The 72089-nt window shown below is 35.6% G+C and overlaps 2 protein-coding genes across 2 annotated transcripts; one reads left to right on the top strand and one right to left on the bottom strand.

Moving 5' to 3' along the window:
* The first annotated feature begins 25943 nt into the window (after positions 1-25943).
* Positions 25944-47183, top strand: LOC131172950 (uncharacterized). Its single transcript, XM_058134585.1, has 2 exons — positions 25944-26657; positions 47007-47183. The coding sequence occupies exons 1-2, from the start codon at positions 25944-25946 to the stop codon at positions 47181-47183; spliced, it is 891 nt and encodes a 296-aa protein (XP_057990568.1).
* Positions 47184-51139: 3956 nt separating this feature from the next.
* LOC131172949 (uncharacterized) lies at positions 51140-51577 on the bottom strand. The gene has a single exon (XM_058134584.1). The coding sequence runs from the start codon at positions 51575-51577 to the stop codon at positions 51140-51142; it is 438 nt and encodes a 145-aa protein (XP_057990567.1).
* Positions 51578-72089: the final 20512 nt, after the last annotated feature.

Genomic DNA, 72089 nt, shown 5'->3' with positions numbered 1-72089 from the left:
TTTTTATTCTAAAAGTCAACATTTTTGTTGACCAATGATGAATAGTGACACCAAAAATTTGAAATTCACAAATTGAAGAATTTAAAAGTTTCAAATGCCCTAGTATACCTAACAAGATTGGTTTGGATAGTTTGGCATGCCAATAGGGTTCAGTTAGCAGTACTGCACATGGCAATATGCCATTCCGTGATTTCATGGCTTTTAGCCATCCTGACTTTGTATTGAGACTTGGCCTTGTGCCTGATATTATTTACAACTTGTTAGCTGTTCTGTTGCACACCGGGAGATGCATATGTGACCGATGGTGTGACGGCCCGAGGTACTAGGTACCCAGTGCCAGTTTACCCGTTATCCAGTCCAGTCGTCTATTGTAGGTTACTTGGGGCAACCAAATGAATAAAAGTGAACAAAGTTAATGAAATAATGAATATACCAACACCAAACAAAGAAAGCATACACATTCTATATACATTTATTTTCTTGCTATTTTCTTTTATTATATTATTGCACCATTAAGCATTATTGCTTAGCGCGTTGCTTTTGCCACGCGTAGGTACTGGAGATCCTGATCGTGAGCCCAGTAGACCGCAGACTGGGTGAGATCATCTTGTAGATCTGCACAGTGTCCGTGTCACCTCACTACCTGCAGTGCATTGGTAGGGCACTAGGTGTCATTTTGTCATTTTGATATTTTGTAGCAGATTTTTGCTTTCTCATATGTATTTGAACTCATGTAATATATTTTGATGTTCATGTAAATAATGAAAGTTATGACTATGAATGCAAAAATTTGAGCATGTATTTATCGCTTGTATATGAGAAATGGATGTTTGAGAAATGAAAAGATTATTGAGAATTGAAATTGAGAAATATTGTTGAGATTTTGGAATTTTAGAGTTTGAGATGATGAAATACAAATATTGGAAGTGTTTTTAACAGGTTCCGAAGAACTGTTTTCTCCATTTTTAGCCGGTACTCCGCCGGATTTTCTTTAAAATCTTCGGAACCTCAAATGAATAATGCTTTTGATAAATGGTTAAAATAAATCATATTTCATAAATTAACTTCAAAAGCATGATATAAATGAATTGAGGAATATTAGAGTGTGCCAGTACACCGTGTGGCATTACTTACTCGGGTATACTGTACACGGGTAAGGGGTGTCGCAGACCTACAACTTTCATGAAGAACACAAATCCAAATTATGCACTTAACCAAGTTGGTTCCCAGAAAATCTGGGTTAGACCAATCCGGCCAGCCATGTTCAAATGGCTATAACTTGAGCTACAAAACTCCAAATGGAGTGATTCAAAAAGGAAAATAAAGTTAAGACAATAAGGAACCACTACTATGCAGAAAACTTAGCCAAATTCTAACAGCAACATAACCAATAAAACAGTGCAAAATAGGATACCAAAACTAAAAATTTGCAATTTTGCCTAAAAGACTTAAGTTTTTAGAAAATGACCAAAATCAATAAGTTAGGTAGCCAAAATGTGGTATGTGGGTATAATTGGATTTCCTATACCTATTAAGCATAAAAAAGTCAATATTTTGACTTGAATAATATCATGAATAGTAACCTCAACATGAAAATTTTCAAGAATGTAAGTTTAAGCATATTGGGGCTAGAGGTGAACACATATGAATTAATTATTAGAATTATTGTGAGGCAAAAATACTAAGACACTATAAATTTTGTGTTTCAGCTGAAAAAGACCCAAAAGGTTTAAGAGACTGAGTTAAGGCCTAGAGGCGACTCATGTCAGGTTTGTACACAATAAACCTTATTTGAGCATTTTATCATTGAAAAATTAATTTAGTACGCATTATGAAATTTCTAGGTTAATTATGAGTTTAAAAATTTTTTTGTTGCCACTTTCTGAATGGAAAGATGACTTTGGAACTTTAGTGTGATTTGCTTGAAATATTTGAACAAATTGCTTTAAATTGATTTCTGATTCACACTTAGCATGACAGTGCCTTATTATTCCTCCTCCATTTATGGGTTTGAGATCGATTATTTTCCTCCCTCTCTAGTTTACCAGTCGAGGTTGTAGATCGGATGAGTACTTATTAGCTGGCTAGCCACCTCCTTCATTGATTTCGATTAGTAGGATTGTAGATCGCTTTGTCGTGGTGTACAACACAGCATTGATCGAAAATTTTGTGTCATGGCTTAAGTTGTGTATGAATTGGCAACACTATATTTATTAAATTGTTTGACCAAAATTGTGTTATAATGAGTTTTGTTAATTTGTGAAATGTGATTGTGAAATATTTAAATTGTGATTTATCAATGAATGTTTTATGTACTGCATTTCAAATTTTTATTGTGCACCACTGAGTATTTTATACTCAGCGATAGCTTATTTTGCTGTCGCAAATAAGGGCAAGGAAAAAGCAGTAGGGTGAGCTGCTGAATTTATAAGGACTTCATTGATCTTTTTATACGGGTATTTGTTTATACCCTTGTAGTTATTTGATGTAAATATTGTAATGTCATATGTATTAATGTAAAGTTGAGCAGTTGTACAGTAAATTGTAATAATGTTATTTTGGACTTTCTTTTTGTAAATTAAAATTTGCATTTGTAAATTAAGTACTATATGCAATGTGAATGAGTTATGGAATTAAATTAAACAGTGTTGACTTGAGTTGATTTGGGTTGGGAGTTGTGAAACAATTATTGAAAGTGTTTTTTTCAGTTATTTGAAGAACTATTTTCTCAAAAAACAGACGGCAGTCTGCCGAAATTTTTTCAAAAATTACGTAAAAATAAAAATGGAAAAAAATTTTTACTAGTTTTGAAATTTCAATTAAATGTTTTTAATTCCTACCAAAATGCTCACTACTTCCAAAAAGTAAGAAAATGGTTTTAAAATCCCTTGTAGGGTACTTAATGAATTATCAGTAGGTGAAGTTCGGTAATTCATTAGGTATTCTACTGGATCATGTTGTCCTTACAGAGGGGTAAGGTGTGACACCTCTTCTATCTGATCTTTGAACAAAATCTTTTTAGCCGACCTCACCTATTCGATCTCTCCCCCTCTGGAACCTTCTCTAAGTATACATAGAGAATTGGGATAATATTAAAATTTTCGCTTACTAATGTGCCGCCTAGGGTCTCGTAAGCATTTAATGTTCGGATGAGTATAAATAGGGAGGGGCTAAGTCATTCTCACACTTTGCTCTCTTTCCATTTCCTCAAGCCCCTTAATGCTTTCTCTCAATCTCCTTAACTTTTCATATGCCGGTTTGCAATCTAGTAATAGTTTGATCTTTTTTCGGTCAGTTTTAGCTTCATTACGTGAAAATGAGCGACACTAACGATCAGAGAGTTGCAAGCCCGTCTTCCATTCACTTCTCATGGACTTCTAAGGAAGAAGATGAGACCGGACCAAGTGGGCGATCTGAACCTACTACTGTGACACCCCTTACCCGTCTACAGTGTAGTCGAGCAAGTTATGCCCCTCAGTGTGTCGGAACACCAATGCATGTTTCAATTTCAATTAATCCCTTTTTATTCATTTATTTATAATTTTTGATAAATGTAAATTTTCCGCAAATTTTATAAAAAATCCGGCAGAGTGCCGGCTATAAATTGGAAAACAGTTCTTCTGAACCTGTTTAAAAACACTTCCAATATAATTATAATCTCAATCTCAGTCAACCACCAACATTTTTCAATAATTTCTCAAATCAATTCAGTATCTCAAAATTCATATTTATCTCATATCACACCCAATTCAATGAGAAATACTCATATTTATTTCTGAACACAGCTCATGGGTAATTACAGCAAAAATATGATTACATGAGTTTATATATACATAACAAAAGTTTACAAATACAAAAAACTTAGGTAGCCCAATGTCCTACCAATGCACTGCAATTGTGAGGTGACTTTAAACTCTGAGTGCAGATCTGAAAACTCACCCTGTATGAGGTCTGCTGGACTCCCCAGCTATGTCTTCAATACCTACGCGTGGCAAAAGCGACGCACTAAGCAATTCTACTTAGTGGCGATAATATAAAATAAAATAAAAACATGTATGCAAAATGTATGTTTACATTTTTTTGGGTAGACTTAATTTCAAATATTTATTGCAATATTATTCGATTAAAGTTTGGTAAGATTTATTAACATTGCCCGAGTAACCTATACTAGTTGACTGGACTGGATAAACGGGTAAACTGGTACTGGGTACTAAGTACCTCAGACCATCACACCATCGGTCACATTGTGTCTCCCGGTGTGCAACAGAATAGCTAATAAGCTGTAATAATTATCGGGGATTAAACCTGAGTATAACAACTCAATATCATAGCCAAAGGCTATTATGTCATAGAATAGCATGGAAAGCCATGAAATACAGAATGGCATGAAGCCATATGCAGTACTGCTAACAGAACCCTATTGGCATGCCAACCTATCCAAACCAATCACATTAGGCCTACTAGGGCATTTAACACTTTTCATTTATGTAATTCTTTGAAATTGAATTTTTATGATTACTATTCATTTCAATGGTCAACCAAAATATTGACTTTTGCATTGGCAATAGGTAAATTAGTTTAAATATCATCAACATACCACATTTTGCATTTTAAACTTGTTGGTATTAGTTGCCAATACCATCTCTAAGCTTAATGTGAATTGGACAGAATTTTCAGTTTTCAAGCTTTGGGTTTACTGTTCCATTAGTCACTTTTGCAGTGGAAATTTGGAAAAATGATCAACATGAAAGTTGTTCCTTATTTTGTCTAGTTGAATTTCATTTTTGGAATCACTTCATTTGGAGTCTTTTAGCTCAAGTTATGGCCTAAAAACCATAACTGGCCGGATTGGACAGATTCCAAAATTCTGGGCAAAATTGGTTCTGCTGGATTTGGTAACCTAAGTTTGGTTGGCAATTTGATTAGATTATGGTCACAATTTGGGTCAGGTTTCTTCATGAAATTTGTTGGTCTATATCTCAGCTTGTATCTGGTAAAATTTCAGTTCAATTAGACCTTTCTACATTGAGTTATGGCCAAATGACCAAATACTATTCATTTGGTCATTTTGCCCAGGCAGATTGCAGGTCACCCGGATTAGGGAAAACTTTTGGTCAACTTGGTTTGGTTTTCTGGGCATGGTTTCTTCACCAAAGTTGTGCCATTATGTGTCTAGTTTCATGTCCAATTGGCCTTGCACCAATTGAACCTCTATAATTCAAGTTATTGCTGCCCAAACCTGCTAGACTCATGTCCAATTCTGCAGGTCACCAAGGGCAGCCACACTAATCTCAATTCCCACTACACAAACCACTTCATTTCTTGTTTACACATCACTAAATGGTCACTAATTGACCATTAAAATTTACTTTCACCATTACATGTTCAAAGTCTTGATTTTATACTCAAACCCTAACCCTATCATCTCCAATCTTGCATTTAACTATCATTTCATCATTTTGCTTGAGAGACTATTGTTAAGGCAGCCCTATTACCATTTTAGCTCCATAAAAATCATCAAAACTTTACCACATCCATGGCTGCCAAAATTATAGGATGGGCATACACATGATATTTATTAAATTTCTTTGCACTTTTACACTCAATCATGCTCCTTAAACATGAATTTAAAGAGAAAATCTAATTTAAGTCACTAACCTCCAAGGGAGTGAATTTTCCACTTGATCAAATTCTTGTTTTCCTTTTCTTTTTGCTCCCAAAAGCTTCACTAGGATGTAAGAACAAATTTTTATGTTGCTAGGTTAGGGTTTTGTTGGGTAGAAGTTTGTAAAATCAAGCTTTGAAAAAGCTTGAAAATAGTGGTTATGGAGAAGGTTCAATCAAGGAAGAAGAAAGGGAGAGAAAGATCTGTTTTTTTTTTGTTCATTTTCAGCTCATTTTGTCTTTTTAAACACATTTATGCCATGTGTCAACACTTGATTTGGTGGGAGACTTTTAATGACATCATTATGATGTCATAATTCTAATTTCTTTCATTTTTTTTCACCCTTTTCTTGTCTATTTAATTTCAATTAAATTTTTAACAAAATTTATTCATATTTTATGTTATATAAATTATTTATTTAATTGGACAAGTTGGCCAAAAATCATTTCTGAAGATGAAATGACCAAAATGCCCTCCGTTTGGCTTAATGGGCCAAAATTGTCTGTACCGATTGAAAAATTTTTCTAAGTATTTTCTTGGCATTCTAATGCCATAAGAACCTCAATAACCCTTCTCTGGAGTCCCAGAAATTATTTTATAATTTTTCCCCTGGGTCTAGGGCTCTTAGTTGCGAGAACTGTAACTTCTCACTAGGTTACCCATCGCTAGGGCACCGGCTCATTTAACTAGGTTGTATTTCATTTCTAAAATTTTTGCTAAATTTTTCTTATTAATATTTGAGTTAATTATGGTTCCTCACTTTAGTTTAAATATTTTTCCGGACGTTCCAGCTGTCCGGACCAATACTGGTCACTGAAATAGTAAACTGTATGGACTAGCTAAAGTGAGGATGTTACAACTACAACTACCATTCCAACCACCAGTCAGCCTATTAGATCGAGCCAACAGCAAGCTCCGATCACGAGCAAGGAGAATCTACTTGTGGATGAGCTCCCATTAAGCCTCAGGATAGCCGATCTCGAATTAATTATCCTAGAATTCAATCTACCAACCGACTCTTTCAAGCTCATTTGGTGCCATGGGGATTTTCGAGCCGATTACTTCTTCGATGAAGTAGATATGAATATGGTGTAAGAAGAACAATTAAAAGCCAGACTGCGGTTTCCTCTGGAACAATTTTAAAAGGATGTTCTAAGGTATCATCGAATTTGCATAGCTCAAGTACATTCGAACTTCTATTTATAATACCTTTAAATATGTATTGATAGAACCTAATTATATTCACCCCTATATATGCATTGTACCTCCTGTTGAAAAAGGATATCGATAGATGGGTTAGAAGATGACATACTTATCACCTACCCTTTAGGCCATAAGGTGATGGTAGATTATCAACCAAAAAGGATCGTATTAAAGATAATGGATGGAAATAAGAAGGAGACTATATATGAGATGAAAGAAGATGGGTGCAGAACTAATTGAGGATAAATATAGGAAAAATCTTATTTATTGGGATATACCGTGGTAACTACGTAATATTCTCGATGTTTGTGCTATAAGCTGCAGATTATAGTATTTACTTGGGACTATTGTGTAGAGCTACGCATTTCCGATAGTAAATAGAGATGAGGATAAGATTGTAGAGCTAGGTTTAGTAATACAGACTAAAGAGAAAGTAAAGTATTATAACAAGAAAAAGCGGACAGACAAGGAGATAGCGGTTCCTCGATTATTTACACTAGATAAATTTTATAACAACCCTATTTGTATGGCCTGGTATATTTCACTGTTTCGGTGACTAGTGTCGATCCGGATAATTAAGGGAACTAGAACCACATCTAAGACACCTAGTTAAGCCCCAAAAATAAATAATTAGTAATTGCCAAATAGTTAACTATAAAGAAGAAAAATAGAACACAAAAAGTTAAATGAGCCAGGAGTCACAGCGATGGGTGACCTTCTCGAGAATGACTGCGAGGTCAGTCAAAACTCAAAATTTAAACCGTAAAATGTGACGCTATGGTCCTTAGGACTATTGTGAACACAGTAGAAAAGAAAAAATCACAGAAAAGAATTGTTAAGCAGGTCAAATAATTAGGTCAGGATTTCAGAAGAAACACTGAATTATTGGTAAACCGGATCAGATCGGCGAGGGGCAATTTGGTCAACTCACCCCTAGAACTGACTCCTGACCTAACTGTCTAATAAAATCGGAGAAAAGAAAATTTCAGAATTGAGAATTAAATTAAAAAACTATTAAAAAATTAATGAAAATGAAAAAAGAAAAGAAAAAGTTTTATTGCAACACCTTGATGACATCACAAATGATGTCAAAATAAAATTTTATTTTCCCCAATAATTGACCAAGTCAAAAAGCCATTTAAATACATAAAAACAAAAAGACAAAAAGAAAAAAAATTTCATTTCTTCCTCCCCTATTTCAGCTGGCTCATCTCTCTCCTCTCTCTCTCTTATGTTTCCTCCATTGAAGCTAAAATTTAAAGCTTCACAAACCCTAGAAATCCCCAAAAAATTCCACTAAATTATGATTAAACTTTGTTTGGGCAACTAGAAGAGGAGATTAAAGAAGCAAGAAAGAAGAAAAAAGGAAGAAAATTAGTGATTGGAAAATCAAACAAAGGTTAGTATGTAAATTTGAATTCTTTTGTTAAATTTCTATGTTCTTAGTTAAGTTAACTTAGATTTTAACTTAAATCCAAATAAAATTGAGGGACCAAACAAGAAATTTGGTTAGCTAGGGTTAGGGTTTGATATGAATGAGTTTGATGGTTTTGAATGGTTATTTGAAGTGAATTAGGTGTATAAATCATGAAAATACACTTTAAATTTGCATTAGAGTTGAAATGTGTGTAGCTAGGGTTTTGAGTTTGTGAAAAATTGGAGAAAAAGTTGAGAATTGGTCAATTGATATTATTGAACTTATTTGAGTTGAGAAATGGTCAATTGTGACCAATTGTGGTGTGTATGAATTGTTGGAAACAAGTTTATATTCGGATTGGTGAGGGTCAATCTGCAGGTTGCTTGACCTAGGTCCCTTTCAGGGACCAAAACTGAAAATTTACCAACCCAATTGGTGTGATCCAATCGAGAATGAAACTATATACAAAATGGCACATTTTTCATTCTGGAATCATGCTCAAAAAGTGATTATAACTTAGTGAACAATTAGGCCAAATCCAGAATTAGCATACTGACTTGTACAAAAATGACCAAATGAACAGTAGTTACGTAAATGACCATAACTTAGTTTAGGAAGGTCCAAATGACCTGAATTTTGTACCGATAAAATGCTGAGACATAGACCTACAACTTTCATGAAGAAAACAAACCCAAATTTTGACCATAACCTATTTGAAAAACTACTTGCATTCAACCCACAAAATTGCCAAAATCCAAAATTTGCCCAGAATTCTGGGTAACACCAAATCCAGCCAGCCATGTTCAAACAGCTATAACTTGGGCTAAAAAACTCCAAATGGAGTGATTCAAAAAGGGAAATAAATTTAAGACAATAAGGAACAACTTCTATGAAGAGAACTTAGCCAAATTACCACAGCAACATGACCAATGGAACAGTGCAAAATAGGACATCAAAACTGAAAATTTGAAAGTTAGGTAACCAAAATGTGGTATGTGAGTGAAATTGAAATTCCCATACCTATTAAGCATTAGAAAGTCAACAAATTGACTTGAATAGTATCATAAATAGATTTGAAATTATTTTTAGACTTATGATAATTTATGGTACTGAAACACTGTGAAATTATGTGTTTCAGTCGAAAAGAATACTGGGAAAGAACCCAAAGCATCGAGTCAAGGCCAAGAGGTGACTCGTATAAGGTTTGTGCACAACATAGAAATTTCTGTAAATTTTTTTCTATAAATTGTTTTGAATGAATTGTGATATGAAATTGTGACTTAATTGTATTGAAATGTTTATTATGCTTTTGACTTAAATTGTTGAAAGTTTACTTGTATGTGTTTGAAATGGCAATAAATGTTTAGTAAATTGCTAAGACAGTTTTGAAACCACAGTGTCATGACCATATATTTGAATGCTTCACTAGCATGACCAGTGGGGGAAATTAGTTTTGAATTTTGATTCCTTCTTTGGCTGAAGTGTTGAAGTGCATGCCAGGAGAAGAAGAAATTTGAATGGGTACCCATAGATTTGAGCTAGCTAGCCTTGTGATTTCTCATAAGCCTCCGGCTATTGAGATGAATATTGTTTCAAACGGCATGATTTAACTGTGTGTTTTTATGAAATTGTTTTAAGACTTCCTAAATGAAATTGTTTGGACTAAAAGTTTATAAATCATGTTTTGCATCTGTCTTTCATTTTCAGTACTGTATTTGAATAAATGTGATTTGAATTATGCATAAATGTTATTTTAGTATGTTGTGCATCACTGAGTCATAGTACTCAGTGATGGCTATTATTGCTGTAGCAGATATAGAGATTAGAGGAGCAACAAAGTGAGCTGCTGAGGATCTTGGAGCTACCTCCCTGAAGTTTTATCGAGTATAATTTTATACCCTGAATGTAATGTTTATATTTGTGTATATAACCGTATGTACATGTATAAATTGACTTTGAGCAGTTGTATAGAGTTTGAAATAATATTATTTTGAATTTTCTAATATAAATTTTGGATTGATGTATGTAAATTGATTTTACTTTAATGAGAAATGAAAGGAATTATTGAGTACTATTTTTTATGACAATTGAATTGAGAAATGGTGTTGTGGTAGTGTTGGATTTGTTGAAATGAGATATAGGATGTGTTTTTACAGGTTTTTGAAGAACTATTTTCTTAAAATATAGACAGCACTCTGCCGAAATTTTTTCAAAATTTACAGACAAATAAAAATGGACAAAAATTTTAACTAGCTTTTAAACTTCTATTAAATGTAAGAAAATGCTCACCACTTTCGAAAAGTAAGAAAATGGTTTCTAAAATCCCTTGTAGGGTACTTAATAAGTTATCGATAGGTGAAGTTCGGTAGTTCATTAGGTATTCTACGGAATCATGTTATGCCTTACAAAGGGGTAAGGTGTGACATGTTTTAGTGGTATCAGAGCGAATTTTTGAAGTATGTTTTAACTTGTGAATTCATGTCTTTTCTTTGATAAGTACAACTACTGAATGTCCTTATTTGTTACATACAGTGCATTACATCATAAATATAAACTAACGGAGGGAAATATCCTTGTATTATTTGTTCAGGAGATATCCTAACTCTATATTGAAATGGAAGAAGGGGATCACTCTGTTGAGTAGTCTGTAGAGGCTGAGGCCCAAGGGGAAGCCCCAGCTCTCCAAAACGTCAGTGGGTCAGTGGCACTAGCCCCATAAATGCCACAGTTTCCTACACAATTTGCCCAGCAGATGGCTGCGATATTCCAACAAATGGCTAGGGGTATGCCTACTCAAGCTTCACCCCAGACACCTGTGGTGCAACCACAGCCTCCAGCCAGGTAGTATGACAAGCTACTTAAGTATGGGGCTACAGAGTTTAAGGCTACAATGGACCCTTTAGAGGCAGAGCAGTGGTTGGAGAAGATGGATCGAGTGTTCAAGAAGCTGCACTACCCAGATGAACTATAATTTGAATACTCAGTGTCCTTATTGCAAGTGGATGCATATGACTGGTGGAAGACCATCCCCCATATGATGTGAACCTTCAAGTAATTGGTAACTTGAAAACCCACATTCAAGAATTAAAGGAACAATATGGAAAGCACCAAATCAAGATGTATGAATTTGATTCTTTGAACCAGCACAATCAGATTGTTGTGGAATTCAAAGAAAATATCAGAAATGGGATTCTTGACCTAATTCATATGGAGAATGAGTAAACCAAGAATATTATGCACATTAAACCTTGCAAGATAGAAATCTCAGCAAGTTAATGAGCTTCACAAGAACAAAGGCAACAGCCAATTTGCTCACTAAAGGAGCAGAAACAATCTTTCATTAATATTCAAAGTGTGTCCTCCACTCTTTCATTACACTTGTATTTATAGTCTCTTGGCTCCAAAGCTAAAGACAAAAATATCCCTACTTTAATAACAGCTGCAAGGAGCTTTAAGTCCAAACAAAAATTAATCTATCAAAAGTCTAAAAACTCCTTACAAAAAGTAAATTTAATATAGCAGCAATTAAGGGCATTTAAGTCCAAAAGAGAGGTGGTTATAACAGCAAGGAATATTCTTTCAAAAAGGTGCCAGCAAGTGCATGTACATGGGTTAGATCTAGTGCATGCATGTCCACAGGTTATTCCATGTAACCTAATGCTCCACATGACACCTGGTCACTTCCAAGCTTAATTTTCACCAAATTTAATCCTTTATAATTTTCTTCATGCCATTCCAGCTTATAATCCTTGCTCCTTATGATTTCACAAATTAAATTCTGAAGTGATTTAGCTCTAGCTCTAGTAATTGGACCTTGGATGAAATCCTTTGGCGTGGATGTAGCTTGATTCTCATCATTCCCCTCCGCTTCAAAAGGATTCGTCCTCGAATCTGTTCCTGCATCAACACAAGGAGATAAATCAGCAACATTGAAGGTGGCACTGACATTATACTCACCGGGCAGGTTTATTTTGTCGGCGTTATCATTAATTTTGGTCAGCACTTGGAAAGGTCCATCACATCTTGGTTGTAATTTTGATTTCCTTCGAGAGGGAAACCTTTCTTTGCGTAAGTGAACCCATACCCAATCTCCATGTTGAAATGTGACTTTCTTCCTTCCTTTGTTGGCTTGACTAGTATATTTTTCATTTTTTCTTTTCAATTTGAAGCTTGGCTTGTTCATGGATTTTCTTCACCAACTCTGCTTTTCTTTTTCCATCTAAATTAGCAAGCTCATTCACAGGCAAAGGTACAAGATCCAAAGGAGTTGAAGGATTGAAACCATACATAATTTCAAATGGAGAATAGCCAGTAGAAGAATGCACATTTCTATTGTATGCAAATTCAACAAGTGGAATGCAATCTTCCCATGACTTCAAATTTTGCTTAACCACAGCATGCAAAAGAGTAGTTAGTTCCTATTTACTACTTCAGTTTGACCATCGATTTGTGGGTGACAAGTGGTGGAAAATAACAACTTGGTGCCCAATTTTCCCCACAAAACCTTCTAAAAGTGACTGAGGAATTTAACATCCCTATCACTAACTAAACTCTTAGGTATGCCATGCAACCTAACAATATCTCTGAAGAATAAATTTGCAACATTTGTAGCATCATCAGTTTTATGGCATGGAATACAATGTGCCATTTTTGAAAACCTGTCAACAACAACAAAAATTGAATCATGGCCTTGTTTAGACCTAGGTAATCCCAACACAAAATCCATAGACAAATGAACCCAAGGATCACTAGGGGTAGGCAAAGGTGTATACAAACCTTGTGGCAAAACTCTAGATTTAGCCTTAGCACACACAACGCACCTAACACATACTCTTTCAACATCTCTTTTCATATTCGGCCAATAAAAATGTTCCTTCAACACATCTAAAGTTTTGGCAACACCAAAATGACCCATTAATCCACCAGCATGAGACTCATTCACAAGTAATTCACGCATGGAACTCTTAGGCACACACAATCTATTTTCTCTAAACAAATATCCATCATGCCTATAAAACTTCTCAAAAGAATTCTTTTCACAAGCTGCATACACTCTAGCAAAGTCATTATCTTCAGCATATAATTCTTTCACATATTCGAATCCCAATAACTTTGCATCAAGAAGGGCAAGAAGGTTATACCTTCGAGATAAGGCATCAGCAACCACATTTTCTTTCCCATGTTTGTATTAAATCACATATGGGAAGGTCTCAATGAACTCAACCCATTTTGCATGATGCCTACTCAACTTATTTTGCCCTTTGATATGCTTCAATGACTCGTGATCTGTGTAGATGACAAATTGCTTTGGCCAAAGGTAATGTTGCCACGTTTCCAAGGCACGTACCAATGCATACAACTCTTTGTCATATGTAGAATAGTTCAAGGATGCTCCATTAAGCTTCTCACTAAAGTATGCTATTGGTCTCTTATCCTGCATTAAAAAGGCTCCAATACCTATTCCTGATGCGTCACACTCAATCTCTAAAGTCTTAGAAAAATTAGGTAAAGCCAACACAGGAGCGGAACATAACATGTCTTTAATTTTGTGAAAAGCATCATCTTGTTTCTGTTCCCAAACAAAATTAACATTCTTTTTGACAAGATCATTCAATGGTACTGAAATTCTTAATAAATCTTCTATAGAAACTAGCTAGTCCATGGAAACTATGTACTTCAGATGCAGACTTTGGAATGGGCCAGTCTTTGATAGCTCTAATTTTTTCATCATCAACTTCAACACCATTAGCACTAATGACAAATCCTAAAAAGACAACCTTTTCCATGCAAAATGAATATTTTTCAAGTTAGCATATAATTTTTCCTTTCTTAACACATAGAATACAACTCTTAAATGATGCATATGTTCATTCATGTCTCTACTGTAAACCAATATATCATCAAAATAAACAACAACAAATCTTCCAATAAAAGCACGCAACACATGATTCATCAATCTCATAAAAGTGCTAGGAGCATTAGTTAGCCCAAAAGGCATCACTAACCACTCATATAGTCCATGCTTTGTTTTAAATGCAGTCTTCCATTCATCACCTACTTTCATGCGAATTTGATGATATCCGCTTTTCAAGTCAATTTTGGTAAAAACACACGCACCACAAAGTTCATCCAACATATCATCCAATCTAGGTATAGGGTGGCGATACTTTACAGTGATTTTGTTAACCGCCCTACAATCCACACACATGCGCCATGTGCCATCTTTCTTTGGTACCAAAAGGATGGGTACAGCATAAGGGCTCATACTTTCTCTCATGTAACCCTTAGCTAGCAATTCCTCAACTTGCCTTTGTAATTCTTTGGTTTCTTCAGGATTAGTTCTATAGGCTGGACGGTTGGGAATAACTGCCCCAGGTACAAAATCAATCTGGTGCTCAATCCCTCGAATAGGTGGTAGTCTAGCTGGCATCTCCTCAGATAGCACATCCTCATATTCCTGCAAAAGGGAGACAACAACACTAGGCAAATTGGGTCAAGGTCAGATGTGGATAAACAGGAATCCTTAAACACAATTAATAACATTTGCTTGTTGGCAAACATGGCATTCCTCACATCTCTTCTTTAGCATACAAGTTTAATTTTCTCTCCCCTTTTTCCGCACAGCTCTCCTTTTGCACCGAAGTTTCACCTTTTTCAAGCACTCTTGGAATGTTTTCTTTACTCTCTTTTCTTTCCTCACAACCACCCTTGTCTTGCTCACTCACATCATTTTTAGTCAATTTCTTTTCACTCCTTCTTTTCTTCTCTGCTCTCTTTTCGGCCACTCTTGATTTTACCTCACCCATTGCTTGCTTAAGCCTTGTTTGGTCTTCATAAATATGTTTTGGTGTCATAGGTGCCAAAATGATTTTCCTTCCATTCATTTCAAAAGAATACCTATTTTTATACCCATCGTGGATCACCTTTCTATGAAATTGCCATGGTCAGCCAAGTAATAAATGGCCAGCTTGCATTGGAACCACGTCACACATAACCTCATCTTGATACTTTCCTATTACAAAGGAAATCAGCACTGGTTTTGTTACTTTCACCTCACCGCATTCATTCAACCACTGCAATTTATAGGGTCTAGGGTGTTTCAAAGTCCTCAACCCTAATCTCTGCACCAAAATAGTACTAGCAACATTAGCACAACTTCCCACATCAATGATGACACTACAAGCTTTGTCTTGGATAAGACACCTTGTATGGAAAATTGTTTCTCTTTGCAATTCATCACCAACATCCTCCTTTACTTGAGTATTTAATGCTCTCATAATCACTAGAGCACTTCCTTCAGCAGCATATTCTACCTCTGCATCCTCCTCCCCTGAAGATGTGGAATCACTCACAATTTCCTCCTCCATTTCTATCTCACCATTTTCTCTCATGACCATGACTCTCTTGTTAGGGCATTGAGAAGCTATGTGTCCACTGCCCAAACACCTAAAACACTTCACATCTCTATTTCGGGTAGTAGTTGCAACCTCTTTTCCTTTACTTTCTACAAATTTCTTCTCCACCTTCTTTTCCTTTTCCTCATTTTTCTTATATTTGCTAACAGCATTTTCCCTATCCTCCTTCTTCCAGTTAGACTTCCAAGATGAAGAAGTACCTGCATTTCCTCCAAATTTTAACTTGCTTTTAAGTTGCCTTTCTACCTTCATAGCCATGTGGACCATATCCTCCAACTCAACATAGTGATGTAACTCAACAATATGAGCAATTTCCTTGTTTAGCCCATTCAAGAAACTAGCCATGGTGGCTTCTCTATCCTCCTCCACATTTTCTCTAATCATAGCAATTTCCATTTCTTTATGATAATCTTCAACACTTTTAGAACCTTGAGTCAATCTTTGTAACCTCTGATGTAGCTCTCTATAGTAATGACTAGGAACAAATCTCTTCCTCATTATAGTTTTCATCTCACCCCAGGTTGCAATTGATTGCTCATAATTTCTCCTTCTACTAATCAACACTTGATCCCACCATACCAAAGCATAATCAGTCAATTCTACTGCTGCTAACTTTACTTTCTTTTCCTCTGAATAGTGATGACAATCAAACACAGCTTCTACCTTCCTTTCCCATTCAAGATACACATCCGGATCATTTTTCCCTTGGAAAGAAGGGATGCTCATTTTAATACTTTTGATATTGTCACCTACCCTATTCCTCTCTCTTTCCTCTCTTCTTATCCTCCTATCCCCATTCCTCCTATATTCAGCTCTTCTCTCATACCTACCCCTCCTAGGTCTTTTAACCTCAAAATCATAGTTATCAACCTCATCTTCATCAGATTCAACTATGGGAGGTACAAGATCCCTCCTATTTGGCCTTCTCTCATTTTGCCTATCTCTTTGCTCCAATCTTTCTAACCTATCTATGATTCCATTGCACACAACATTCATTCTTTCAAATTGTTGTCTGACAGCCTGCATGTAGAATGGATTTTCACCTTCCCCCTCATTACCATCACCCCTTCTAGACATGTTTTTAGACCTGCAAGAAAATGGTTAGTGTAAAGAAAACACCTCACTCACTCCCTTACGTGTTTACACTCAACACGGGACACTCCACTCATGTTTAACTCAACAAGGCTTTTCCCCTCTTATGAACTCACCACTCTGTGCCTTTTACCTCTCTTGGCTATGTCCACAAGTTCTTATCAAACTCAAGTAACTCAAACCAAGACTGTACTCATAAAAATTTAACACACAATAAAATTCTTGAACGAGACGGATCAAAACGAGTAATCAAGAAAGCAATAATGTGACTCAAGAAGTCAAGAAAAGAAAAGCTCAAGCATGGAAATGTAATGCAATAAGGAATCAAGAAAGAAGACACCAAAATAAAAGAGTAGTAAGCTGGAAAAGTAACAACCTAAAGAAGTGATATCAAGCTTAAATATCCAAGCTTGCCACCAACTTATCACAATTACCAGCAGTTCACACAATACACCAAGAATTGCATAAATTTAGGATCACCAAGCAAACGAGTATATTTTGATCTGAAATAAAGTAGGCAAATGCAACCCAATACTGACTAATTACTACTAGAATTTCAGGCTTTTCTTGACAGGATTACAATGTAAACCAAATTTAATCTTGTTTGCCGCAAAATTTTGGTTCCCCACACAAACGGTTAAATTTTGAGCTGAGATTTAATTTGAGAATAGCTCAAATGTGGCACAAACAACCTGTAAATTTTCAGGAATTTCTGGGCTGATTTGCAGTGTGAACTTAATTTGATCAGGTCTACCGCAAAATTTTGGTTTCCCACACAAACGGAGGAATTTTTAGCTGAAATTTAATTCGGGAACTACTGAAATGGGGTATAAACACCCGATAAATTTTCAGAAATTTCTAAGTATTATTTTCTATGTGAACTTAATTTGATTGATTTTGCCGCAAAATTTTGGTTCCCCACACAAATGGTTGAATTTTAAGCTGAAATTTAATTTGGGAACTACTGAAGTGGGGTATAAACACCCTGTAAATTTTCAGGAATTTCTAGATCTATTTGCTATGTAAACTTAATTTGATCGGGTCTGCCGTAAAATTTTGGTTCAGTAGGCAAACAATATCAAACAGCCCCCAAAATTTACACCCAACGTCTTAAACACACCCAAAGGTAAAGTTTCAAGCCTAATAGGTAAGTTGAACTCAATGACCCAAATAATCTCTCATGCTTGATATCAAAATGAAGGAAGCAAGATGGATAGTTAGAATAATGGCTTTGGCTTGATTAACCCAAAACCCTAAGACAAACTCAAAAAACAAATTTTTAAATAAACAAGTCATACTAAACCCCAAGAGCCAATTTCGGTCAAGCATACAATGAACAAAAATGTGAATAACAGAAACACAATAAGAAGCAAAACAAGGTTTAGCAAGAAAGAACCAGATGCAAGATGAAGAAGAAGAAACAAATATGGAACTAGAGCCAAACAGCAAATAGGAAAAAGGTAACAAACACACAAAGAATAAGAAGCAAATAGAGAATCTACCTTGTTTGGTCGTCCCTTTGCTCTGATACCAAAACTGATGTGAACCTTTAAGTAATTGGTAACTTGAAAACCCACATTCAAGAATTAAAGGAACAATATGGAAAGCACCAAATCAAGATGTATGAATTTAATTCTTTGAACCAGCACAATCAGATTGTTGTGTAATTCAAAGAAAATATCAGAAATGGGATTGTAGACCCTTATTTTGTGATGAGTATGTGCATTGAGGCCGTGGGAAACCCGATGATGAAAAATTATATAACTGTAAGATGTAATTGGAGGCATGGAGCTGAATTATTAATTCTGTGGCATGATCTTGAAAAAAATAAAAATAATAATAAAGTTTTGGAGAAATTAATTTAATTAAATTTAAATAAAATTTTATTTTTGTTTAAATTTAATATGGGTAGTTCTTAAATTGATCTAATTAAGTTTAATTGGGCTCCATGGGCCTAAGAAAGCCTAGTTAGGAATTTTAAATGGGACCCATTTAATTATTTTCTGAAAATTAAAATAACAAAATATCTCTCTCCTCCTTGGCCCCACTTTCTTCCTCACTCCCTATTGGTGTCACCCCCTTTCCCTCTCTTCCTATTGGTTAGAACACCTCACCCATATTCCAGTCTCATCCAAATTCATCAATCTTAGTTATTTAAGTTATCTGAACTTTATCAAACTAGGACTCCAAACCCTACCACACATCTTCCTCACTCCCTATTGGTGCCTTCCATTTTTTCCTGTCTTCCTATTGGTTGAAACACCTCACCCATATCCCAGTCTTATTCGAATTCTGCAATCATAGTTGTTTAAGTCATCTAAACTTTATCACCCTAAGACTCCAAACCCTATCACACCTCTCTTCAAAACCCTATAAATACCCTAATAGAGAAGGGAAGAAAGGGAGGATGGGAGGAAAGAGGAAGAGAAAATTCAGAGCTATAAGAAATTTAGAGATATTTAAGACTCTTTGAGTTCTTCCTTATTTTTTTTTTCTTGAAGAAGATTTTCATACAAGATTTCTAAAAGGTCAGTTTTTATTGTTTTCTTTTCAAGATCTATGCCACGCAATATTTTAATTCTATGCTCTTTGTCTTCAATTTATTTTATATGTTCATATAGATCATGTAATCATGTTTAATTTGAGGGGGATACACAACTCTGCACATGTTTAGTTTCTGTCTCTCGTACTTTTATTATTTTTCTTTATTTTCTTTACTTTTTATTACAAACAAAATTGGTAAGTAGCCCTAAGGTAAGTACCAAAGAGGGCATTTGCGCGGAGCTTATATGGAGCTAAACGGGAGTAAGCCAGGGATATCATTGCCATACTAGAAGAGAAGACCCTTTTTTAAGGGTAGCTTGCCCCAATGGCAACTGCATTTACCAACAAGTAAGTAGCTCTAAACTTCTCGAATAACCATTGGCATGAAATTGTAGTAATAATAGAACTTTCATTTGGTAAATTAAAATTAACTTTGTTTTTAATTTAATTGACTTTTGCATGTAATTAATTTAAATAAATACTTTGTAAATTAAAATTAATCTTGTTTGTAACTTAAACTAATATTGGCATGTAAAATAAATTTAATTTAATACTTGGTAATTGTAAAATAAATTTATATGTTAGAAATCTTTATTAGGTTGTGATTGTTTGGGACTTATGTGATATTAGAATAAATTACACATGTACATAATTAACTTAGTTCAATTATCCTTAGAGTAACTTGGTGAAAATTAATTATTTAGGTTAAATAGAAACATAGGGTTATTTGAAATTGAATTTGTTTGTAAATTAAATTCCCAATAATAAATTAATTTTAGTCATCTGGTAAATATCATTTAAATAACTAGCAACCCCATAGATAGGAATTACTTGTGCATGAAAATTGTGTGTAAATAACAACCCTTTTTGTGAATTACTTGCATGTGTAGGATTAGAATTGCATTTTTTAGGATAAAGTTTAATAAAGGAATGATAAACAAGACTTCTAGAAACATTAGTAGAGGACTGGCACTCGAATTAACGAGGTTAGACCAGGCGTAAGGGGTGCCTAACACCTTCCCCTTATGCACCCACTATCCCGAACCTAGACATTGGGCTATGGTAATGACGGTTGTGGAAACTCTGCAAGGAGTAAGTTGCCATCCATGACCCTCGAAAGAAACACTGAATATGTCCCGGTTATTACCCGGGTGGCGACTCCTGTCTATCTATGCCTTCGTGGCATAAAACCTTAGTACCATGGTAGTGTTATGGGAAGACGGTACTTACCAGTGGTTTGATTCTATTAGGATTGTATGAAGTGCATGTCTAGGAAATGCTGTCTAAGGAGGTGGTACTTAAGTGAGACCATTGTGACTCCACCATCTTTCCTGGGCATTATCTGGTGCATTTTATATAATTCTAATGGATGATATTTCGCCTCACGCCCCACCCACACAGTTTGGCGGCTCCACCGGGGACTAAATGGATAGTTACTCCAACATGTTTCTATTAGTCTAATATTATTCTTTTGTTAAACTTTTTGCATTGCACTACACTATCACACGGATCACCCTTACCCTTTTAGCCTCGTTAGTACTAGCCAAGGAGACCATGGTTCTACTCGAGCTATGACGAATTGGTGAATGCTAGCACCCCATGCCCATACCTTCGAGTATATAAAAGAGCCATAGCTCCGGCCGTTGTGCTTAATTGACAAGCTCTCGCATGGGTGACCCTTTTCCTACCCAATGAAGCCCATGAGCCATAGATTTCAACCCTAGGTACCCCGTAGATTTTTGTTGTACTGGATTTATAACCTTACTATTTAAACCATAAGTTCTAGAGGTAGTTGAGATGAACCTAGGCCTATGCATAAACCTAATGTGTGTATAGGCCCAAGTCCATTTCAAAACCCATGTTAAGCAAGAGGATGCTTACTTATGGTTAAACTTTAAGGATATAAATCCTTTGTTTGTGAGGGAAGGATCGTCCTGGACCACCCCCTGTTGGTGTGCCCAATGTACCATAGCCTAGGATAGAATTTTTTCTTACCCTACACGTGAGAGTTGAAGGTATAAGGGGGCGAAGATTCAGTTCTGGAGACATTCTTTTCGGTTTATCATTTAGTCTTTGGTCCGATTTTAGTTCGGTTTATACAGTTCGGTTTTGGTTCAGTTTTGGTCGTATTAGTACGGTTCGGTTTTGGCTTTGTAAAGGCAAAGGTAAAAATGAAAGTGCATATTCATGCATTCATGCATTGCATTTGTACATAGCATAAGATGTTAAAACCTTGTATTTTTTTTCTCTTGTAGTAAACATAGCTTTAGAACACATCAAGAAGACTTCTAATCAGGTCACTTGGGTTAGGGAGGGAAAGAGATTAGTAAGAGTTACACCTGCACAAGCTAAAATGGAAGACACTAAGGTCATGTTTAGACAGATGCTTGAAGAAGCTTTGAATGCCAAGATGGCTGAGCTTGAAGGAAAAATCCTAGCCAACTTTGAGAAGAAGTTAGAGATGGGTGGGCCTAGTGATATTCAGGTGAAAAGGCCTGAAGAAGAGACTAGTAAAAAGAAGGCCTTTGATGACGTTTGGGATGAAGAAGACTATCTCCAAGACAAGGCCAAAAAGAAAGAAAAGGGGACAAGTGAGGAGATTAGAGTTGTTACTGAGATGATGGAAAAACTTCAGGCCAGTGTGAAAAAGCAAGCTGAATTTACGGGAATGGGGCTGTTAGATGCAGATGACTTTGACATCCAGTTGGATGGAAATCTACCTGAAAAATTCAAGATGCCTGATTTAGCTAAATTCAATGGTATTGGTGACCCAAAAACCCACCTCAGGTCTTATCTTATAGTCATGAAAACAACTGGTTTGACTAAGAACCAAGTCACTCAATTCTTTTCTATGTCACTAGAAGGGGTTGCATCTTCATGGTATCATGGGCTAGAAGCCACTGTGAGAAAAGATTGGGAGGAGCTAGTTAGGAGATTTGTGCAACAATACTCCTATAATAAAGCTTTAGATGTTACCCTGAGAGACCTAGAGACCACTACGCAAAAACCAAATGAAACCTTTTCAGAGTATCTATTGAGATGGAGGAAAAAGGCCATGAAGATGACCAATAGGCCTGCTGAAAAGGATCAAGTGCGATTGGTAGTGAAAAGTCTGCAGCCTAGTTATTATGAGAAACTTTGTTATTTGCCCTTGGCTACCTTTGAACAGCTATATGATGCTGGGGTATTAGTGGAGGATGTATTGAACAATGAAAAGAAGAGTTATCAGCCCAAGAGGGGAGGATACCAGTCAGCTGGCAACATTACTGGGGAAAACAAAGTCATTGAGGTTCAAACCGTGTCCCGCACCCCTAGAAAGTTCTCTCAATTCAACCAACCTCTATCTAAAGTCTTCGAGCGACTCAGAGCTCGGGGTCTCCTCCAACCCTTGGCACCTAGACCACCACCAAACCCACTGCCACCCAATTATAATGCTAACCTATATTGCCAATTCCATCAAACTCATGGCCATGACACTGATAGATGTTTTCTGCTAAAACATGAAGTTCAGGACCTGATCGATGCTAAGAAAATAGCTGACCTAGAAAATCGACCCAACACACGCACCAACCCAATGCCCAACCATAATGTTCCACCTCCACCAGGACTTTACATGATTTCCACCACCTCAATTAATCCTGACCAAATTCTCAACCTTATCCAACCTATCCAAAAGCTTGATGAACCTCGATCTGTAATGGCAATTGATATTTGGGATAGTTCCAGTGATGAGAAAGGTTTGTTAGATGTTTGGGTTGACTCTGATGGAGAGGAAAAGAGTAGGGTGAGCCACATGACCAAGAGTGATAGATATTATCCTGATCCACCCATGGAGAAGGACAATGTGAGAGGGAAAGCCAAGGTGTTGGCTGAAGAGGACACAGATGAAGAGGATGATTAGTTCCTTAGGCAATTGAAAAGGACTCAGGCTAGCGTAACGGTCTGGGAATTGCTATTGGCATCAGAAAAACACAGAACTGCACTGACCAAGGCCCTGAGTGTACTTAAGGTCTCCACAGAGATAACTCCAGAAGAGATTGCCAAAGTTGTGCTTATAGAAGATGGGGGTCATTTTACTTTCTCTGATCATGATCTCCCAGCTAAGGGGAGAAACCATAGCAGGGCTCTGTTTGTGACCGCTGAGGTTGGAGGGTGGAAAGTGCCTTGTGTGATGATAAATGATGGGTCAGCCATCAACGTATGCCCTCTGAAGAATTTGCCAAAATTAGGAATTTCTATGTCGGAACTAACTGGTTCTGATCTGGTTATCAGGGCCTATGATGATTCAAAAAGAAATGTGATAGGGGTATTCAAGACTATGGTTAAGGTGGGCCCTATAGAAACTGAAGTTGAGTTCACTGTGCTAGACATCCCCATGACATTCTCCTTACTATTGGGTAGAATCTGGTTCCATCCCTTAGGTGGAGTCCCCTCTACACTCCACCAAAAGATCAAGATCCCGCACCAAGATGGTATAATCACCGTCAATGCTGAAAGAGATGGGGAAGTAGCTATGCTGCAAGTGGATGGTTCGGTACCACTATTGTCTGGTTTCCAAGTTGCTGGGATCTATGGAGACTGGATGGACCCCAGGGTGGCCACTATGATGAAAGTGATGAAGTTTTTTCATGGCATGAGTCTGGGAAAACGAGCTAATGGCTTAGTGACTTTTCCAGAAATAAAAGGGCAGATCACTAGATATGGGTTGGGCTATCAGCCAACTGAAGATAAAGAGGGACTTAAGCCCACCAAGTTTATCAGGGAGGGTGCAATTGCATGGACTGATGACCAAGAGCTGCCGCATGTTGAGGAATTAGAACAAGAGGTCAGTGCCATCAAGTTAAGGTCTGCATGGAAGCGAAGCACTTGGACCTACACCCCTAAGTTTGAGTCTGTCTTTTGTAATGGTCACAGTAGTGATACTGATATTGTTATTTCTGATGTACTTTATGACGATTTTGAGGCAAAGTTAAATAATATGACTAGTCCTTTTGCTTACTTGTTTGATGTTCATCCTAATGGCTACACGCATGGCATTCATAATCATTTAGAATCTGTTTCTGTTAATGCATTAAAATCAATCTCTATTAATTTGGGTACACCAGATGATCCTAAAGACATTAAGTTAGCTGAAGATTTAACCCAAAAAGAAAGAGATAAATTTATAGCCTTATTAATAAAGTACCAAGAAGCATTTGCCTGGTCTTATAAAGATATGCCGGGAATTGATCGAGACATAGTACAACACAAGATCCCCACAGACCCTAACATGAGGCCAGTAAAACAAAAGAAGCGTCGGCTTAGGCCAGAATGGGAAGAAAAGATAGCTCAAGAGGTGAAAAAGCTCATTGAGGCTGATTTCATTGAAGTAATTGAGTATCCTGAGTGGTTAGCCAACATTGTGCCAGTCCCCAAGAAGGATGGGCGAGTTCGGATGTGTGTAGATTATAGGGACCTGAATAAGGCTACTCCTAAGGATGATTTCCCATTGCCTCACATCGATGTGCTTATTGACAGTGCTGCTTGCATGGCCATGTACTCTTTCATGGATGGTTTTTCGGGATATAATCAGATCCTCATGGATTTGATAGATAAAGCAAAGACAGCTTTTATCACTGAATGGGGGACTTATTGTTATAAGGTCATGCCTTTTGGGCTAAAAAATGCTGGTGCGACTTATCAGAGAATGGCTACTATGTTATTTCATGACATGATGCACAAAGAAGTTGAAGTATATGTGGATGACATGGTAGTAAAATCCCCAACTAGGGAGAGACATTTTGAGGCATTAGAGAAGTTCTTTCAGAGGGTCATCAAGTATAAATTGAGACTGAACCCTAGCAAGTGTGTGTTTGGGGTCACTTCAGGCAAGCTGTTAGGGCATCTGATTAGTAGAAAAGGGATTGAGGTTGACCCAGATAAGGTGAAGGCAATCCAGGAGATGCCAGCCCCGAGAACAGAAAAAGAGATTAGAGGTTTCTTAGGAAAATTACAGTACATCAGTAGGTTCATAGCTAGGCTCACAACTACCTGTGAACCAATTTTTAAGCTACTAAGAAAGAATCAGCCAGTGGTGTGGAATGAGCAATGTCAAGAGGCATTTGAAAAGATAAAGCAGTACCTGAGCAATCCACCAATTTTGTCACCACCCATCCCTGACATCCCTCTAATCCTCTACCTATCAGTGGAAAACATGGCCCTGGGGGTAATGTTGGCACAAGAAGTAAAGAATCTGGAGAGAGCCATCTATTACATTAGTAAGAAACTCCTTGCTTATGAGGAGAATTATTCACTAATAGAAAAAACCTGTCTGGCTGTAGTATGGGCAACTAAGAAGTTAAGGCACTACTTTCAGACCCATCGAGTTATTGTAGTATCCCGGATGGATCCTTTAAAGTACCTATTTGAAGTACCGACGCTAGTTGGAAAATTGGCCAAATGGTTGGTCCTACTATCTGAATTTGATATTGTGTATGAGACTCGAAAAACTATCAAAGGGCGTGTAGTGGCCGAATTTCTTTATGAAAATCCAGTTAATGAAGAGGAAGAAGTCGAAACAGCCTTCCCGGATGAGAGTCTCAAGCTAGTAGAGGTCCAGCCATGAAAAATGTACTTTGATGGGGCCATGAATAAAAGCGGAGCCGGTATAGGGGTAGTTTTGGAAGCACCGAATGGAGAACAATTGTTAATGTCAAAAAGGCTATGTTTCCCAACCACTAATAATATTGCAGAATATGAGGCTTGCATTTGTGGCCTAGAGGCATTAATAGCTATTGGGGCTAAAAAAGTGGAGGTGTTTGGAGATTCAATGCTAGTAGTTTCCCATATTAAAGGTGAATGGGAATTGAAAGAAGAAAAGTTGAGGCCATACCTGGAGTATGCTAAGAAACTATTATTTAGCTTTAAGGAAGTGACAATGAAGCACATGCCTAGAGCTCAGAACCAGATGGCTGATGCTCTAGCCACGATAGCATCCTTATGGGAGAAGGGTGATCAGAAGTTGACCCAGCCAGTTATACTGATGAGGAGTAGAATCCCATGCTATGAAGGGTTAATAATAGCACATTTAGATCTAGAAGATGAGATGAAATGGTATGAGGACATAAGAAGATATTTAGAGGTAAGAGAATACCCACAGTCAGCCAATAGTAGGGATAGAGCTACAATTCGTAGATTAGCCACTCAGTTCACTTTGGCTGGGGGGCAACTCTACAAAAGGTTCTTTGAAGGACTATTGCTCTTATGTGTGACAAAAAAGCAGTCTGAGCAGATAATGGAGGAAGTACATGCAGGAGTGTGTGGTCCTCACATGAACGAAAGGGTATTAGCGGGCAAAATTTTAAGATTGGGCTATTACTGGTCTACCATGGATACCGACTGCGCTAAATTTGTGAAAAGATGCCATGAGTGCCAAATTCATGGAAATTTGAATCACCTACCGTCCAGTGAACTCTACAGTATGACTTCACCATGGCCATTCTCAATATGGGGCATAGACATTATTGGGAAGATTTTTCCCATGGCTTCTAATGGCCATAGATTTATCATTGTGGCAATTGACTATTTCACCAAGTGGGTTGAAGCTGAATCTTATAAAGTAGTAGGGGCGAAGCAGATAAGTAAGTTTGTGCGAAAGAACTTGATTTGCAGGTTTGGGGTACCCCATGAGATAGTATCAGATAACGACAGCCAGTTCAAAGGTGATTTCTTAGAATTAATTACCGAATTCAAGATTAAGCATCACAAGTCTTCACCGCATGTGCCAGACTAATGGAGCAAAGAGAAGCAAAGAACAAAATGTGAAAACCATTTTGAGAAAAATGGTTGAAACCTATAAGGATTGGCCTGAGAAGCTCCCTTATGCTCTTTGGGGTTATCGCACTACTACAAGAACATCCACAGGGGCAACTCCATTCTCTTTAGTGTATGGGACTGAAGCAGTGCTACCTATTGAGTTAGAGGTCAAATCCTTAAGAGTGATACTAGAAGCTAAGATTCCGAAAAATGAGTGGGCCCAGAAAAGATATGAAGAACTAGCTTTGATTGATGAGAAGAGGATGCGAGCCTTGTATCATATGCAGGCTTATCAAAGAAAGATAGCAAGGGCCTTTAATAAGAAGGTGAAGCCAAGAAAGATCAAAGAGGGAGACATGGTTTTGAAACAAGCTCGGCCCATCCCTTTTGATCCAAGAGGAAAGTTCAAGCCAAATTGGGATGGTCCATACATAGTAAAAAAGATCTTGTCAGGAGGTGCTGTAAGAATATCAGACCTGGATGGGAATAAATTTCAAGAACTAGTCAACTTAGACAAGCTCAAACGGTACTTTGTGTGAGATAGGCCCGCTAGGCTGTAAACATACAAAAGACGGTCTAGGCAAAAGTAAGGGTAAAAAAAAAAATGCTAGATTGAAAACTTGTGAAAGGCGGTCTAGGCAAAAGGAGAGATGAGAGAAGATCTGGATGGAAAACCTGAAAAGGTCATTCAGCAGGTTATAAAGCTTATTTCTAACTTTGGAAGGTTAGAAATTTGGCAAAACCTAATGTAAGAGGGAGTAATGGTGTACCTGAATAAATAAAGAATTTTTTTTATTGCATTAACTAGGAATTGATTTTATTTAATTATGATCGCGAATGTTTGTGCCTTGAGGGATACATCAAATGATTAAGTAATTGAACTGCATTGTTTTGATTTAATCTATGCCTTCCAAAAAAAAAAAAAAAGTGGAGCTTGCTAGGTGGAAAACCCGAAAGGGCCGCTTAGGCAAAAGTTAGAGCAAGCCCGCTGAGATGAAAATCCAAAAGGACATTTCAGGCAAAAGTTAGGGCATAGAGAATGGAGTTCATGAAAGAGAAATGAGTCAAGATAGAAACCATGGGGGGAGAGAAGAAAAAAACAAAAATCAGAGAGAAATTGTATTGTGACCTTAAGGAAGTCTTTTTTGGTGAACAATTCTTCAAAAAAACTTTGAGGGTATAAGAAAGTTTTTGCAAAAAGAGATCCCCCAGAGGACTAAGTTTTTTTTTTTAGAATCTTTAGTAAAATCAGCATGCCCATGATAGGAAGTAGCATACAGGAAACATAAAAATCAGAGAGAATTTTGAGACCCAATCATTCTAAATTTTTCAAATCATGACAGATATTTTTTGGTAAGTCCTTAGACGTTGTTTAGGGCATATGACATAGTTGTGTAAGGCATAGAAGAACGTGCATCAACATGTCACCTGTGGGTGTGTAAGGCGTAGAATAACATGCATCACCACAGTTTCAATTGTCGAACTACGAGGGGGTCTGATTCTTCCTCAGGATAGCGAGGGGGATACGTAGGTAGTTTAGGACCGCGGTCCTAAATACGAACCCACAACATTTCATGACAGATATTTTTTGGTAAGTCCTTAGACGTTGTTTAGGGCATATGGCATAGTTGTGTAAGGCGTAGAAGAACACGCATTAACATGTCACCTGTAGGTGTGTAAGGCGTAGAAGAACATGCATCACCATAGTTTCAAGTGTCGAACTACGAGTGGGTCTGATTCTTCCTCAGGATAATGAGGAAGATACGTAGGTAGTTTAGGACTGCGGTCCTAAATACGAATCCATAACATTTCAAATCACACAGTTGCCATTGTCATGAGACCATAGCTAGTCTCATGACACAGAGTGTATCGACAGAGCAAGATGCACTCAATTTTCACATGACACAGTTATCACTGTTATGAGACCATAGCTAGTCTCATGACGCAGAGTGTATCGACAGAGCAAGATACACTCATTTTTTACATGACACAGTTATTACTGTTATGAGACCGTAGCTAGTCTTATAACATAGAGTATGTCAATCGAGCAAGATATACTTGATCCTCATAGCCAATGTTTCATAGTTATTAGAAATTTGAGTTTCACTTTGACAAAACTTGAACAATGCTTTCGCATTGATTTCAACTTTTGCCAAAGTGGGGGGCAAACTGTAGACCCTTATTTTGTGATGAGTATGTGCATTGAGGCCGTGGAAAACCAGATGATGAAAAATTATATGACTGTAAGATGTAATTGGAGGCATAGAGCTGAATTATTAATTCCGTGGCATGATCTTGAAAAAAATAAAAATAATAATAAAGTTTTGGAGAAATTAATTTAATTAAATTTAAATAAAATTTTATTTTTGTTTAAATTTAATATGGGTAGTTCTTAAATAGATCTAATTAAGTTTAATTGGGCTCCATGGGCCTAAGAAAGCCTAGTTAGGAATTTTAAATGGGACCCATTTAATTATTTTCTGAAAATTAAAATAACAAAATATCTCTCTCCTCCTTGGCCCCACTTTCTTCCTCACTCCCTATTGGTGTCACCCCCTTTCCCTCTCTTCCTATTGGTTAGAACACCTCACCCATATTCCAGTCTCATCCAAATTCATCAATCTTAGTCATTTAAGTTATCTGAACTTTATCAAACTAGGACTCCAAACCCTACCACACATCTTCCTCACTCCCTATTGGTGCCTTCCATTTTTTCCTGTCTTCCTATTGGTTGAAACACCTCACCCATATCCCAGTCTTATTCGAATTCTGCAATCATAGTTGTTTAAGTCATCTAAACTTTATCACCCTAAGACTCCAAACCCTATCACACCTCTCTTCCAAAACCTATAAATACCCTAATAGAGAAGGGAAGAAAGGGAGGATGGGAGGAAAGAGGAAGAGAAAATTCAGAGCTATAAGAAATTTAGAGATATTTAAGACTATTTGAGTTCTTCCTTATTTTTTTTTTTCTTGAAGAAGATTTTCATACAAGATTTCTGAAAAGGTCAATTTTTATTGTTTTCTTTTCAAGATATATGCCACGCAATATTTTAATTCTATGCTCTTTGTCTTCAATTTATTTTATATGTTCATATAGATCATGTAATCATGTTTAATTTGAGGGGGATACACAACTCTGCACATGTTTAGTTTCTGTCTCTCGTACTTTTATTATTTTTCTTTATTTTCTTTACTTTTTATTACAAACAAAATTGGTAAGTAGCCCTAAGGTAAGTACCAAAGAGGGCATTTGCGCGGAGCTTATATGGAGCTAAACGGGAGTAAGCCAGGGATATCATTGCCATACTAGAAGAGAAGACCCTTTTTTAAGGGTAGCTTGCCCCAATGGCAACTGCATTTACCAACAAGTAAGTAGCTCTAAACTTCTCGAATAACCATTGGCATGAAATTGTAGTAATAATAGAACTTTCATTTGGTAAATTAAAATTAATTTTGTTTTTAATTTAACTGACTTTTGCATGTAATTAATTTAAATAAATACTTTGTAAATTAAAATTAATCTTGTTTGTAAATTAAACTAATATTGGCATGTAAAATAAATTTAATTTAATACTTAGTAATTGTAAAATAAATTTACATGTTAGAAATCTTTATTAGGTTGTGATTGTTTGGGACTTATGTGATATTAGAATAAATTACACATGTACATAATTAACTTAGTTCAATTATCCTTAGGGTAACTTGGTGAAAATTAATTATTTAGGTTAAATAGCAACATAGGGTTATTTGAAATTGAATTTGTTTGTAAATTAAATTCCCAATAATAAATTAATTTTAGTCATCTGGTAAATATCATTTAAATAATTAGCAACCCCATAGATTGGAATTTCTTGTGCATGAAAATTGTGTGTAAACAACAACCCTTTTTGTGAATTACTTGCATGTGTAGGATTAGAATTGCATTTTTTAGGATAAAGTTTAATAAAGGAATGATAAACAAGACTTCTAGAAACATTAGTAGAGGACTGGCACTCGAATTAACGAGGTTAGACCGGGCGTAAGGGGTGCCTAACACCTTCCCCTTACGCACCCACTATCCCAAACCTAGACATTAGGCTATGGTAATGACGGTTGTGGAAACTCTACAAGGAGTAAGTTGCCATCCATGACCCTCGAAAGAAACACTGAATATGTCCCGGTTATTACCCGGGTGGCGACTCCTGTCTATCTATGCCTTCGTGGCATAAAACCTTAGTACCGTGGTAGTGTTATGGGAAGACGGTACTTACCAGTGGTTTGATTCTATTAGGATTATATGAAGTGCATGTCTAGGAAATGCTGTCTAAGGAGGTGGTACTTAAGTGAGACCATTGTGACTCCACCATCTTTCCTGGGCATTACCTGGTGCATTTTATATAATTCTAATGGTTGATATTTCGCCTCACGCCCCACCCACACAGGGATTATTGTCCTAATTCATATGGAGAATGAATAAACCAAGAATATTATACACATTAAACCTTGCAAGATAGAAATCTCAGCAAGTTAATGAGCTTCACAAGAACAAAGGCAACAGCCAATTTACTCACTAAAGGAGCAGAAACAATCTTTCATTAATATTCAAAGTGTGTCCTCCACTCTCTCATTACACTTGTATTTATAGTCTCTTGGCTCCAAAGCTAAAGACAAAAATATCCCTACTTTAATAATAGCTGCAAGGAGCTTTAAGTCCAAACAAAAATTAATCTTCAAAAGTCTAAAACTCCTTACAAAAAGTAAATTTAATACAGCAGCAAATAAGGGCATTTAAGTCCAAAAGAGAGGTGGTTATAACAGCAAGGAATATTCTTTCAAAAAGGTGCCAGCAGGTGCATGTACATAGGTTGGATCTGGTGCATGCATGTCCATAGGTTATTCCATGTAACCTAATGCTCCACATGACACCTGGTCACATCCAAGCTCTTTATGATTTCACAAATTAAATTCTGAAGTGATTTAGCTCTAGCTCCAGTAATTGGACCTTGGATGAAATCCTTTGGGTGGATGTAGCTTGATTCTCATCACCATAGCTTGGCTAAACCGCCAGTATTGACCTGCGATGACTTCATCAGAGAGTTCAGACAGAAATATGTCCCAGATGCATATGTGGATCAGAAACTACTAGAATTTCTAAGTCTGAAGTAAGGCAATAGATCAATGGCAGAGTATGAGAGGGAGTTCTCCAGTTTATGCCACTATGCTGGGAGTCTCCTATTTACCAGCAAGGAAAGGTGCAAGAGATTTGAGACTGGCTTGAAGCCCAGTTTGAGGATGCAAGTAGTAGGATTCAGACACAGTAACTTCTCTGAGCTCATCTCTCAGGCACTTGAGTTGGAAAGTATTGAATTAGAAGCGACCCTAGCAAAAAAAAAAAAATCTGAGAAGACTGAAAAATCAGAGAAAGAAAAAGGGGAAAAGTCAGTAGAGCAAAGTCCCAGTGGTACTTTTGGAAAAAAAAAAAAAAATTGGAGGACCAAGCAGAGGTAGAGGTGGAAGATTCGGAAGGGGCTGATACTCTGGACAGAGACCCCCTAGATCTGGTCAGCAGTCGACCAGGGATTCATATCCTCCCCACCCCTGTGAGACATGTGGCAAGATTCATGGGGGAGAATATTATTGGGCAATAGGAGCTTGCTTTAACTATGGAGGCAAGGGCCATCTTGCTAAGGGCTGCACCAGTGCCCCTAGATTTAGGCCAGCTCCTACTACTGCTAAGGGATCTATTCAGAGTCCTGCTACCAGAGGTTCACAACTGGTTAGCAGAGGAAGAGGCAAAGGTAGAGGCAATGCTTCTGGCAGTCAGGGTATTGTTAGCCAGTCAGCACAAGGGAGTGGTCAAGCTAGGGTTTACACGATGAGACAGCAAGAAGAGGCTAAAACTTTCGATGTGGTAGCCGGTACATTCTTTATCTCTGATCAAGATGTATTTGTACAGTTTGATCCGGGTTTAACCCATTCATATGTTAGTGCTAGCATAGTTAGTTTCCTTGCGGTTTTGTGCTCCAAAATGGATTTTGAAGTGCTAGTAACTAGTCCGTTAGGACAAGAGGTCCGGGTCAACAGAATCTATAGAGATTGTCCTTTGGTGATCCAAGAACACACTTTTCTATCAGATTTGATTAAAATGCCCTTCAGAGATTATGATATCATCTTAGGCATGGATTGGTTAGCCAGGCATCACGCCATGATTGACTGTAGACTGAAGACGGTCACTTTTGGTCTCCCTTTGTACGGTGATGTGGTAATACATGGGAAGAGGCAGTTACTGCCATCAAACATCATTTCGGCTGCACTAGCCAGAATGATGATCAGAAAGGGGTGTCAAGCATACTTGGCACTTGTGATAGACACCCAAGTGGGGAGTCTAGCACTGAGGGACATCCCTACCGTATGTGACTTTCCAGATGTGTTTCTTGATGAATTACCAGGATTACCTCCAGAAAGAGAAGTGCAGTTTGAAATTGATGTTATGCCTGGTGTGGACCAAATCTCTATAACACCATATAGAATGGCACCAGCAGAATTAAAAGAGTTGAAAGTGCAGTTGCAAGAGCTGCTTGATAAGGGCTTTATCTACCCTAGTGTGTCACCTTGGGGAGCTCCAGTGTTGTTTGTAAAGATGAAAGATGGCACTCTCCGGTTATGCATTGATTATCGGCAATTGAATAAGGTGACAATAAAGAATAGATACCTATTGCCCCGCATTGATGACTTGTTTGATTAGTTGAAGGGTGCAGCTGTGTTCTCTAAAATTGACTTGAGATCGGGTTATTATCAGCTGAAAGTACAAGAGCAGAGTATTTCTAAAACTGTCTTTAGAACCCGCTATGGCCATTATGAGTTCTTGGTCATGTCATTCGGGTTACCAAATGCTCCGGCTGCTTTTATGGATCTAATGAACACTATCTTCAGACCATACCTCGACCAGTTTATTGTGATATTCATAGATGATATATTGGTTTATTCGAGGAGTGCAGAAGAGCATGATAGACATCTGCGGATTGTACTATAGACTTTGAGGGAGAAATAGTGATACCCCAAATTGTCAAAGTGTGAATTTTGGCTGAAGGAAATATCTTTCTTGGGGCATGTAGTATCGACAGAGGGCATCAAGGTAGATCTAAGTAAGATAAAGGCTGTCCTTAATTAGAGGCCACCCAGAAATATCACAGAAATTCACAGTTTTCTGGGTTTAGCTAGATACTACCTCCGATTTGTGAAAGGGTTCTCCATGTTGGCATCTCCATTGACTAAGCTACTTCAAAAAGATGTAAAATCTCAGTGGACGAATAAATGCCAACAAACTTTTGATGAGTTAAAGAAATGTTTAATTGAAGCTCCAGTTCTTACTTTACCTACCCTAGGTAAAGAGTATACTATTTACAGTGACGCTTCTCACAATGGTTTAGGCTGTGTATTGATGCAAGAGAGGAATGTCATTGCTTATGCATCACGCCAGCTGAAATCACATGAGAGGAATTATCCGACACATGACTTGGAGCATGTAGCTATTGTATTTGCTCTTAAGATTTGGAGACACTATTTATATGGGGAGAAGTGCTACATCTACACAGATCATAAGAGTTTGAAGTATCTGGGCACTCAAAAGGAGTTGAATTTGAGACAAAGGAGATGGTTAGAGTTAATAAAAGACTATGATTATCTGATAGACTATCAGCCAGGGAAAGCTAATGTGGTGGCTGACGCCTTAAGTCGTAAGACTATGGCAAGTCTACAGGTTACTCCTTTGTCTATGGTATATGACTTGAGAGTATTAAATGCCAGATTAGAGATTAATGATGAGGGGCAGATAGTAGTTACATGGCATGTATAGCCAGTGTTTATTGATCAGATCAGAATGGCTGCTCATAATGATCAGAAGTATCAGAAGTTGTTAGAAGAAGTTAGACAGGGCAAGAAACCAAAATTCTTAGTGAGAGATGATGGTCTACTGCTTCACCAGGGCAGAATGTGTGTTCCTAATAACATTGAATTGAGACAGATCATTTTGAAGGAAGCACATGAGTCTCCCTTTGCTATGCATCCTGGTGGCACAAAAATATATAGAGGGCTAAAAGAGCACTACTGGTGGATGGGTATGAAAAGAAATGTAGCAGAATTTATTTCCAAATGCCTAACTTGTCAGCAAGTGAAGGCAGAGCATTAAGTACCAGCTGGTTTGTTACATCCATTATCAGTGCCGGAATGGAAATAGGAGAGAATAACTATGGATTTTATGATGGGACTTCCGCGGACACAGAAGAGCCATGATGCAGTATGGGTCATTATTGACAGATTGACTAAGCCTGCTCATTTTCTGCCTGTTCGGATGGACTACAGTTTAGAAAGATTGGCCAAGTTGTACATTGATGAGATAGTAAGACTGCATGGAGTGCCAGTATCCATCCTATTAGACAGAGATCCTAGGTTCACTTCTAGATTCTGGGGTAATCTTCAAAGAGCCCTAAGAACTAGATTGAACTTCAACATGGCATTCCACCCACAGATAGATAGCCAGTCTGGGAGGGTAATTCAGATCTTGGAGGACATGCTACAGGCTTGTGTGATTGAGTTTGAGGGCAGTTGGGACACACACTTACCTTTGATTGAGTTTTCTTATAACAATAGCTACCAATCAAGCATTGGGATGCCTCCATATGAAGCTTTTTATGGCAGAAAGTGTAGAACCCTATTGTCCTGGGATGAGATAGGCGAAAGAAAGTTGATTGGGCCAGAAATTGTTCAGCAAACTGAAGAGAAAATTAGATTGGTTAGGGGTCGACTCAAAGCTGCATCAGACCATCAGAAGTCCTATATTGATATGAAGAGAAGAGATATTGAGTATGCAGTGGGTGACAAAGTATTCCTCAAGGTTTCCCTTTGGAAGAGAATTAAGAGATTCGGTAGAAAGGGGAAACTAAGTCCTCGTTTCATTGGGGCATATGAGGTTCTGGAGAGAGTGGGTCCTTTAGCATATCGTTTAGCACTACCTCCAGAGTTGGAGAAGATACATAATGTTTTCCTTGTGTCTATGTTCAGGAGGTATAGATCTGACCCATCTCATGTACTACTAGTAGAAGAGATTGAAGTGAATCCAGAGCTCACATATGAGGAAGAACCCATAGAGATTCTGGCTTATAAGGTGAAGCAGCTACGGAATAAGCAGATACCATTAGTGAAAGTGCTGTGGAACCATCATTTGGGTCAGGAGGCTACTTGGAAATGAGAGGAGGACATGAGGATACAGCACCCACAGCTGTTCAGAGACTGATTACCAGGTAAAATTTCGAGGCGAAACTTATTTTAGGGGAGAGAGATTTGTAACGCTCCTATTTGTATAGCCTAGTATATTTCACTGTTCCGGTGACTGGTGTCAGTCCGGATAATTAAGGGAATTAGAACCACATCTAAGACACCTAGTTAAGCCCTGAAAACAAATAATTAGTAATTGCCAAATAGTTAAGTGTAAAGAAGAAAAACAGAACACAAAAAGTTAAATGAACCGGGAGTCACAGCGATAGGTGACCTTCTCGGGAATGACTGTGAGGTCAGTCTAAACTCAAATTTTGAATTGTAAAATATGATGTTACGGTCCTTAGGACTATTGCGAACACAGTGGAAAAGAGAAAATCACATAAAAGAATTATTAAGTAGGTCAAATAATTAGGTCAGGATTTCGAAAGAAACACTGAATTATTGGTAAACCGGATCAGATCGGCGAGGGGCAATTTGGTCAACTCACCCTTAGAACTGACTCTTGACCTAACTATCCAATAAAATCAGAGAAACAAAAATTTCAGAATTGAGAATTAAGTTAAAGAACTATTGAAAAATTAATGAAAATGAAAAAAGAAAAGAAAAAGTTTTATTACATCACCTTGATGACATCACAAATGATATCAAAATAAAAATTTATTTTCCCCAATAATTGACCAAGTCAAAAATCCATTTAAATACATAAAAGAAAAAAGAAAAAAAGAAAAAAATTTCATTTCTTCCTCCCCCATTTCAGCCGGCTCATCTCTCTCCTCTCTCTCTCTCATGTTTCCTCCATTGAAGCTAAAATTTAAAGCTTCACAAACCCTAGAAATCCCCAAAAAATTCCACTAAATTATGATTAAACTTTGTTTGGGAAACTAGAAGAGGAGATTAAAGAAGCAAGAAAGAAGAAAAAAGGAAGAAAATTAGTGATTGGAAAATCAAACAAAGGTTAGTATGTAAATTTGAATTCTTTTGTTAAATTTCTATGTTCTTAGTTAAGTTAACTTAGATTTTAACTTAAATCCAAACAAAAACAATTGTTAAGGGACCAAATAAGAAATTTGAGCAGCTAGGGTTAGGATTTGATATGAATGAGTTTGATGGTTTTGAATGGTTATTTGAAGTGAATTAGGTGTATAAATCATGAATATACACTTTAAATTTGCATTAGAGTTAAAATGTGTGTAGCTAGGGTTTTGAGTTTGTGAAAAATTGGAGAAAAAGTTAAGAATTGGTCAATTGATATTATTAACCTTATTTGAGTTGAAAAATGGTCAATTGTGACTAATTGTGGTGTGTATGAATTATTGAAAACAAGTTTAAATTCGGATTGGTGAGGTTTAATCTGCAGGCAGCTTGACGTAGATCCCTTTCAGGGACCAAAACTGAAAATTTACCAACCCAATTGGTGTGAGGCCAATTGGGAATGAAACTAGACACAAAATGACACATTTTTCATTTGGGAATCATGCCCAGAAAGTGACCATAACTTAGTGAACAATTAGGCCCAATCGGAATTGGCATACTAACCTATACAAAAATGACCAAATGAATAGTAGTTATGTAAATGACCATAACATGGTCTAGGAAGGTCCAAATGACCTGAATTTTATACCGATAGAAAGCTGAGACATAGAGCTACAACTTTCATGAAGAAAACAAACTCAAATTTTGACCATAACCTGTTTGAAAAACCACCTATAATCAACCCACAAAATTGCCAAAATCCAAAATTTGCACAGAATTCTGGGTAACACAAAATCCGGCTAGCTATGTTCAAATGGCTATAACTTGGGCTACAAAACTCCAAATGGAGTGATTCAAAAAGGGAAATAAATTTAAGACAATAAGGAACAACTTCTATGAAGAGAACTTAGCCAAATTACCACAGCAACATGACCAATGGAACAGTGCAAAATAGGACATCAAAACTGAAAATTTGAAATTTTGCCCAAGAGACTTAAAGTTTGAGGAAACAACCAAAACCAACAAGTTAGGTAACCAAAATGTGGTATGAGAGTGAAATTGAAATTCCCATACCTATTAAGCATTAGAAAGTCAACAAATTGACTTGAATAGTGTCATAAATAGATTTGAAATTATTTTTGGACTTATGATAATTTATGGTACTGAAACACTGTGAAATTGTGTGTTTCAGTCGAAAAGAATATCGGGAAAGAACCCGAAGCATCGAGTCAAGGCCAAGAGGCGACTCGTATAAGGTTTGTGCACAACATAGAAATTTCTATAAATTTTCTTCTGCAAATTGTTTTGAATGAATTGTGATATTAAATTGTGACTTAATTATATTGAAATATTTATTATGCTTTTGACTTAAATTGTTGAAAGTTTACTTGTATGTGTTTAAAATGGCAATAAATGTTTAGTAAATTGCTAAGACAGTTTGGAAACCACAGTATTATGACCATATATTTGAATGCCTCACTAGCAAGACTAGTGGGGGAAATTAGTTTTGAATTTTGATTCCTTCTCTGGCTGAAATGTTGAGGTGTGTGCCAATAGAAGAAGAAATTTGAATGGGTACCCATATATTTGAGCTAGCTAGCCTTGTGATTTCTTATAAGCCTCCAGCTATTGAGATGAATATTGTTTCGAATGGCATGATTTAACTGTGTGTTTATATGAAATTGTTTTGAGACTTCCTAAACGAAATTGTTTGGACTAAAAGTTTATAAATCATGTTTTGTATCTGTCTTTCATTTTTAATACTGTATTTTGAATAAATGTGATTTGAATTATGCATAAATATTATTTTAGTTTTTTGTGCATCACTGAGTCATAGTACTCAGCGATGGCTGTTATTACTATCGTGGATATAGAGATTAAAGGAGCAGCAGAGTGAGCTGCTAGGAATCTTGGAGCTACCTCCCTGAAGTTTTATCGGGTGTAATTTTATACCCTGAATGTAATGTTTATATTTGTGTATGTAACCGTATGTACATGTATAAATTGACTTTGAGCAGTTGTATAGAGTTTGTAATAATATTATTTTAGATTTTCTAATGTAAATTTTGGATTGATGTATGTAAATTGATTTTACTTTAATGAGAAATGAATGGAATTATTGAGTACTATTTTTTATAACAATTGAATTGAGAAATGGTGTTGTGGTAGTGTTGGATTTGATGAAATAAGATATAGGAAGTGTTTTTACAGGTTTTTGAAGAACTATTTTCTTAAAATACAGACGGCACTCTGCCGAAATTTTTCCAAAATTTGCGGACAAATAAAAATGGAAAAAAATTTTAACTAGCTTTTAAACTTCTATTAAATGTAAGAAAATGCTCACCACTTTCGAAAAGTAAGAAAATGGTTTTTAAAATCCCTTGTAGGGTTCTTAATGAGTTATCGGTAGGTGAAGTTTGGTAGTTCATTAGGTATTCTACGGGATCATGTTATGCCTTGGAAAGGGGTAAGGTGTGACAAATTTTGAGGATGAAATTTTATTTAGAGGGGAAGAATTGTAACACCCTCACCTTAAGTAGTCCGTACATCCTACTTTCTAACGACTAATGTTTGTTCAAAAGCTAGAATGTCTGGAACTACACTTAAACTAGAGTGAGGAAGCATAAATTCATGGAATAAATGATAAAAAAAATGCAAGAAAAATTAAGAGAAAATAAAAGAAATGAAATGCAACTAGGTTAAATGAGTCGAGGTTCCAAATGATAAGTGATCAGATCGGGAAGTAATCAAGCGATTCTGACCCAGAACATACAAGGAGCCTTAGAAAATAATTTTGAGGATTTAATTAAAGGTTTACTGAGGTATAAATGATATTAAAAATGTCACAGAAAATTTAGGGAAATTTATTAATTGGTACAGACAAAAACAACCTGATAAGCATAAGGAATGGCATTTTGGTCATTTCAACCCCAAAGTTTAATTTTGACCTAAATGTCATTTAAAATAAGAGAGATTAAAATACATAAAATAAATTAAATTGTGAATATATAAATAGAATATGGGAAAAGAAAAAAAGAAAATCAAATATAAATATATAAGTTATTATTAAATATGATGTATAAAGACATTATTTAAATTATTCAACCAATGGTAAATTAACCACTATAAAAGGGGATAAGAAGACACTTAAAGAAATTAAAAATTCATCCACTCAAGTCATCTTCTTCCTCTTGCTCTCTTATGACCGAACTCCATCAACACTCTTCCTCCATTTCTTTCTTTTTCTCAAGCTTAAATTCTCCCTTTTTATACCATAAAACTCTAAGTGCACTTCACTAAAATTTATCCACACGCCTTGGAAAGTCTATAGGTAGCCAAGAAAGAGAAGATTGGTGAAGTTTTGGCAACTTGAAGAAGTGTCCATTAAAGTTTAGTGCATGAATTATCTTACCTCTGTGACACCCCTTACCCGTCTACAGTGTAACCGAGCAAGATATGCCACAGTGTGCCGGAACACCAGATCTTAACTCATAGATATTTATTATTTCAAAATTTATTTATTTATGGGTCACTAAGTGAAACTTATGAAATTGATATGATTTACATCATTTATTGAAATTTTAAATTTATTGGAGGTTCCGAAGATTTTTTAGAAAATTCAGCAGAGTGCCGGCTAAAAATGGAGAAAACAGTTCTTCGGAACCTGTGGAAAACACTTCCAAATATTTTTCCAATCATTCTCAACTCCAAATAATCAATATTATCTCAATATTTCTCAACAATTTTCATTCATTCAATCCATATCATATATAATTCAATTTGAACTCACTTTTATGAAGGCAATACTTAATTTTCATTAATTTACAATATAAAATGATACAAGAGTTTATAATTTGCATGATAACATAAAGACCTAAATACAAAATATAATTTACAAAATTACAAAAGAGAATCCTAGTGCCCTACTAAAATACACTGCAGCTGAGAGGTGACGCAGGACACTGGCAGATCTGACTCTCACCCAGTCTAGGGTCTACTGGGCTCACGCTCCATATCTCCTGTACCTACGCATGGCAAAAGCAATGCGCTAAGCAATACTGCTTAGTGGTACCAATAATAAAAATAAAAATAACTAGAATGAAATAAACATGCAGAATGTATGCTGACATTTTATGTAGATTGAGTTTTTGGCAATTATTTGCAGTAATCTGATACTTTTTATGTTAATTATTTGATTAAAATTTGGTAAGATTTATTTTGATTGCCTAAGTAACCTATACTAGTCGACTGACACTGGGTACCAAGTACCTCGGGCTGTCACATCATCGGTCACATTGTGTCTCCCGGTATGCAACAAAACAGCTAATAAGCTGTAATAATTATGAGGCATGAAACTAAGTATAGTAATCTCAATCAAAATAGCCAAAGGCTATTATATCATAGAATGGCACGTAAGGCCATAAAACACAGAATGGCATGAAGCCATATGCAGTACTGCTAATAGAACTCTATTGGCATGCCAACCTATCCAAACCAATCATTCTAGGCATACTAGGGCATTTTACACAGTTAATGATTTAATTATTTATTTTTGTAACGTAAAGGTCACTATTCACTTGACTATTTCCACTCAAAGATTGACTTTTTAATTTATAATAGATTTTTTAAACCTAAGTTCACCAAGATACCATATTTTGGTTTATAAAAGTGTTGGCATTGGTTGCCAATCAATACTTAAAACCAATATCAAAAATTTCAGTCTTGGGTGCTAGAGTTCACTATTCCATTAGGCAATTCTACAATGAGAATTTTGCCAAATGTGCTAATCAAAGTTGTTCCTTTATGTTTCTTCTTTAATTCCCTTTTTGAATCACTCCATTTGGAGTTTTCTAGCTCAAGTTATGCTAATTTCTTTAGGACTGGCCGGATTGGCATCTACCTAGAATTTCTGGACAGAAATGGTTCTGGCAGTTTTGATACCCTGATTTTGGTTAGCAATTCAGATGGGTTATGGTCAGAATTTAGTTTGGTGTTCTTCATGAAAGTTGTTCTAAATTGTCTAAGCTTTTCATTGATATAAATTTTAGATCAATTGGACTTTTCTACACTGAGTTATGACCATTTGAACAAACACTATTCATTTGGTCATTTTGCCCAGGCAGAATGAATGGTACCCAAATTTGGTCAATTTTTAGGTCAGTCTATTGTGGCTTTCTGGGCAGGGTTCCCCCATCAAAGTTGTGCCACTATGTATCTAATTTCATGTCCAATTGGCCCTGCACCAATTGAACCTACACAACTCCAGTTATAGCTACCCAAATCTGCTAGACTCACACTCGGTCCTGTAGGTCACACAAGGCAGCATACCTAACTCCAATTCCCATGGCACAAATCACTTCATTTCCTAATCACACATAGCCAAATGGTCACTAATTGACCATTAGAACTTCCTTTTACCAATACATGAGCAAAATCTCAAATTTGTGCCCAAACCCTAACTCTACCATTTCAATTCTTCAAACACATACAATCAATGGATCAATTCATACTCCCAATGATGCATATACAAAGTTTAAAGGATTAATTGACACTAACCTTTGTTGGAGAGTTTCCCTAGCTTACAAAACTTCTTGATTTTTCTTTCTTTTTGCTGCCTCAAGCTTGCTCTAGTTGGAAGGAGGAGTTTTAGTAAAAGGAGCAAGTGATTTTAGGGGGGTGTTTATAAAGAAAATTTAGAAAAAAGCAAAGTCATCAATGGAGATAAGAGAGAGAGAGGAATTCAGCTAAAGAAGGAAGAGAGAAGATAGCACATTTTTCTTTTGATTTTTACCCATTTAACTCTTTTTAAATTGATTTCATAATGCTTTTCCCTTTTAATGACATCATTCTTATGCAATAAATCCATTTATTTCTTTTTTTTTTGTTCTTCTTTCTTTTCATTTTTAATTAAATATTTAATAATATTTATTCACATTTTATGTCATATAATTTATTTACTTAATTGGACAAGTTGGTCAAAAATCATCTCTGAAGACGAAATGACCAAAATGCCCTCCGTTTGGCTTAATGAGCTAAAATTGTGTGTACCGATCGATTTAATTTTTCTTATATTTTCTTAACAATTTATTGTCATTAAAACCTCAATAATCCTTGCCTAAAATCCCAAAAATTATTTCATGGGGTTTCCCCCAGGTCTTGGGTTACTAACGGCCTTCATCGTCACTTCCCGTTAGGGTCACTCATCGCTGGGGCTACGACTCATTTATCCTTAGTGCATTTCATTTCTAAAAATTTTTCTTAATTTTTTTTTACCATTATTTGGTTTATTTATAACTTCTCACTCTAGTATAATTATAATTCCAGATATTCTAGCTGCTTGGACTGACATTGGTCATCAAAACAGTAGAACATACGGACTAGCTAAAGTGAGGATGTTATAACCTATCTTCTTTAATCATGCTAAGCATGTTGAAATGAGTTGATATGATAAGAAAATTGAAGAAAATGATGAGTATTTGAGAACCCTAGAATTTCGGCAGCCTTAGGAAACATGGGAGTTTGATAAATTCATGCATGTAAATGGTGATTAGTAGTGTTGATGAATCCTTGACTATAATGATGATTAATGATGTTGAGTGATGAAGTTACATGCATTAAAAATTGAATTGTTTTAGGTATGCATGAGATTGGAACTTTGAGTTAGGGTTTTGACCTAACTATTGGAGATTTTGTGTAATTGCTGAAATTTAACGTTGTTTAGATGAGTTGATGATATTTAGCAGTGCCATGAATGCCAATTTGTAGTTTGGGAGTTGGAGGAAATGAAATTGGAAGTGTACATATCTTTGCAAGTTTGGGACTTTATAAATCTAGTATGTGTTTTGAGCCATAACTGAATTTGTGTTACTCCAATTGGTATGAGGCTAATTGGAGGTGAAACTAGACCCAAAATGGTCCATTTTTCATGAAGAGACCATTCCCAAATTTTACCCATAACTTGATCTAATTACTGTCCTAATCTGGCTAACTATACAATGAACCCAGAAAAATGATCAATTGAACAGTACACATTCATTTGGTTATAACTCCCCCTAGACATATCCAAATGACCTAAATTTTATACCATTGGAAAGCTTAGACATAGGACTACAGTTTCATGAAGGACACAGAGCCCAAAAATGGCTTTAACCAAATCAAATTGCTGGCCCAAGTTAAGTCACAAAACTGTCCAGAACCATATTGCCCAAAAATTGCTGGACATAGGCTTGCCCGACCAGTTTTGGAAAAAAGGCCATAACTTGGTCTAAAAAAATCAAAATGTAGTGAAACTAATGGCACAATTTCCACAAGACATAAATCTACAATGTTCATATTTTGACCAAAACCCATAAATCAAGGGAACTAGGTCAATTGGCTAGGTGAAGTTAGTATGCAAATTCTAGAAATTGCCTAAGTGACCACTTGACCCTAGAACAGCCTTTTAATCATATCTCCCACTAGTAAACTCCAATTGGGGTGAGCCATACTGCTCTCGAAACCTAAGAAATAGGGCTCCAACTTTGTTTTATACACTTTCCTCTAATTATGAATGTAAGAATTCTAGATGTTGAGTCAAAGCCACTGACCTGAACTGGAATTCTGTTGGCACAAGGTACATGAGTCCAAGCTAGTGATTTGACTATAATTAATTCTACAAAACTTGAAAAATTGCAATTCAAAATTTTGAGTGACCATAAGACATAGGGTAACGAATTTATGGGGAACACTAGGCCTAAATATGGCTGCAACTTGTTCAATTAAATTGGTAAACTGTAACTCCAAAATCTGCCTAGCTAAGGATCCAGAATTAGGAAATGAACTAGTTATGGTTATTTGACCATAACTTGAGTTCTAGAAATCCAAATGACATGATTCAAAAAGGGAAAACAAAGACAAGACATAGAAGAATAACTTCCATGGAGGAAGTGTGGCTAAAAAGTGGCCACAAATTAATCAAATTAATATGTAAAGTTAAGTCATTAAAACTGAACCTAAAAAAAGGTTCATAAGACAAATTATTTTATGGCAAGGTTTTAACGCTAATATGTTGTTAAACACTAAATTACATGAAATAGGTATGTGTGACCCACTTCCCACTACAAATTGACGTGAAATTTCTAATAAGAAATTAATAATGCTTAATTGCCCAAAGTAAACCTAGGTTTATGTATATAGCTTGGATTGATTGGTATACCAATTAGGGAATACAGATAGCAGTACTGCCTACATGAATAGTTATTGACCAACAAAATATGTCTGATATGATTGTTCTATAGGCTATATGCCTGCCCATTGGCCATTGTGCCTAATTTTATTTCTGACTTCAAAAGCCTGCCCGCTGGCCTTGTACCTGACATGACAGTTGTATATAGGGTGGACATATGGTTGTCTAACTAGTATACTCCTGTGTATCCAGCCTTTATAGTCCGTTATAGGTTACTTGGGCACTAATATAATTTTTAAAAAAGATTGAAAATGAAATAAATGCACAAATAAGATCCTGATAAATAAATTAATCCCAAAGTTAAATAAATCTGTAAAGAAGTAGAATTTATGAAATTTTTCTAGAATTATTATTTTTAATTATTTAGTTACTTTTCTTTAAAATTATGCACCACTAAGCAATTCACTTAGCGCATTGGTTTTCCATCACGTAGGTACTGGAGACCAGACACAGCCGCAACAGCAGCCGTAGCAGTAGTGCCTTGATAGAGATTGACCACATCTGATAGTGTCTGTTAGTCACCTTAGCAGTATTTATTTTGGTAGGACCCATGTTATTATATTTTACATTTTGTTTATTGTACATAAGTAGATATAGTGTAACTCATTTTGAACATTATAAATAAATTGTAATTATATTTTGGATTGTAAATAAAGCTTGTGAGCTTCGTATATAAATTTTCATATGAATGAGTTATATTATTTTTTTGAAATTACATGAAAATTTGTGAATGACATGATGTATAAGGAAATGAGTAGATTATGTTGACAGATAAATATTAGAACTCGCTAGATGTTAATAAAATAGAGGAGGCTTTGCCTGGGTCTCCACAAAAATAAATTATGATAAAAAAAAATTTACCACATATTTTCTATAAAATTTAAAATTAACAGTGGACAGGACAAGATAAGATAGGGTGTTCCGGCACCTAATGTGGCACGCTTTACTCGGCTACACTGTAGACGGGTAAGGGGCATCACAGCGAGAGAAGCTCTAAAGCAGAATAAGGAGCTTAGCAGGAAAGTGCTGGAGATAAATTGAGCTGAGGCTCAGAAAAGAGCTTGGATTAAAGAGACGATCTCCCAGGCCCAAATCCAAGAGCAACCGATCCCAGAAGTGCAAATCCTCACTGTGGAGCCTCTCGCTCGATCTGAACCTCCTTCCTGACCTCCGGTCTCTTCAGCTGTAAAGGGGGGATCCTTAGGGTAGGGAGCCTCGTCTAGGTGACCACTCTCCCAAGGTGCTAGAATTCTACTCCAATCATTGGAGAAGAATAAATCGATGCAGGGAAACCTCGACCTAGTGAAAGTTTTGAGCGCTACGATTTGCTTTCTTGAGGACCGAACCCATATGGTCCCCGAAAGTATCAATGATCTTCTCAGCCTATGAATGAGTTTGAGCTCGGAAGTGATGGCGACCTAGCATGCAATCAGAGAGAAGGTTTGTCTTATGAAGAGGGAGATGTCAAAGACGGCCCAAGATGTGACAGTGGTACAGAAACAACTCTCTATTGCAAATGTTGAACAAGAGAGAGAGGAGGGAGCGAATGTTGAAAATGTAACTGAAGATCGGGTTGGGGAAGGCCCTCCCGCTGAATGACTTTGTACTACTTTTTGAAATAAATAACTCTTTTCATAATCAATTTTCTTGATGAGATCGGAAAAACATTAGACCACATTATATGCGTAAGTATTGAATAGATCAAGAAAATTTACTCAATTATTAGTGCTCATATGACTAATCGAGATCGAAAATTAATTGAATAAAGTTGAACATAGAACTAGATGATCCTAAGATTGGTTATTAACCAAAGAACATGAGATCTTGCCTTAAAGAGAACGGAAAACCATTGCACACAAACATGAGGTCGGATAACCCTGAAATCGAATATCAATCAAAACTTTAGACATTTGAAGTGATTTGGAATATTATAAAATTGGAAATGTGACTTGAGATCGGACCATAAATGAAGTAACTTATTAAGATTGGGCAATGTTCATATCAAAATCCATTCAAGAAAAGAACATTTTCATGAATTTTAAAATTGCATTACAATTTTTGAAAATTGTGAATTTGGTAGCCGGCCAAAATATGGTGTCTATAGCTGCCCCTCTTTATATGTTTTCTATTAAAGAGAATGAAATTCTCTTATATAAGGAACATATAAAGATACAGAACCATATTTTGGGCAGATTGAAGAAACGAAATATTGGAAAATAAATGTAAAGATTTGAGAAAATTGAAAATTAAAACCAACTTAAACCTTAATGGCAGAAAAATTAAATAGCTAAAAATTAAAATCAACTTGGATCTTGAATCCAGAGGTTGATAACTGAAAATTAAATTGTAGGGAAATAGAATCAACTTGGATCTTGAATCCAGAGGTTGATGACAGGAAATTTAAATTGCAGAAATTAAAATTAACTTGGATCTTGAATCTAGAGGTTGATGACAGGAAATATCAAATTGCAGAAATTAAAATAAACTTGGATCTTGAATCTAGAGGTTGGTAACTGAAAATTAAATTCCAGAAATTAAAATCAACCTGGATCTTAAATCCAGAGGTTGGTAACTGAAATGTGAATCGATGAAAATTAAAATCAACTTGGATCTTGAATCCAAAGGTTGATGACTGGAAATTTAAATTGCATAAATTAAAATCAACTTGGATCTTGAATCCAGAGGTTGATAACTGAAAATTAAATTGCAAAAATTAAAATCAACTTGGATCTTGAATCCAGAGGTTGATAACTGAAAATTTAAATTGCAAAAATCAAAAATCAACTTGGATCTTGAATCCAGAGGTTGGCAACTAAAATGTGAATCAGTGAAAATTAAAATCAACTTGGATCTTGAATCTAGAGATTGATGATTGAAAATTTAAATTGCAAAAATTAAAATCAACTTGGATCTTAAATCCAGAGGTTGATAACTGGAATTTAAAAATTAAAATCAACTTGGATTTTGAATCCAGAGATTGATGAATAGAAATTTAAATTGCAGAAATTAAATCAACTTGGATCTTGAATCCAGAGGTTGATAACTGGAATGTGAATCACTGAAAACTAAAATCAACTTGAATCTTGAATCTAGAGATTGATAACTAAAAATTAAATTGCAGAAATTAAAATCAACTTGGATCTTGAATCCAGAGATTGATAACTAGAAATTTAAATTGTAGAAATTAAAATCAAATTGGATCTTGAGTCCAGAGGTTGATAACTGGAAATTTAAATTGTAGAAATTAAAATCAACCTGGATCTTGAATCCAGAGGATGGTAACTGAAATATGAATCGATGAAAATTAAAATCAACTTGAATCTTGAATCTAGAGATTGATGACTGGAAATTTAAATTGCAGAAATTAAAATCAACTTGGATCTTGAATTCAGAGGTTGATAACTGGAATGTGAATTGCTGAAAATTAAAATTAACTTGGATCTTGAATCCAGATGTTGATGACTAGAAATTTAAATTTTTAATTTGAAGGGAACAACCAATTGTTACTAAGGATGAATGAATATGTTGACCTTGAATTTTAATTTCTTGCAATTGAACAAGTTTTATGAGTATACCTTGATACTCATAATGTAAAGTTGACCTGATGCAAGATATTCATCTAATCAAAGTTTACTTAACGCGATCTTGAAGCTCAATGAGCGATGGGAGAGACAAGAAAAAACCTAAAGACATGGCTCGTTAGCTGTCCCGACTTCATTATTCAGGAGCATCGACTATGGATAGTGACTCTTTTCCTTGTTTCTTATGAGTGCCATTTTAGGTTTTCACTCCTAGATTACATTTTTTTTATCTCACTTTTTTATGATGCCCTCTTGGGTTTTCATCCTTCACTCATTTTGTAGAAAGCGCCCCTGCGGGTTTTTGCCTCCTTTCCCATATTTTGCTATGAGTGCCCTTTTGGGTTTTCAGCCCTACATTTTTTTTACACCAGACCCTTGAAAGCATTGTGTGTTGGCATGCTAATCGTTCACTAGTCATTTATCCCCTGCAATCTCAAAGCAACATATACAAAGTTACCTGTGTTTAAATTCTTTTCTTATAATAAAACCTTGATAAATTAATAGTGAATGAACTAAAGAAAACAAACTAGAAGTGAATTATGCATAAAATATTTGTATCATGGTTTTGATGAAAAGGGAATATACGACAAGTGTACAAATTAAGAGAAAAGGATAAAAGAAAAACTCTCCCAAATTCCTTCCAATTAACTTTTATGACCCCTTAATCGCCAAAGATTTAAACAATCTTCAGAAGAACCCTTGTGTTATGGTGACTTTGTTGTCTTCTAACTTTGAGCCCCTTACTCCTTATTTCTCCATTATTGGTTTCATAAGAAGCGTCCTTGTAGGTTTTCACTCCCAATTTATTTATTTATTTCATTATTTTGATTCGCTTTTCAAGACACCCTTTCAGGTTTTCATTATTCACTCATTTTGTAGAAAGCGCCCTTATGGGTTTTCACTTTCTTTCTCTCATTTTTTTAGGAGTGCCCTTTTCAGGTTTTCACCCCTATACATATTTTTTTAAGCGTAATACCTCTTTAAAGCATTTGTATTTATCAGCCTTGGCAATTCTTCCCCGTCCATGTGAGTTAAGATCAATGCACCACTAGAAAATGCCTTCTTAACCACATAAGGGCCCTCATATGTTGGTAACCATTTGCCTCGGGGCTCACCCTGATTTGGGAGTATCTTCTTCAGAACTAAATCCCCTAGTTGGAATTCTCGTAGCCGTACATTCTTATCAAATGCTCTAGCTATCTTGCTTTGGTATAATTGCCCATGACAGACTGTTATTAATCTCTTCTCATTAATCAAATTCATCTAATCTAACCTTGATTGGACCCATTCAATCTCATCCAACCCTGCCTCCTTTAAGACTCTCAAAGAGGGAATTTCCACCTCTATCAGTAAGACAGCTTCCATTCCATATACCAGTGAGTATGGAGTAGCCCCTGTTGACGTTCTCACTATAGTTTGATAGGCATGAAGGGCAAATGGGAGCATATCATGCCAATCTTTGTAAGTAATGGATATTTTTTCAATCATTCGTTTAAGATTCTTATTGGTAGCTTTCACAACTCCGTTCATCTAGGTTCAATAGGGTGATGAGTTGAGGTGGCAGATCTTGTATTGGTCACACAGCTTTTGAACATTTAGGCCATTCAGATTCTTAGTATTGTCAGTGACAATTTCATTGGGGGGGGGGGGGGGTTGTATCTACAGATAATATTACTCTTGAGAAACTTCAGAAATGTATTTTGAGTGATGTGGGCATACGAGGCAGCTTTAACCCATTTAGAAAAATAATTGATGGCCACTAGAATGAACCTATGCCCATTGGAAGCCTTCGGATTAATTGGACCGATAACATCAATACCCCATATCTCGAACAGCCACGGGGTGACGAGGTTGTAGAGTTGGTGAGGTGGAACATTCATCCAGTCAGCGTAAATTTGGCACTTGTGACATTTAAGGAAGTGCTCAATACAATCTTTTTTCTAGAGTAGTCCTAAAGTAACCTCGCCGTAAGACTTACATGGCCATCATGTGCCCGTTGCTATGAGTGGCACAGTTCCCTTTGTGGGTCTCAGAAAGAATCCTCTTAGCCTCTTTTGCATCCATGCACCTCAATAGTTCACCATTAAAGCTTTTTTTATATAGAATTTGGCCACTGGGGAAGTATCCCAATGCGAATCTTTTAATCATTCTTTTCTCATTTCTACTTACCCCAGAAGGATATTCTCCAATTTTGACGTACAGCTGAATGTCGTGATACCAGGGCTTGCCATCTACCTCTTCTTCAATCATTAGGCAGTATGCTAGCTCACTTCTTGCTTTTATTTGTAATAACTGCATTATTTTCCCCTCCTCCATTTGAGTCATCACTGCTAGAGTGGCCAAAGCATCAGCGAACTGGTTCTTATCACAGGTCAAGTGGGTGAAGGAGATTTCTTCAAACTCTTTAATCATCTTAAGAAGATACTTCTGGTACGGGATCAGTTTTGGGTCTCTGGTTTGCTATTCTCCTTTGACTTGATGGATGACAGGTGGAGTCTCCATACACTTTCAATTTCTTTATTTTCATTTCAATGGCAGTTTATAATCCACTCACGCAGGCCTCATATTCTGTGAGATTATTTGCACACTCAAATTTTAGCTTGATAGCTACCAAGAAGTGTTTCCTGCCCGGGAATACTAGTACTGCTCTAATTCTATTACCGGAGAGATTCACTGCGCCATCGAAATACATTTCCCACACATCATCCTTCCCCTTAGTATCCTCGCTCACTGCATTAATATGCTCATCTGGGAACTCGAAGTCTAAAGCCTCATAATCATCAATTGGGTTCTCTGCTAGGAAATCTACTATCACACTCCCTTTTACTGCCTTCTTCATCATATAGACAATGTCATATTGTGAAAGCATGAGTTGTCATTTTGCTATTCTTCCAGGTATAAATGGGCTCTCAAAAACATACATGATCGGATCCATCTTGGAAATGAGACATGTTTTGTGATTCAACATATAGTGCTTGAGTTGATTTGTTGTCCACGCCAATGCATAACATGTTTTTTCTAAAAATGAATACCGCGACTCGCATTCATTGAACTTTTCGCTCAAATAATAAATGGCTCTTTCTTTTGTCCCAGTGTTATAATTTTGCCCCAAAACACAACCCATTGAAGTCTGCTGGACTGCCATATATAAGATTAATGGTCTACCGGCCACTGGAGGAACTAATACAGGAGGATTTGACAAGTATTCTTTAATCTTTTCGAAGGCTTCATGACAGGTTTCATCCCACCTCGAATATTCTTCCTTAGCAATTTGAAAATGGGCTCAGCCTTAGCAGTGAAATTAGAGATGAATCTTGAAATGTAATTTAATTTTCCTAGAAAACTCTGCACATCCCTTTCTGTCTTTAGGGATAACATTTCTTGAATGGCTCAAACTTTATCTGGGTCTACTTCTATCCCTTTCTCACTGACTATGAATCCTAGCAATTTCCTTGACCTTGCTTCAAATACACTTTTTGCTGGGTTTAGTTTCAGCTGATATTTTCTTAGTGTCTCGAATTCTCTTCTCAACCCCTGCACATGGCTTTCAATTCCTATCGACTTAATGATCATATCATCCATGTAGACCTCGACTTCTTTATGCATTATATCATGGAATAATGTGACCATGGCACATTGATAGGGAGCTCCAGCATTCTTTAATCAGAAGGGCATGACTCTGTAGCAAAATACCCCCCACTGGGTGATAAAGGTAGTCTTCTCCTTATCCTTCTTGTCCATCAAGATCTGATTATAACCTGAGGCTCCATCAATACATGAGCATCTTCCTAGTCCTGCCGCATTATTAACTAGCACATCTATATGCAGGAAAGGAAAGTCATCCTTCAAACTTGCTTTATTGAGGTTCCTGTAGTTGACACATACTCTTACTCTGCTATCTTTCTTCATCACAAGGACGACATTAGCTATCCACTCCAGATATTTCACCACTTATAAGAATCTAACATCATACTGCTTTTTTATTTTATCTCTAACTTTGAGCAGCGTGTTAGGGTTCATTCTTCTCAGTTTCTGCTTTACCGGGATTGTTTTAGGAATCAGAGGGATCTTATTAGTTACTATTTGGGGATCCAAACCTAGCATATCATCATAGCTCTAAGAGAATACATCAATGAACTCCTTCAGCAGCTGTATCATGTCCTTTAACTCCTCATTATTTACAATTTTGAGCTCCTTCTTATTCCCTTTAATCCCTAAATTTAAGGTGCTCATCTCGTCTCCACAGGGCATGAGAGTGGGCTCATTTAATTCTGGTTTTCCCATTTGCTCTTTCAAGGGTACAGTTTTTTCCTCTTCATTAGAATCGCTTGTATCCATGGTAATTATGGGTCTTTCAAAGTTAACATGAGGAATTTTAAAGTCAATTGAATTATTATGCCTTGGTTGATCAATAGTCCTAAAGAAATTCAAATGGAATATATTAAAGAATAGAATTTAATAATGGGTTTAAAATAAGAAGAATATATTCGACATAGAATTTGGAGGATGCGCTATTAATTTATTAATGTTTTATCATAAGAAAAGGTCCATTTACAGAATCCCACTTGCCACCATGGACAGAGTGATTAAGTGTGTGACCCCCCTTACCCATCTACAGTATAGCTGAGGAAGATATGCCACACTGTGTATCAGAACACCCTATTTTATCTCAATTATTTTTATCTTTCCTTAATTTATTTCTTTATGGTTAGGAAATGCAACTTTTGAAATTTGACTCATTTAAGTCATTTATTGAAATTATAAATTCATTTGATGTTCCGAAAATTTTATAGAAAATCCGGCAGAGTACCGGCTAAAAATGAATAAAACAGTTCTTCGGAACTTGTGAAAAAAAACACTTCCAATACATCTCAATCATTCTCAAACTCCATTATATCAACATAATCTCAATATTCCTCAACCATTTCTAAAAATTTCTTCTATTTATCATTCATTCATTTCACATGATAATCATGTACAAATCATAAATAAATACTCACTTTTCATTTATAAACACAAATTACAAATATTTGCATTAATACCAAAATATATTACATGAGTTTCAACTATATATGAGAAAATAAAAGTTTAATTACAAAATACAAATAGTACAAAATACCAAAATGGGACCTAGTGTCCTACCAATGCACTGAAGTCTGTGAGGTGACACGGACACTATACAGAAATGTGAACGGCCTCACCCAATCTGTGGTCTACTAGGCTCTCTGTCAGTCTCTCTAGAACCTACGCGTAGCAAAAAGCAACGCGCTAAGTAATAATGCTTGGTCGTACCAATAATAAAATAAAAAGAAATAAAAGAAAATAAATATGTAGTGTATATGTTGATGTCTCATGCAGACAAATTTTTTATAATTATTTGTAGTCTATTTATTTGGCACTTGTTATATCAATGATTTCATTAAATTTATCAACTTCCATTTTTGGTTGCTCAAATAACCTATACTGGATAACTGGACTGGATAAACGGGTAAACTAGCACTGGGTACCAAGTACCTTGGGCTGTCACACCATCGGTCACGTATGTATCTCCCGGTGTGCAACAGAACAGCTAATGAGCTGTAATAATTATTAGGCACAAGGCTAAGTATCAGCATAATATCAGAATGGCTAAAAGCCATAAAATCATATAATGGCATAATGCCATGTGCAGTACTGCTAACTGAACCCTATTGACATGCCAACCTATCCAAACCAATCTTACTAGGTGTACTAGGGTACATTACAAAGTTATCAATTGAATTTTCATGTTTTACATGTAAGGTTACTATTCATTTTACAATTTAGGTCAAATTATTGACTTTCCAATGCATAATAGTTACATGAGTCCTAATCACATAAATTTGCCACATTTTGGTTCCCAAAAGTGTTGGCATTAGTTGCCAATCCATACTTCTAACCAATGGAGAATAAATCAAAATTTTAGTTTTTGGGAGCTTGAGTTCACTGTTCCATTAAGCCATTCCAAGTGTTCTTAATCAAAGTTGTTCTTTATTGTGTTTAGTTACATTTAACTTTTTGAATCACCCCATTTGGAGTTTTCTAGCACAAGTTATGGCTATTGCACCATAACTGGTCGGATTTCCTTTACCCAAAATTTCTGGGCAATTTTTAGTTCTGCTAGATTTAATAGTCCAAATTTGGCTAGCAATTTCATTTAGTTTAATCTAGAATTTGAGTTTGTGTTCTACATAAAAGTTGTTCTAAATTGTCTTAGCTTTCCATTGATATAAATTTCAGATCAATTGGACCTTTCTACACTGAGTTATGACCAAATGAATGAACACTGTTCATTTGGTCATTTTGCCCAGGCAGAATGTGTGCTACCCAAATTTGGTCAATTTTTAGGACATCCTAAGTTTGTTTTCTGGACAGAGTTCCTTCACCAAAATTGTTCCATTATGTGTCTAATTTCATGTCCAATTGGCCTTGCACTAATTGAACCTACACAACACGAGTTATAGCTGCCCAAACATGCTGGACTCACATCCAGACCTGCAGGGCACTCAAGGCAGCACACCCAACCTCAAATCCCAAGCTAAAATTCACTTCAATTCCTCATTGTACTCAGCCAAATGGTCACTAATTGACCATTAGAACTTCCATTAACCAACACATGAACAAAATCCAAATTTTGTGCCCCAAACCCTAGCTCCAACAATCTCAATTTTCTATATACATACAATCCATGAATTAAAACACCAAAATCATGTTCAATGGCAGCCATAGACAAGTATTATACAATCAAGTTGATGAAATCCTAAGGCACCCTAAGGCTACCAAAAATTTCATGGGGCAAGTTCATACATCCTTAATTCATTTTTCATCAAATTTTTAACTTAACTTAGATTCATGCTTAGAAAAGAATGGAAGCACAAAAATTGGCACTAACCTTGTTGTGTGTCAATCCAAGCTTTACAAACTCCTTTATTTTCACTTCTTTTTGCTGCCTAAGTCTTGCTCTAGTGGTGATGACAAGTTTTTGTGAAGGGAAGATGGGGTTTTGAGGTGATTTGGTAGGTGATATGAAGCTCGGGTGAAGTTTTTAATGATGGAAGAGAGTGGGAGGTGTGTTTCGGCTGGAAGAAGGTAAGAATGAGCAGAATTCTTTTTTTTTTTTTCAGCCCATTTAACTCCGTTAATTGGGTTTGTAATGAGGTGTCAAAATGTGATTGGGTGGGAGTACTTTAATGATATAAGCATGAGGTCAAAATTGCAATTTTAATTCATTTTCTTTTCTTTTCTTTTCTACTCAATTTCAATTTAATTTGTAGCAATATTTATTCATATTTTATGTCATAATAATTATTTACTTAACTGGACAAGTCAGTCAAAAATCATTTTCGAAGACGAAATGACCAAAATGCCCTCCGTTTGGCTTATTGAGCTAAAATCGTCTTTACCAATTGAAAATTTTTTCTAAGCCTTTTATTGGCATTCTAATGCCATAGAAACCTCATTGACTCTTCTCTGGAGTCCCAAAAATTATTTCATTAATTTTTCCCTGGGTTTAGGGCTCCTAGCTGCGAGGATCGCAACTTCCCATTGAGTTGCCCATCGCTAGGGCACCAGCTTATTTAACTTGGTTGTATTTTATTTCTAAAATTTTTCCTAAATTTTTCTTATCATTATTTGAGTTATTTATGACTCCTCACTCTAGTCTAAATATTTTTCCAAACGTTCTAGCTGTCCAGACCGACACCGATCACCAGAACAGTAGAATGTACGGAATTGCTACAGTGAGGGTGTTACAAAGTGTTAGTAACAAAATATATATTACTCGAAGAAAAGCACAGGGATATCCTCGGCTTCCCAATTATCTAGTTCTTGACCTTCCACAATGGGTATGATCAGCGTCTCGGGTGATACGTCTGACAGAGATTCTTCACCTTCTCCTTTTGCTTGTTCAATAATTGGTTTGGTGAAAATATCTCCAATTTGAGGGATACTCTTTTTCTTTTCAAGTGATCTATCGAATCTCTGATCCCGAAGCATATTCCTCATCTAGAACCTCCTATCTGCCAGAGCATCCTCTTTATATCCTAACCCGAAACGCCCATTCCTCTAGGTAGCCACTATGGGCTCAACAATCCCTTATAGCATGGCCCTTAATCCCTTGCCTTCTTTGTAGCCATTCTTTAACATTACTTTTGCAACCATAGCTGTGGCTCCACCATCATTCAAAGAGGTCCCTTGTAGCTCTAATGTTTGAAATGAACTTTCCAAGGCCTGTTAGGTTGCCTTTACATACAGAATCAATTGGGGCTTAGTGACCAGCATTGTAACAACCTCATCGTAGGTAGTCTGTACATTCTATTATTTCGACGATTAACGTCTGTTCGGATAGTCAGAATGCCTGGAACTACACTTAAATGATAGTGAGGAGACATAAAATGATGGAATACATGATAAGAAAATACAAGAAAAATTAAGAAAAAATAAAAGACATGAAATGTAATTAGGTTAAACGAGCTAGAACCACAGCGATGGGTGACCGCACTGGGAAGTCACTGCATAGACAGTTGACGACCCCAAGACCGCGGAGAACCCCAAAAAATAATTTTAGGACCTAATTAAAGGTCTATTGAGGTATAATTGACATTAAAAATGTCAAAGAAAATTTAGTTAATCGGTACAAATAAAAACAAAAATAAAGGAACCGTCGGATCAGAGATTTAATCGGTATTACAAAAAAAGTCCGATTATAACCCGAAAAGGGGCATTTTGGTCATTTGGCACCTAGAGTTGACTTTTGACCTAAATGTCCATTAAAAATGAGTAGTATTAAATTTTAAAAATTCCATGAAAATGTGAAATTATACATGTAAAGTAATTAAGGGAAAAATGAGGGATTAAGTGCAAATATAAAACTTTAAAATAATAATAATTAAATAAAACTTAGTGGGGTTATATAAATCCATAAAATGATAAGATCACAACCCACTTTCATCATCTTCTTTACTTCATCAACAATGGCTGAATTGCTCTCTCCCAAATCCCCTATGGAAGCTCTTCATGCAAAGCTTAAATCTCTTCATTTTTTAACCTAAAATCATAAGTCCCTTCATTAAAGTTGATCCTTACCTCTTGGGAACACTATAGGCAGCAAAAGGGAGGAGAAATTCCAAGGTTTTAACAAGCTCAAGAGAAGATTAGTGCTTAATCTTCCTACTTTTCTTCATTAATTCTTGATTTGAGCTTGGGATGAGTTGATATACTAAGAAAATTGAGGAGATTGATAGTATTTGGGGAGCCATGAATTCGGCAGCCATGAAAGGTATAGGAGATTGATTGATTCATACATGAAAAAGGTGATTTGTGACATTGATTAAGGTAATTATATGTATTAGAACTTAAGTGCATGTGAATGTTGAGGATGACAATTGAATTAGGGTTTTCAGATAAGTATTGAAGACTTTATGTAATTGTCCCAATTCGAAAGCCTTGAGAACAGGGGAGATTGATAATTTCATGAATTTAAATGGTGAATTATGATATTGATGAATAAGTAAATGTAGGCTATGTATTAATTGATGGAAATACTTGTGCTAGAAATTTGATTGAATGTGAATATTGTTGACTTTGACCAATTGAATTAGGGTTATGAATTAAATATTGGAGACTTGATTGATGTTACTAGAATTTGATTGTTTTGAATTGTGTTGATGATAATTAGAAGTGCCATAAATGCAAATTGGAGTTTGGGAGATGGAGAAATGAGAATTAGAAGTGAAATTTTTGTGCAGGTTGAGTATTTGTTGAGTGCAATATATGTTTTGAGCCATTAGTGAATATGTGTGGCCCCAATTGGTATGAGGCCAATTGGAGGTAAACCTAGACCTAAAATGCTCCAATTTTCATGAAGAAATCATGTCCAAATTCTGCCTAAAAAGTGACCTAAATTTTGCCCTAATCCGGATTACCCAATTGTGAACCAAAAATTTTGACCAAATGAACAGTGTTCATTCACTTGGCCATAACTTACTCTAAACAGGTCCAAATGACCTGAAATTTATACCATTGGAAAGATTAGACATAGGGCTACAACTTTTGTGAAGATACCATAGCATAGAAATGCCATTAACCAAGTTAAATTACTTGCCCAAGTTGGGTTACCAAAACTATCCAGAATCAAAACTGCCCAGAATTGCCTTTGTCTAAGCAACTTGACCAGTTTTCGCAAAGAGGCCATAACTTGGTCCATAGAACTCCAAATGTCCTGAAACTAGTGCCAAAATTTTCATAGGACATAGACCTACAAGATTGGTATTTTGACCAAAATCTAGAAATTAAGAGAAATAGGTTAATTGGCTAGGCTAATTTAGTGCATAAATTCTGGAAATGTGCACAAGTGACCATTGAATCTAGAATAGTCTTTTAAGCATATCTTCCACTAGAGAGCTTCAATTGAAATGTGCCATATAGTTCTGGAAACTTACGAAATAAGGCTTTAACTTTTTTATGGACACCTACCTCAAATTATGAATGTAAGAAGCTTAAATTTTGGGTCAAATTTACTAACCAAAATGGGACTCATGTTAGTATAGGACATTTGAGTCCAGGCTAATTGTGTGATTATAATTAAGTATACATGATTTGAAAAATTGCAACTAGAATTTTTGAGTGATCATAAGACATAGGGCAATAAATCTGATGAAGAACACTAGGCCTAAATGTTGCTACAACCTATCCAAATAATTTGACAATGTATGATACTAAAACTGCCTAACTAAAGGAACCAGAATTTTCAACTGAACCAGTTATGGTTATTTGACCATAACTTGAGTTATACAAATCCAAATGACATAATTCATAAAGGAAAATAAATAAAGACATAGAAGAACAATTTCCATGAAGAAAGTGGGGCTAAACAGTAGCCACAAATTGCTCAACTTGATATGTAAATTCAAAACAGTAAAAGTGAACCTAAAGAAATGTTCTTGAATTAAATTATTTTTAGTAAGGACTTATCCCTAATAAGTCACTACATGCTAAATTACATGAAATAGGTATGTGGGACCCACTTTCCCACTATAAGGTGACATGAAATCAATTGATACATAAAATGTAAATTACCTAAATAGTTTGCTAAACACATAAGTCATATGAAAACACACTTGGAACTTATGTTTCCATCATATATGAAATAACAATACTATGAATATGTATAGTACATGACATAAAATAATGAGAGTGATAAATACGTAAGTTATACGAATATGTACTTGGGACCTATGTTCCCATTATAATGACATGAAAATGGTATAAAGCATAGATAGTACATAAAGTGAAATAATAATATGTTATAAACCCTTAATAGTACATAGCATGAAAAAAATAAAACTATAAGTGCTTAATAGTACTAATTTGCCCAAAGTATACCTAAACTTATGTATAAAGTTGGATCGATTGGTATACCAATTAGAGATAACAGATAGCAGTACTGCCTACATGGAAAGTTATGGACTGACAATATATGTTTGACATGATTGTTCTACAGGCTATATGTCTGCCTGCTGGCCTTGTGCCTGACATGACGGATGACATGATAGATGCCATTGTGCATAATTATATTTTTGGCTTTAACATCCTGCCCACTAGCCTTGTGCCTGATATGATAGATGTATACGGGATAGAATATTCCCATGTATCCAGTCTTTATAGACTATTATAGGTTGCTTGGCATTGATATGATCTTAAAAGACTGAGAATGCACTAATATAATTTTTACATGAATAATCATTGATTAAAAAAATATGTCTGATATGATTTCTGGCTTTATGCCTACCCGCTGGCCTTGTGCCTGACAGACAGTTGTATACAGGATATTATATACCTGCCCACTGGCCTAGTGCCTCACATGAAAGTTGTATACATGATAGAATATTCTTGTATATCCAGTCTTTATAAACTATTATAGGTTACTTGGGAACAAATATGAGTAATGAGTAATAGGCTGTAAAAATCAATTGATTATATGAAGAGATCCCAGTAAATTAATATGCTCCTATGGAGCAGCTAAAGTTATGAAACGACTCATAAGTAATAAGCTTTAAAAATTAAATAATTACTTGAAGAGACCACTGATATGACTTTAAAAGACAGAGAAAGAAATAAATGCACAGATAAGATATTGATAATTAAATTATTCCCAAAGTGCAATTGAAATATACAATTGGCCTAGAATTATGAAATTTCACATATTATTATCATTTTAAATCATTTAATTATTTTGCTTTAAGATTATGCACCACTAAGTAATTTGCTTAACGCATTGGATTTTCCATTGCGTAGGTACTGGAGACCAGACACAGCAGCCGCCATAGCAGCAACCTCCACAGTAGTACTCGATTCTGCTTGTCGGATCTCTGATACCAGAGCTCACCTCAGTAGTGTTTATTTTGGTAATGCCCAATGTACTTAGGTTTTTCATTTTGGTTCATGTATAATGAGATGTATATTAATTTTGAACATTGTAATTAAATGAATTTATATTTTGGACTGTAAATAAAGCTTGTAATTTTTGTATATAAATTTTCATGTGAATGAACTGAATTTCATTTTCTTGAAATGATATGATATGGTACATGAAAAAATAATACAGATATGAAATTGTTTTTAACAAGTGACTATTGAAACCCACCAGATGCCAATAAAACAGAAGAGGTTCTACCCGAGTTTCCACAGAAATAAATTTTGAAAAAAAAAATATTACCACATGTTTTCTACAAAGTTTAAAAATTAACAATGGACATGACAGGATAAGATAGGGTGCTCCGGCACCGAATGTGCACTTCTTGATCGGCTACACTGTAGACGAGTGAGGGGTGTTACATTTAGTGGTATCAGAGCAAAGGTTTAGGTGATTCTAGACCTAGATAGATAGAAAGAAATAGTTAGCATCACATGCATGGGCCTTTAATAAGAGTCAAGGTGACGCTAATGCAGATCTGTTTTCTCTGGTTATTTTAGGTTAAGGTATGGATCTCAGTGCATAGAAAGTCATAGATTCGAAGAGGATAAGTATAGAAAAAAAGTCTGATCTATTGGGATATACCGTGAGAACTATGCAATGTTCTCGATGTTGTGCTATAAGCTGAAGATTACAGTACCAATTGGGACTATTGTATAGAGCTACGTATTTCCGATAGTAAATCGAGATAAGGATAAGATTGTAAAGAGAAAGTGAAGTATTATAACACGAAAAAAGCGAAAAGACAAGGAGATAGTGGTTCCTCGATTATTTACACTAGGTAAATTTCGAGGATGAAATTTTTATTTAGAGGGAAAGAATTGTAACACCCTCACCATAGGTAGTCCGTACGTTCTACTGTTCTGACGACTAATGTCTATTCGGATAGTTAGAATACCTGGAACTACACTTAAATGATAGTGAGGAGACATAAAATGATGGAATACATGATAAGAAAATACAAGAAAAATTAAGGAAAAATAAAAGAGATAAAATGCAATTAGGTTAAATGAGCCAGAACCACAGCGATGGGTGACCACACCGGGAAGTCACTGCATAGATAGTTGACGACCCCAAGACCACGAGGAACCATAGAAAATAATTTCAGGACCTAATTAAAGGTCCATTGAGGTATAATTGACATTAAAAATGTCAAAAAAAAATTAGTTAATTGGTACAGATAAAAAACAAAAATAAAGGAACCGTCGGATCAAAGATTTAATCAGTATTACAAAAAAAGTCTGATTATAACCTGAAAAGGGCCATTTTAGTCATTTGGCACCTACAGTTGAATTTTGACCTAAATGTCCATGAAAAATGAGTAGTATTAAATTTTGAAAATTCATGAAAGTTTAAAATTGTACATGTAAAGCAATTAAGGGAAAAATGAGGGATTAAGTGCAAATATGAAAACTTTCAAATAATAATAATTAAATTATACTTAGTGGGGGTATATAAATCCATAAAATGACAAGATCACAACCCACTTTCATCATCTTCTTCACTTCATCAACAATGGCCGAATTGCTCTCTCCCAAATCCCCCATCGAAGCTCTTCATGCAAAGCTTAAATCTCTTCATTTTTCAACCTAAAATCATAAGTCCCTTCATTAAAGATGATCCTTACCTCTTGGGAAGACTATAGGGAGGAGAAATTCCAAGGTTTTAACAAGCTCAAGAAAAGGTTAATGTTTAATCTTCCTACTTTTCTTCATTATTTCTCGTTTTGAGCTTGGGATGAGTTAATATACTAATAAAATTAAGGAAATTGATGAGTATTTGGGGAGCCATGAATTCGACAGCCATGAAATGTATAGGAGATTGATTGATTCATACATGAAAAAGGTGATTTATGACATTGATTAAGGTAATTATATGTATTAGAACTTAAGTGCATGTGAATGTTAAGGAAGACAATTGAATTAGGGTTTTAAGATAAGTATTAAAGACTTTATGTAATTGTCCCAATTCAGAAGCCTTGAGAACATGGCAGATTGATAATTTCATGAATTTAAATGGTGAATTGTGATGTTGATGAATAAGTAAATGTAGGCTATATATTTATTGATGGAAATACTTGTGCTAGAAATTTGATTGAATGTGAATATTGTTGACTTTGACTAACTAAATTAGGGTTATGAATTAAGTATTGGAGACTTGATTGATGTTACTGGAATTTGATTGTGTTGAATTGCATTAATGATAATTAAAAGTTCCATGAATGAAAATTGGAGTTTGGGAGATGGAGAAATGAGAATTAGAAGTGAAATTTTTGTGCAGATTGAGTATTTGTTGAGGGTAGTGTATGTTTTAAGCCATAAGTGAATATGTGTGGCCCCAATTGGTATAAGGCCAATTGGAGGTAAAACTAGACCTAAAATGGTCTAATTTTTATGGAGAAACTATGTCTAACTTCTGCCTAAAAAGTGACCTAAATTCTGTCCTAATCCAGATTACACAATTGTGAACCCAGAATTTTGACCAAATGAACAGTATTCATTCATTTTCCCATAATTCACTCTAGACAGGTCCAAATGACCTAAAATTTATACCATTGGAAAGAGTAGACATTGGGATACAACTTTTGTGGAGACACCAGATCCCATAAATGCCATTAACCAAGTCAAATTGCTTGCCCAATTTGGATTACCAAAACTGTCCAGAATCAAAACTACCCATAATTGCCTTTGTCTAGGCAACTTGACCAGTTTTGGCAAAGAGGCCATAACTTGGTCCATAGAACTCCAAATGCCCTGAAACTTGTGCCAAAATTTCTATAAGGCATAGAACTACAAGATTGGTATTTTTACCAAAACCTAGAAATTAAGAGAATTAGGTTAATTGGGTAGACCAATTTAGTGCATAAATTCTAGAAATGTGCATAAGTGACCATTGAATCCAGAATAGTCTTTAGGCATGTGATCCACTAGAATACTTCAATTGAAATGTGCCATATAGTTCTGGAAACCTAAGAAATAAGGCTTTAATTTTGTTTTGGACACCTATCTCAAATTATGAATGTAAAAAGCTTACATTTAAGGTCAAAATTGCTGACCAAAATGGGACTCATGTTAGTATAGGACATTTGAGTCCATGCCAATAGTGTGACTATAATTAAGTATACATGATTTGAAAATTAGCAACTAGAAATTTTGAGTGGCACTAGGCCTAAATGTTGCTACAACCTGTCCAAATAATTTGACAAATTATGATACTAAAACTGCCTAACTTAAGGAACCAGAATTTATAACTGAACAAGTTATGGTTATTTGGCCATAACTTGAGTTATACAAATCTAAATGACATGATTCAAAAAGGAAAATAAAGACAAGACATAGAAGAACAACTTCCATGAAAAAAGTGGGCCTAAATAGTAGCCACAAATTGCTCAACTTGAGATGTAAATTCAAAACAGTAAAACTGAACCTAAAGAAAGGTTCTTGAATTAAATTGATTTTAGTAAGGACTTATCCCTAATAAGTCACTACATACTAAATTATATGAAATAAGTATATGGGACCCACTTTTTCACTACAAGGTGACATGAAATCAGTTAATACATAAAATATAAATTACCTAAATAGTTTGCTAAACATATGTCATGTGAAAACACACTTGGAACTTATGTTTCCATCATATATGAAATGACAATACTATAAATATGTATAGTACATGACATAAAATAATGAGAGTGATAAATACATAAGTTATACGAATACGTACTTGGGACCTATGTTCCCATTATAATGACATGAAAATGGTATAAAGCATAGAAAGTACATGAAGTGAAATAACAATATGTTATAAACCCTTAATGGTACATAGTATGAGAAAAATAAAACTATGAGTGCTTAATAGTACTAATTTGCCTAAAGTATGCCTAGACTTATGTACATAGTTGGATCAATTGGTATACCAATTAGAGATTACAAATAGTAGTACTGCCTATGTGGAAAGTCATGGACTGACAATATATGTTTGATATGATTGTTCTACATGCTATATGCTTACCCGCTGGACTTGTGTCTCACACGACAGATGATATGACAGATGCCATTGTGCATAATTGTGTTTCTGGCTTTAACAGCCTGCCCGCTGGCCTTGTGACTGATATAAGAGATTAATACGGGATAGAATATTCCCATGTATCAAGTCTTTATAGACTGTTATAGGTTGCTTGGCATTGATATGATCTTAAAAGACTGATAATGCATTGATATGATTTTTACATGAATAATCATTGATTGAAAAAATATGTCTGATATGATTTCTGGCTTTATGCCTATCCGCTAGCCTTGTGCCTGATAGACAGTTGTATACAAGATATTATATGCCTGCTGGCTGGCCTAGTGCCTGACATGACAGTTGTATACAAGATAGAATATTCCCGTATATCCAGTCTTTATAGACTGTTATAGGTTATTTGGGAACAAATATGAGTAATGAGTCTTAAATTTAATTAAGTATCGAAAAGATCACAGATATGAGTAATAGGCTGTAAAAATCAATTGATTATATAAAGAGATCCCAGTAAATTGATATGCTTCTATGGAGCAACTAAATTTATGAAACGACTCATAAGTAATAAGCTTTAAAAATTAAATAATTACATGAAGAGACCACTGATATGACTTTAAAAGATAGAGAAAGAAATAAATGCACAGATAAGATACTGATAATTAAATTATTCCCAAAGTGCAATTGAAATATACAATTGGCCTAGAATTATGAAATTTCACATATTATTGTCATTTTAAATCATTTAGTTATTCTGCTTTAAGTTTATGCACCACTAAGCAATTTGCTTAGCGCATTGGATTTTTCATCGCGTGGGTACTGGAGACCAGACACAGCAGTCGCCATAGCAACAACGGCCACAGTAGTGCTCTGATTACAGTTGTCTAGATCTACTACAGTCCAGAGCTCACCTCAGTAGTATTTATTTTGGTAAGGCCCAATTTACTTAGGTTTTGCATTTTGGTTCATGTATAATGAGATGTATATTAATTTTGAACATTGTAATTAAATGAATTTATATTTTGGACTGTAAATAAAGCTTGTAATTTTTATATATAAATTTTCATATGAATGAACTGAATTTCATTTTCTTGAAATGATATAATATGGTACATGGGAAAATGATACAGATATGAAATTGTTTTTAACAGGTGGCTATTAAAACTCACCAGATACCAATAAATCAGAGGAGGTTCTGCTTGGGTTTCCACAGAAATAAATTATGATAAAAAAAATATTACCACATGTTTTCTACAAAGTTTAAAAATTAACAATGGACACGACAGGATAAAATAGGGTGCTCTGGCACCAAATGTGCACTTCTTGCTTGGCTACATTGTAGACGGGTGAGGGGTATTACATTTAGTGGTATCAGAACAAAGGTTTAGGCGATTCTAGACCTAGATAGATAGAAAGAAATAGTTTGCATCACATGCATGGGCCTTTAATAAGAGTCAAAGTGACGCTAATGCAGATCTGTTTTCTCTGGTTATTTTAGGTTAAGGTATGGATCTCAGTGCATAGAAAGTCATAGATTCGAAAAGGATAAGTATAGAAAAAAAGTCTGATCTATTGGGATATACCGTGGTAACTACTCAATGTTCTCGATATTGTGCTGTAAGCTGCAGATTACAGTACTGACTTGGGACTATTGTATAGGGCAACATATTTCCTATAGTAAATCAAGATAAGGATAAGATTGTAAAGCTAGGACTAGTAAGACAGACTAAAGAGAAAGTGAAGTATTATAACACAAAAAATTGGAAAGACAAGGAGATACCGGTTCCTCGATTATTTACACTAGGTAAATTTCGAGGACAAAATTTTTATTTAGAGGGGAAGAATTGCAACACCCTCACTGTAGGTAGTCCGTACGTTCTATTGTTCTGATGACTAACGTCTATTCGGACAGTTAGAATGCCTGAAACTACACTTAAATGATAGTGAGGAGACATAAAATGATGGAATACATGATAAGAAAATACAAGAAAAATTAAGGAAAAATAAAAGACATAAAATACAATTAGGTTAAACGAGCCGGAAACACAGCGATGAGTGACCGCACCGAGAAGTCACTACATAGACGGTTCACGACCCTAGGACCACGGGAAACCCTAGGAAATAATTTCAAGACCTAATTAAAGGCCTATTGAGGTATAATTGACATTAAAAATGTCAAAGAAAATTTACTTAATTGGTACAGATAAAAACGAAAATAAAGGAACCGTCAGATTAGGGATTTAATCGGTATTACAAAAAAAGTTTGATTATAACCTGAAAGGGGCATTTTGGTCATTTGGCACCTAGAGTTGACTTTTAACCTAAATGTTCATTAAAAATGAGTAGTATTAAATTTTAAAAATTCCATGAAAATGTGAAATTATACATGTAAAGCAATTAAGGGAAAAATGACGGATTAAGTGCAAATATGAAAACTTTAATATAATAATTATTAAATTATACTCAGTGGGGGTATATAAATCCATAAAATGACAAGATCACAACCCATTTTCATTATCTTCTTCACTTCATCAACAATGGCCAAATTGCTCTCTCCCAAATCCCCCATGGAAGCTCTTCATGCAAAGCTTAAATCTCTTCTTTTTTCAACCTAAAATCATAAGTCCCTTCATTAAAATTGATCCTTACCTCTTAGGAAGACTATAGGCAGCAAAAGGGAGGAGAAATTCCAAGGTTTTAACAAGCTCAAGAAAAGGTTAGTGCTTAATCTTCTTACTTTTCTTTATTAATTCTTGATTTGAGCTGGGGATGAGTTGATATACTAAGAAAATTGAGGAAATTGATGAGTATTTGGGGAGCCCTGAATTCGGTAGCCATGAAAGCTAAAGCGATCTATTTATGGGTTGAAATAAGCTTCGAGGAGATGGAACATCTATTTTGATGAAACCATTAAGTCATTTGGTTTTATCAAAAATGAGGATCAGCCATGTGTATATAAGAAGGTAAGTGATAGTGCTATCACTTTCCTTGTCTTATATGTGGATGATATTCTGTTAATACGTAATGACACAGGTATGTTGACAACTGCAAAGCTATGGTTGTCAAATACATTCTCTATGAAAGACTTAGGGGAGGCAAACTATATTCTTGGGATTCACATCTATAAAGATAGAGCAAAGAGAATAATTGGTTTATCCCAATGTCTATACTTGGAAAAGGTGTTAAAGAGGTTTAACATGCTTGATTCCAAGAGAGGGTTGTTACCAGTGAGACATGGTATCCACCTTTCTAAAGAGATGTCTCCAAAGACACCTGAAGAAAGAGATAAAATGGCCAGGATTCCATATGCTTCGACTATTGGAAGTTTGATGTATGCAATATTGTGTACTAGGCCGGATATTACATATGCTGTTAGTTTGACTAACAGGTATCAATCCAATCCAGGTTTGGAACACTGGATAGCTGTCAAGAATATCCTTAAGTACTTAAGAAGAACTAAGGATTTATTCTTGATATATGGAGGTGGTGACTTGCAATTGGATAGTTATACTGATTTTGATTTCCAATCAGATATCGATGATAGAAATTCTACCTTTAGGTATGTGTTCATTTATAATGGAGGTGCAGTCAATTGGAAGAGTTTCAAATAGAGTACGACTACAGATTCCACTACCGAGGCTGAGTATATTACTGCATCAGATGCTGCAAAGGCAGCTATTTAGATAAAGAAGTTCGTGATAGAACTTGCAGTAGTTCCTTCCATTGAGTCAGTAGTTCCACTCTACTGTGACAACAATAGAGCAGTCATACAGGCTAAGGAACCCCGGTCTCACCAAAAATCCAAACACATAGAAAAGTGCTACCACATTATCAGAGAAATAGTTGGGTGAGGCGATGTAGCCATGCAGAAAATAGCATTAGCTGAAAATCCAGCTGATCCATTCACTAAGCCTATGTCACAAACTCAGCTAACCGACATCTTGAGAAGATGGGTCTAAGATATTGTAATGAATGGCTCTAGAGCTAGTGGGAGATTGTTAGTAGTATGTCCTAGAGTATATCATTTAGTATGTATCTTGTACATGTTTTATTAATAAAAGGCATTTTCACTTTTCCGTTTACATAATATATTTATGTGTAATAGAAAAGGTCAATTGATATTTTGTTAGAAATTTTATTCTTAAGTTCTTAAGAATATGAGTGACATTATTTCTAGCATAAAGTATCATAAATTGGTTCACAATCGAGGATACTTCACAATAAAGACATGACTTATCCAAAAAGATTATAATCATGTTTGTTCCCAAGTTATTTATATGAGATGTAAATAAGAGGGAATGGTGAGTCTCATGCCATATAACAAACATGATAGACACTTATGCATGATAAGTAGGCCGAACCAGTGACATTTATGACAAGCACATGAAGTTTACTCTTGTCAATGCATTGTCATAAATCATATCAGTGCATATAATCTTTAGACCTGAGATAGCACAGTTATCTTGTATATAGGTGGTTTGAGTTTGATACTACTTTCATACTTGTACTGTGTATGGGTATATGGGCATGTGTTGGCTCCTACTAGTTACATATGGAGGTAGGTATTGATCAAGATGGAATCTGTTACCCTAAGTAAATAGGGATAAAACTTATGTTTATTTAATTGTTCTTCATTTTTCAAGTTCCTGGCCAGGATAGATAGATTTAATCAGAAAAGAGTTTCTGAAGAGAAAATCTTTTTGATCAAGAATTGGAATTAAAAGAGAACATAATATTCATAGCAAATGGAGTTTGACATAAACCATGACTCCAGCTTGAATTGGGATTTTGTAACAGAGAGATTCTAGTGCATGGTAACATATGATTAAAGATTCATTTAATACTAATTGGGTGACCATAGCATGCTATGCTAGGTGTTAACCATGGTCTATGAGGTGCCTAAAATGATTTAGAGAAATCATTTATAGTAAGAAAGAGTTTTGATGATATTAAGAGTTAATATCATATGTCATTTGCAATTAGTGATGAGCCTAGTGAGTCACACACATACACAAGTAATCACCAAGTTAAATGTGATTTAATTAATTAGTTAAAGATTTTAATTAATTAATTAAATAGGTTTAGTTTGCAATTAGATTGCAAAGCCCCTAGCATGGCTTGAAACCAAATCTAGGTTATTGGATGTATAGTATAAGTTAAATTTATATTTAAAGTGTTTAAATATGAATTTAATTATGAGAAATTAATTAATAGAGATTTGATATAAATTGATTAGAAGAAGAGAAATAATTATTTTGGGTTGAGAACTTAAAATTAAGTCACAGGGGTATTTTGGTCATTTCACAGGGTGACATGTGGCACCATGAAATGGTGACACATGGCACCATATAATATTGCCATTTGTCTTCCAATCATGTAAGATGATCAAAGTCAAGATTAAATCTAGCTTTGACACTTGGCTTAATGTGATTAGGTCAATTAAAATTCTGAACCAATCAGAAGATGACATGTGGCAAGGGTTTTAAGTGATGACCTAATTATATAATGTGTTGTTATGAAAGAATGAATAACATTCTGATTTTATCAAAAGTGTGCCACCACCCTTGAAGCCTTCTTCCTCTCTTCTTCTTCTTCTTTCATAAATTCAAAGAGAATTGCCCATATTCTCATGAATTAAAATTTCTAGAAATTGTTTCTAGTGTCTTGCATACATCTACAACCTCTCTAAAGGCAAATCCCTATTTTCTAATTGGTTGGCAAGGCTTTAAAAGCTATTCAAGGGGCTACCATTGGTGATCTTGGTGTGGACAATCTAGAGGGATAACATTTGGGGTCCTAGGTGCTTCTCAAAGGTACCAAACACATCTACTGTGCATCAAAAGGTTAGTACACATGTTCTTGAATTAATCTAGGGTTCTAATGAATTAATCTGTTAATTCTAAAATCTTAAATGACAAATGTAAATCCAAAAACATATTAAGAGTGTTTTAATATGTTGTTTAACATTGAAATCAAATAGATAAATAATGAAACTTGCATGATGCATGAGACCCTAAAAGAAAAATTTTGAATTCAATGATCTAAACTTATATTTTTCATGCTTTCGCTCCTTCAACAAGAACAATAATCTAAACTTATACAAGTGTTATGGCCCTCGATATTCCATAATTTGAACCTCATAATTATCACTTTTAATTTATAAGTGCACAAGATTAAATCTACATTTGGACCTCTAAACCGAGGTTATTTTAGGGTCCCCAGCAAAGTCACCAAGCTATCGCAAGTGTTTTGCAGTCGTCGGACGATTTTCACTAAAGTGAAAAAGTGAGGAGTCGCCACTTTAATTTTAAGGAAAATTAAGGAAAACCAATTATTATTTCAAAAACAAATTTGTAAAGCCACTTTTAAAATAGAGATTCTAGGTTTGGAGTCTGCATACGGTGGGGAAAGTGTTAG

Source organism: Hevea brasiliensis, chromosome 14 (genome assembly GCF_030052815.1).
Source record: "Hevea brasiliensis isolate MT/VB/25A 57/8 chromosome 14, ASM3005281v1, whole genome shotgun sequence".
In the NCBI taxonomy this organism is placed as follows: Eukaryota; Viridiplantae; Streptophyta; class Magnoliopsida; order Malpighiales; family Euphorbiaceae; genus Hevea; species Hevea brasiliensis.
Note: the sequence above shows the minus strand (reverse complement) of the source record. Positions and strands in the feature narration are given on the sequence as shown.

Excerpts from the sequence above, each read along its gene's own strand:
- LOC131172950 (XM_058134585.1), top strand. The coding sequence starts at position 25,944 with ATGTACTTTGATGGGGCCATGAATAAAAGCGGAGCCGGTATAGGGGTA. Across the intron at positions 26,658-47,006 it reads GTCCTCACATGAACGAAAGG|CATGCAATCAGAGAGAAGGT; the intron begins GTATTAGCGGGC and ends ATGGCGACCTAG.
- LOC131172949 (XM_058134584.1), bottom strand. The coding sequence starts at position 51,577 with ATGATTAAAGAGTTTGAAGAAATCTCCTTCACCCACTTGACCTGTGAT.